Source organism: Epinephelus lanceolatus, chromosome 5 (genome assembly GCF_041903045.1).
Source record: "Epinephelus lanceolatus isolate andai-2023 chromosome 5, ASM4190304v1, whole genome shotgun sequence".
In the NCBI taxonomy this organism is placed as follows: domain Eukaryota; kingdom Metazoa; phylum Chordata; class Actinopteri; order Perciformes; family Serranidae; genus Epinephelus; species Epinephelus lanceolatus.
This window is the reverse complement of record NC_135738.1, coordinates 17,289,845-17,360,752: the sequence shown is the minus strand read 5'-3', so window position 1 is coordinate 17,360,752 and position 70,908 is coordinate 17,289,845. Positions and strand designations below refer to the sequence as shown.

Below are 70,908 nucleotides of genomic sequence, written 5' to 3'. Positions count from 1 at the left end.
ATAGTATAGTGTGTCAAAAAATGTCATAGTATAGTATGAAAAAAAATCATCATTGTATCGTATGTCAAAAAATGTCATAGTATAGTATGCCAAAAAAAATCATCATAGTATAGTATGTCAAAAAATGTCATAGTACAGTATGCCAAAAAAAATCATAGTATAGTATGTCAAAAAATGTCATAGTATAGTATAGTATGCCAAAAAAAATCATAGTATAGTATGCCAAAAAAAATCATCATAGTATAGTATGCAAAAAAATCATCATAGTATAGTGTGTCAAAAATGTCATAGTACAGTATGCCAAAAAGTCACCATAGTACAGTATGCGAAAAAATGTCATAGTATAGTATGCAAAAAAATCATCATAGTATAGTATGTCAAAAAAGTCATAGTATAGTATGTCAAAAGAAAAATCATCATAGTATAGTGTGTCAAAAAATGTCATAGTATAGTATGCCAAAAAAAATCATCATAGTATAGTATGTCAAAAAATGTCATAGTATAGTATGCCAAAAAAAATCATCATAGTATAGTATGTCAAACAATGTCATAGTATAGTATGCAAAAAAATCATCATAGTATAGTATGTCAAAAAATGTCAAAGTATAGTATACAAAAAAAATCATCATAGTATAGTATATCAAAAAAATGTCAGAGTATACTATGCAAAAAAAATCATCATAGTATAGTATGTCAAAAAATGTCATAGTATAGTATGCAAAAAAATCATCATAGTATAGTATGTCAAAAAATGTCATAGTATAGTATGCAAAAAAATCATCATAGTATAGCATGTCAAAAAAGTCATAGTATAGTATGTCAAAAGAAAAATCATCATAGTATAGTGTGTCAAAAAATGTCATAGTATAGTATGAAAAAAAATCATCATTGTATCGTATGTCAAAAAATGTCATAGTATAGTATGCCAAAAAAAATCATAGTATAGTATGTCAAAAAATGTCATAGTATAGTATGCCAAAAAAAATCATAGTATAGTATGTCAAAAAATGTCATAGTATAGTATGCCAAAAAAAATCATCATAGTATAGTATGCCAAAAAAAATCATAGTATAGTATGCCAAAAAAAATCATCATAGTATAGTATGCAAAAAAATCATCATAGTATAGTGTGTCAAAAATGTCACCATAGTACAGTATGCGAAAAAATGTCATAGTATAGTATGCAAAAAAATCATCATAGTATAGTATGTCAAAAAAGTCATAGTATAGTATGTCAAAAGAAAAATCATCATAGTATAGTGTGTCAAAAAATGTCATAGTATAGTATGCCAAAAAAAATCATCATAGTATAGTATGTCAAAAAATGTCATAGTATAGTATGTCAAAAAATCATCATAGTATAGTGTGTCAAAAAATCTCATAGTATAGTATGTCAAAAGAAAAATCATCATAGTACAGTATGCCAAAAAGTCACCATAGTACAGTATGCGAAAAAAAAAAGTCATAGTATAGTATGTCAAAACATCATCATAGTATAGTATGTCAAAAAATGTAATAGTATAGTATGCCAAATCAAGTCATAGTATAGTATATTAAAAGTCATAATATTGTACGCCAAAAAAGACAGTATAGTATGCTAAAGAAAATTCATAGTACATGCCCCAAAAAGTCATCAAAAACAAAAAAAAAAGTGAGCACAGTATGTCTTAAAAAATATCACAACATAATATCCCATACATTAAGAAAAAGTTAAATTAATTCACAGAGTAGTATCAAGTAGTAGTACAAAGTATGCCAATTCAAAAAAAAAAAAAAGTTAAAATAAATTATGTGATTTAATTTAACATCCTTTTACTGAATCTTTTGGCGTGTTCCTTCACTGTGTCCACACAGAGCAGTTCACAAATGGACAATTCTGCTTCCATGCTCTGTAACCAGCCTCATGACAGTGACACATCGTTTTAATTTACAAAACTGTGAAGATTTGAAAAATGCTTTTAATTTCTGAACCGCAAATAACTACTATATTCTCTGGTTCTCCATTTAAACTTACAGTGGTGTTGAGCCAGAAGCACATCCGACACAACTTTCCATTTCCTCAGATACTCCATAAAGTATTCAGCTTGGATCATTTTAGAGTGGCCTGTTATGGAAATGCTATAATTAGATTCCTATGCTTGAGAGGCTTGCAGGGTGTTGATCATTGTTATTTCATGAGGCACACAGTGCTATGAATCTCATCCTTTCACACTCACCATTTTCTTCTTGCAGACAAGCAGGGCCCTCAAGATATTCATAAACATAAAAATAATAACTTCCCAATGTCCATAAATCATTCAAGGGATGTTGTTATAGCATCATAAAAGGCTGATCATTTACAGCTGTTTTAATGCAACTGCAACATGGTATAATTTCCGAATCCACAGACACAGTATTATTAATGTTATCTCTGTGTTGACCTCATGTTATCTTATACAAAGTGAGGGCTGAGATGGGAGACATTTTTATCATGGGGGGAGACCAGCATGTCTTCCACTGAACAAAAGTGGAGTGATGGCGCCCTCTGGCTCTAACAAAGCAAATGATGTCTTGAAACAGACAATAATATTGCATGGTACTGCAAGTTGTTTATATAATTTCACTCTGCCGGTGCAAGCATCATGCCACAAGGGAAATTAAGCAAATCTTGTACATCTGTCTAAATCACTGGTTGTTTTTGTGAAAATGCAAGTCTTCCTTTGAGTTGAAAGCTTATGATAATGCTTCCTTTCATTTTCCTCTCAGATCCTTTTTCATCTCCGGGAGACAAGGCTCGAGTTTCACTGAGTAAGATACAATTAAAACCTTTGACGTTGTCCTCATTCAGTCCTCATCGTCTTGCTTCGGCACAATCGTTCCTTGAGAGGCTTTGTTAGCATACTGCATGTGCATGGTGGTTTTGATGTGGCCCAGAGAAACAGAAAAAGAACACCCACTTTAACTGGGCTTTAGTAGTCAGATGTTCAGATGAGATTTGGTTCAGCGTATCGCTTAAGGCACATGTTCATAAGAGGATGTTACTCAAAACAAAAGACAGGCAAAAACACATTCACGTGTATTCAAACATAGAGCCAAGCATCCCCACAGGTTGTGATTACAGTTTATGAAAAAAGAACCAAACAAACTTTGATAAGTTGCAAGTTTAAAAAAAAAATATTTATAATATGATACAAGGATATTTTGTGCAAGAGGTTGTCGGGGCTGTGAGACCTGTACATTATGAACAAAGCACTTAAAATTCAAGAGCAACCTGAAAGCAGAACACTGCGACTGGGCCATGATTGTGTCAACCGGCTAACTGTCGAGATACTAGCTATATCATACAATTGTTTTCCACCTGTATACAATGGCTGTAAAGGATTAGATTACATATTTATATAAAGTGCAAAAGAAACAAACACTTACAGCGAAGGCCTGAAGTGCTTTGTGACTGAGTGTAAACCCACCACCACATGCTGAAAGCCCTCTCATCACATGGCCGGGTGGTCAGGCAAATATCTAAAGACTTGGCAGGGCAGCATCACAGACTGTTGGCAATAGTTCAGCCGCAGAATATATACTGTATTACAAAATGTATGAAAGGGTTACCAATCTGTGCAATATATTGAATCTTACAAATATAATCAATTTGAACAGTTGTGAAAAACGTTAGCTAAAATTCCCCTTTTTTTTACAATTATAAATAGACACTTGTTGTTTACTGCTCCTTCTACACTGAAGCATAGCACCACAGACTCTCATGTTTCAACCTTGAATATGAAATAACCTGATATAACTGAGAAGGTTCATTCTTATTTCAGCGGAATAAGATGTCTCTGAAATTAAAGATATAAGAAAATATATGCACTGTTAGTGACTAGATTACATGTTTTGTTTATAGTTCATAATTCTGGTTTGTCTCTAATAATGTCTCAAGGTTACAAAAAGCAAGTGAATTCAGCATCACAGTTGAGTCTCAAGAATACAGGAGAGCAAAGAGGCATCAAGCGGTCCATCAGACTCTGTCCAGCAACACTACGGGCCCAAACGCCAGCAGCTGGGAATTCTGGGAGATTATCTAGGTCTGCTGGGAACCCTGTTGAAAGACGACATGAGCTGTTAGTACGGTAGGGTGGACACATGACTGAAACCAAAGACTGGGTAAACATGACTTGACATGCAGGGTCACTGTGCAGTGTGGATGTTATAAACAAGAAAAACAGGGAGCTGATAGATGTTGTAGTTCAGTGACTGAGGTCCTTACTGAGTTGGTTCTTTTACGTTTCCAGCAGTCTGGATTGAGTCGTTTCTGCTCCTCAGCCAGAGCCTTGGCCTCCATGGTGTACATCCTCCTCTCCTCATTCTTCATCTTCTTCCACTTATCACCCAGGATCACACTAATGGCTCTGGAGTGTAAGGTGAGAGAAAGATCAAAGAATCACATTACACACATTATTCTTTTAACACAATCTGTCTAGAAAAATTTCATTAAAAAAATCATAGAATTGTATGCCAAAAAAAATGTCTGGTTTAGTACGCCATAAAAGTGTCACTTAAAATATCATATTATGCCACAAAATATCAGTATATTTTGCTATGGAAAAAAGTTATTGTATTGATTACTATGGAAAATGTCATATAAAAAATAATATAGTATACAATAAAAAAAAAAATGTATAGTATGCCCAAAAAACTAATAAAGTATGCAAAAAAGTCATAGTATAGTTAACAAGTAGTCATAATATTGTATGTCAAAAAAAGGTCATAGTATAATATGCCAAAATAGTCATGGTATGATGTGCCAAAAAAAAGGTCATAGTATATTATGCCAAAAAACAGTCATAGTATAGTATGTCAAAAAATGTCATAGTATAGTATGTCCAAAAAAAAAGTTGTAGTATAGTATGTAAAAAATGTCATAGTATAGTACGCCAAAAAAAAAGTCACAGTATAAATGTCAAAAAAGTCACAGTATAGTATTCCAAAAAAAGGTCACAGTATAAATGTCAAAAAAGTTATAGTATAGTATGCCAAAAAAAGGTCACAGTATAAATGTAAAAAAAAAACATAGTATAGTACGCCACAAAAAGTAATAGTATAGTATGCCAAAAAAAGTCATAATTTAGCATGCCAAAAAAAATGTCACAGTATAAATGTCAAAAAAGTCATAGTATAGTATGCCAAAAGAAATGTCACAGTATAAATGTCATAGCATAGTATGCCAAAAATGTCATTGTATAGTCAAAAAGAGTAAAAAAAGTCATAAAAAGTCATAAAAAATGTAATTTGGAAAAAAAAATGGAACGGTATGCCATGAACCTGTCATCAAAAAATCATGAAAATTGTCATTTTAAAAAATCGTAACATGGTTTGCTACAACAAAAGGTCATAGTATGCTGTCATGAAAAGAAAAAAAAAAAACACAATATAGTACAGTATGCTTGCGAAAAAAAGTCCTACTGTACAGTCACAGTACAGCAATCACATAAAAAGTAATAGTATAGTATGTCACATGTAATAAAAATAATTAATACAACTTAAATTTCACAGTTTAGACACTGCTCTTTTAGTTATTAACCTCAAGTGCTGAAGCTGGGACCTGTGGCTTTAAATGAAGAATTGGTTTATGAAATGTTTAATGGTCCAAGAACATATAATTACACTGAGGGCAAAGCTGGACACTACTCCTACACTAGAATAATTTAATTTGAAAGAAAAATAACACATTGTCTAGATGTATCCAGGGAGGACTTCTGTCTCACATACGATGGAAGCTACACCGGCTGGGACATGATTGGCTTAATAAACCAGTCCAACTCTCAGTTGGAGACAAATGCATTGCTCGTGTGCTCTTTAATGGAGGGTCTTAAAGGAGGAGAGAGCATTGCTCATTCAGGTTAGCTACCACACATACCTAGAGTTACTGTGTTACTTTATCCTTACCCTCAAGCTCTCTCGGAGGTTCATGAGGCATTCTCTTTGTGTTGGACAACAAAGCTTTACGTATAATTTTACAGACCTTTAATCTGTAGCTCTGGGCTCGACAGCTCTGGCCTGGTCAACTCAGTAACGTTAGACACAACAAGTGTCTCTGTTTTTAAACTGTCAATACACACTGTGCCGTCTCTTCCCTCATTCTGCTTCCTAAGCTAACGTGTCATCCTCAAAATGAGACTATACTGTAACTGTACGGTCACATTACACTTCCGCCCTACGAGTTTTATTCCCCCTCTCATTCAGACCAAAAACTGTAACATTGCTGTCATGGTCTGTTCACTCTTTGTGATCACCCTGCTCATGACATCAGATCCTCTTTCAAGACTGAGTGTGAGGAAATTTCATTGAACAGAGGGCTAATGTGAGCGTACCTTCAGATGTGACACGGTGATATAGAAATTAATTTACCTAAATTAAATAATCCTGCTCTACAGAATATTTCTCATTGACTTTGACTGACCTGTTGTCCTTCCCAGGATACATCTGTGTGTACTCCACTCTGTACTTCTTGGCGAAGAGCATGAAGGCATTCATTGGCCGCTTGCATTTCGTAGGCGTGGCACCGCTGGCTGTTCCTGAGGTGTGGCTCCTGTTTGATTTGCCAGTCGAGGATTGTGGGGAGCTGGAGCGCTCAAGTTTGTCACAGTCTGGACTGACGGCGCCCCCGCTGGACAGGGAGGTCCTGCGCTGACGAGCCATGCTGCTGAGAACGTACACTGCTGAGGAGTCGAGTGGGGTGAAGTCGTAACTGCGGGAGAAAAGAAAGAAAAGAGAGACAGACGTTAGCATTGTGTTTGTCTAATTTGTCTTCTGCTTACATTGTTTTTTTTTTTTTCCTTAAGTGTTGACTCCTGCTGTTTGTCTGAAAATGTCACCTTGTCACATTAAAACTGCTGCACTGAAACACATTTTTCATTTTAATTGCTCTCTTAAAAACATATCTCAAATATGCAAATACTGGACACGTAAATGATTGTAGACTTGTTATATGATTAATAAATGCAGTAATATGTTTATCAACCAATCACTTTGTTTTTCAGATTCAAAATTTTTGCCTAACTTTTTTGTTTGTTTTAACTTAAGTGGTATGTAGACAGGAAAGATTTCTTTTTAAGTGTATAATAATTTTTTTCTGCAAGCCACAAATGACATTAAAAAAACAAGTCTCTACAAACTGACTGTCGTCTTTGTACAAGATGATGCTGAGATGAGAAATACCTGCCTTTAGTGCAGAGTACAAGAAGGCAGCAGGTAAGAATGGACTCATATATGGATAAAATAACTGTAAATTCATAATTTAACTGTCCTAAAACTAAACAGGAGTGTACTTGATTCTATTAAAAAATGTATAAGGAGTTGGGCAGAATCTTTGGTGTGTGTATACTTGCTCAACACAAGTGTACCCGACTGTGCAGCTGCCCTCAGCTTTATGTAGCCAAAGTATCGAGTTTCATCTCATATTTTAGCTGTGTGGTCCACAACATTACTTATTTTGATTCATTCTCACTGCTTATTCTTACCCCCAGCTGTTTTCAGTAAGAAGCAGCAGGTCAACTTTATCATCATAACTAGTTTTTCTTACCCCCACGTGGCCTACATGCTGTTACAAAAATGGCAGTGAGAGCAGTGTGAGTGCATCAAAGCAGCTAAGTTGCGGGCCAGGCAGCTAAACAATGAGCTGAAACTCTGTAAAACGCTCAGTAAAGCTGAGGGGATCTGCACAGTCCGTTGATAGTTGTCTTAACGTGTAGAATCATCACTGTGAGCGACAACTTTCACACAGTCATTTGATACACTTTTAAATAAAACCCAGTTCAGGACAAAGATTCACAACGAGACTAAACCATTTTAGAGTGCTGCAGAGAAAAGTTGCAGCGGTGTGAACTGACCCATCTCAGCTTAACTCAAGCCGGCTGATGGTGTCACCTGCAGCTCAGCTGGTCAAATTGCTGGTGGCTGGTTTTAGAATGTAAAGCACGTCACCTGTTTCAACAGCCAATCAGCTTGTAATAAAGTCCGCTAGTCAAGTCAAAATGACTGCAGACGGCTGTAGCAGGTGCTCTATATTCGCGCTGAGCCCTCTGATCTGTCCTTGTGGCTTATTTATTATGAATACAGTCCATCAGAGGGGTATTCCAGGTAGGAGGTTCAACAAACTCTGAGTCTAACCCTGAACTCTGAGTTGATTTACTCTGAGATGGGAAACTCTGAGTTACCGGTTCCAGAACAGCTGATTTGAGTTAGTTCAGTCAACTCTAAGTATGTTCACTCTGAGTCAAGCCAACAATAAAAAGCCATCATCAATGGAGCTCCGACTCCATGATTCACCATGGCAACAGGTAAATAAAAGACAGCGCCTCCATTTTAATCCAGTGGATGTAGAGATATTAATGCATGTGTAGCAGACGGTGCACGTTTATCTTTAAAAGAAGAGCCTGAGTCAGAGCGAGGAAAGTGTAAATAAGTTAACCATAAAGTTAATAAAAAAGTTTTATTCAGTGTTGTCTGTTTATTCATCATTTATCAGACTTACATAATCCTTAATGAAGATAAAGTGGTGGAATCTGACTGTGTATCAGGCTGTAGATACATTAGGCTGCATTATATTAATTATATACAATAATATATTTGTTCAGATTTAATCTGATGAGGAAAAACACAGGAGGCAGCAACTGAAAAATAGGAAGATTTAAAACATAAAGGCTAGGCTATAGATCAAAGACATAAACTCACAGTCTGACCCAGTAATAATATGTTTGGTGATTTGCACTTAAAAAGACGTTGAGGTTAAAATACAGTAGATTTTAAAATGTAGTAAATTTAAAGACTGAGGAATTATGTTCCATCAGTGCAACCAATGACATCAGTGATAGAGATCATTAGGCATTGATACTATGTGTCTAAAGCTTCATACTGATTTTTAAAATTTAAATAATTAGACCTACACATTATGTGCAACAAACATTTCAGAGCTGCTCAAACTAAATCTAATCTAATCTAAAAAATAATAAATATAAAAAGGACAGAGGTTTGATTCTGAGCTGAGGGTGAATTCTTGCTGTGTAATATTTGAATGTTAAGACAAAAACCGATGTCCAAAGAAATGATTGATGTGCATAAATTCAGTAACTTAAGACAGTCCTGAGTAACAAACTAATATCCAGCAGGATTTAGACTGTGACAGACGGTAAATCTCCGCTAATAAATGCGCTTCGATACAAGCTTTGACACGGACTGAATGAATGAGGAAATGAAACAGCGTATAAGAGGGAGGAGACAGAGAAAAACTCAGGGTTTATTGAAGAAATCCTGTCAGCGAGCAGGTTATGTTCACAGAGTCTGTTACCATGGTGACTGACTCAGAGTTTCAGTTACCTCTCTTTCTGGAACGGATAACTCAGAGTTTCCCTCATCTCAGGGTTAACTTACTCTGAGTTTTCACATAACCCGCTTTCTGGAATACCCCCCTGATGCTCGTTTTGTTTCTGTTTATCGCCGACTCATCACTACTACAAATACAGCTGAAGCCAGTATCTCACTATCACTATCCTCACTCATATTTTAAGAAGCTACAAATTATATTCAGGCACAAAATTTTTAGAACATTGCAGATCGGCGCATTTTAAGCTCGTCTCGTGAATCTTTTGTCTGAACTGGGCGTAAAACTATAAATTCAAGACACTTAAAAGGAATACTTCACCCACAAAATGACCCTTTGTAAATCAACTAGTCAGGCCATCTTACCTAGAATGCATGAAGAAAATTGATTTTCTCGCATGCCTCCAACACAAACATATTGAGGGGGTCAGCGTTTACCAACAGTAAAGCTTTATCAATACATCTGTTTACAAACTCTCACACAGGTCGTGACATATAAGCAAGTCTCATTTATCCAGTCGTATGAACTCAACACATGCACTTTTCACTAAAAAACCTTAGTATTGGAGTCTGGCTTTTAAAAGTGCATTGATAAGTCTCACTTTCACTTCAGGATTAAATACCTCTTTAGCAAAAAATGCATAGGTTTAGGAAGTACTGAGCAAACGCATGGATAAATTGACATGGATTATTCTGCACGAGTTGTGTGAGAGTTTGTTAACGCATGATTTAATATAGCTTTGCTGTTTAATGCAAACCCAAATCAACCAATAAATCAATTAAGTCTAAGTTTTAGGGAAGGCATGTGAGAAAAACAGTTTTCTTCTGGAGACTTTCTTCACAAAATTCAAGGTAACACAGCATGACTAATTGATTCACAAATTATTCTGTGGGTGAATTATTCCTTTAACTCTTCATTACACAGAGTAAGATCACATCAGTTACAGGAGCATACCTTCTGAAAGTATCAAAGACAACAGAGTCGTCGCAGTTAATGGCTTCTGGGTGGTTTGGTGGCAGGCACACGTTGCCCAGCTGCATCTCATAGCAAGGGATCCCATGGTGCACCACAGTAAGGCTCGGATAAAAAGAGGACCACCCTGAAAAAAAAACAAAAAAAAAACAGATGGTACATTAAAGATTATTTTCATCATGAAGCTGTTTATGTAAACAAAAAACTAGGTATTTTGCATTTTGCAAACAACATATGGTCACGGGAAGGTTCTGTTGGCAAAGATCACTTTCACATGCTGCAACAAAACCTGTTTTGGACAACGTTTTGCTTTCGTTTCTTGCCAACAAAGCTGACATTTTTCTTTTTTTAAATGAGAACACAACCTGCAGTCTAAATTGGTACTGAAAAAGATTAAAAATTGTCTCCAAGATTTTTTTTTTTACCTTTATTTTTTACAAAAAAAGGGTGATCCAATCTGCATTCAGCTGTTAAAAGACCATCATCAGATGAACCAGGGTCAAAGGTCAGTTTGAGAACTGCCTGGCCAAAAGAAACCGTCTCTTCGTGGCTCACCAACCGCAGCCCCTCTGAACCATATCTCTGTAAATGAATCCAAAGATCACAAACAGGAGTCTTAACTCACAAGCAAGATGAGCAGTGAACATCACCAACAAAGACTTGGTCTGATAACTTGGTGTCTATGATGCCACCACTGCATAACATCAAGGGTGTAACATGTTTCACTCATGCACTGTTAGGCTGGCTGCCACCTTGTGGACAGTACAAGCCATTGATATGTCTACTGACATCTCATTGAATATTCACTCATCTAGTCAGCAGTGCAGCAACACGAAAACATACTGTATACGACTACAAAGTTTTCAAAAGCAAAGCAGATTATTCTGAAACATTTTAAGACACACTAAACGTGTCGCCTACCTTGAGAAAGGAGGAAGAGGAGGATGGCATCATGGTTTCATCATCTGAGTCGTCATCAGAATCCCCAAGTTCATCAGCCTCCTGCCACTCCACATTAGGACCCCGATGAAAGCGCAGGCGAGTTCCTGAAAATCAGCACAACAGTGTGACATGATGAATAAGCAGATGTGTGTTGATGCTGAGAAGAGAGTGCTGGAAAGTGGGTGCAATACCACTGTTTGAACACTGGAGGTCAGAATATCTACACAAATGTTTGTGATTCATGCCTGTCCTGGCTGTAAAGGGAGGATCCTTTTATAAAAGTGTTAACAAAGGATTAGTTTCAGCACCTCTACAGCTTCTGTCTGAACTTATCTTAATTACATATTTGGCTATCAGAAGCACACTTTGAAGGCAGAGCAGTAAAAAGCCTATCAGTGCTGTTTGATCATATTTATTACATGTCTGTTCACAAACATCTTGGTGGAGTTTAGCTTAAAGGTATACTATGCAGGATTGTTGGATGCTGTTTGTAAATACGCTCGCCAAGAGAAAGTAAAAGCTAACCCCAGGTTCACTCTTGTTTGATGTATCACCTCGCTATATCTGCAGTTTTTTTGGGTGCTGTGTCTCTTGGATACCTGCTGCTTACGACCTAGCACCTGGTTGCTACCTTTTTATAAAGCCCCGATTGTCACCTGAGCGCTGTGGGGGTACACACCCATAGACGTCCGGAGCACAGAAAATAAGAAAATACAAGCAGAGGGCAGAGTGTCTGCAGAAAAACACACCGCCACACACTTCTGGTGAGTCATGAGTAATGATTGAGAGGGATTATCACTGTATGAGTCTATACAATGTTTTTTAGAAAAATCCTTAAGTGTTCCTGAACTTACATTTGTTTGAAAAAAATGGTATGCTTTACATTTGTGTACGTAAACAATAACAGATTTTGGAAAACATGAACGCAGTGTAAACATGTACTCCCCACCAGAAAACAACAGACTGTGGATTGTGCCTTCAAGCTGTGAGGTGTCATGCTGAAGCCATTTTTTTCTTCACAAGAAATTCTTCGAAAAGCTCAGGTTTCACTTCAATGTGTGTGTGCGTTGGTGCATGTATACAGTATGTACACAAGTATGTGTGTACCTTTAAGGAAGCAGTGCCAGGCTGTGGTGGGCCAGGAGTGAGACCAGGCCATGTCTTCATCATCAGAAAAAGATGAGGACATTGAGAAAACTCCAGACTCTGATTCACTGCTGGCCTGTTGTAAATAAAAAACAAATCTTACAATGACATCAGATGACATCAGTAAAATAAACAATTGCAGTACACAGTACATGTCATACACTGTTTACTAAGAATTATTCACTGGGTCAACAGGAATGAATGATTGTTAGGTTTTCAAAGGTCGAGGTTAGAAGTGAAAGGTTACCCTGACACGCCTGCGCTCCCTGAGGTGGCCTCTGGATGGGTTGGGTGCACTGCTGGCTAATGGGGGACGGGCGTAGGAATGTAAACTATTACTGTTGCCAAAGATGTGGACTGGAGATGATCTGTGAAAAAACGAGAATATCATAAATATATATCATGATCACGTAAGGTCACTGGTGATACTTGTACTTTTCCTTAAAGTATGAGTAATATTTATGATCCTCAGACAGCTGAATGTAGTCAGCAGCAGCAGAGGTATTCAACCACAGAAGGTTAGTGAGTCAGCTTTACTGTTGAAATGATTCACCTTAATGATTGCAAAGAAATCAACATAATTTCATCAGATGTTTCATGACACATTTTCTTAATCATGTGGCAAACTTTCCAATCTTGCTTTGTGTGTGCTTGTGTTCTTACAGAGGTTGACAACTTCTTTTTGAGTTTACACCACTGTATGCCCTCGTCACACTTATCTGATATTCACCCAGTTCATCTTGGTACAAACCTCTTGTGTGGGGCGCTCTTCAACAGGGGGCTCTGAGGACTGGTGGCAATGTTGGCCAGCTCAGCGAGCCAGTTGGTGCTGGGGGAGCAGCTGAGCTCCTGGTGAGACACTCCTGCTCCAACCTGAAATAACCCTGGAGACCTCTGGTCCTCCTCCACCTCCTGCAGCTCTGGCAGGTCATCTGAGGAGACATCAACAGTAAAATCCACAATGAATGTGTGTGAAAGCTAAGTTTGCTTTTAAGTGTAATTTTGTGATAGTTTAGTTATGTTTACCATAATCCATGTGGCACCCAGGTGAGGAAGGTAGGTCCTCGTTGCACTTGAGTGGATCGAAAGACTCGTCCATTCTCACAATGTTTCAATGTTTTCTCGTTGTTGTTGTTTTTACAGGATGCAGTTTACTCAGCTTCCATCCTCATATTCTGCCACATCAGCTGGTTTTATGCAAAACAGAAGGGACAAAATGAGAGGTTTCACAAACAAAGTGAAACTGCTGCACAGTTCTGTTTAATTTAGAATGCTTTTTTAATGACACTTAAAAAACAACCACTCATAATTTATGAAAAATTAGTCTTTCTCATTGCATACATACGTCTGAATGGTGGTAGGCGGATTTTTTTAAAGTAACATGGTGTCTTTAAGACATAGTAAACGGATCAATGGAGCCAAAAAACATCAGCACAGGCTTATGCACATAATATATAAAAGGTTTCTAACCACAGCAAATAAAGAAATACCCCAGTATATAATCGACGCCAGACATGTCATGCATCGCCTCAATAAAAAGGAAAAGGTAGGCAGCCTTCAGGGAATCCTTTGTCTCTGAATCGACACAGTACACCTCTGTGACCAGTCATGTGACCCGCTGCGTGGAGGCCTTGTTTATAAACTTAAAAGCATTTGGCGCATGCGCATCAAAGCTCATTCATTCATAACTGCGTAGCCAAAGTGAAAAATACCAGAAATTCGTTTCGAGAAGTGGCGAATAAACCCTCGAAAACACGATGCTAAAGACAACATGAAAGAATATCAACCGAAGAGTAAAATGTCGTTTACTAATTTGAACATTTTGTCATGTTTGGCGACATGCAAAGTGTTAAAAATATCGTTGAAAATATGAAAGAAGCTGTGAACGTCAAATGAATCGGTTTACAACGAACTAACGGTTCTTTGCGTTCTGATGTGCGATCAACGGTCGCTGCACGCGCTGACAAACGGTTGATTTGACTTCCTTAACGCGGATATACATTAAACGTACCGTTAGAAAAACGCCTCAAAAGTATTTTCATGTCCGAAAATTTAACTCGAAGCTGGGGCCTCCTGTTTTCCCACTCCTCTGAAGCAGCAGCAGTGTCCTCAGCTCAAACCCAGAGGCTGTCGGGTCTAACACTGTAAACAAAAGAATGTCAACAAGTTGAGGCATGACGCAACCTCTGAGCCCCGTTCAAAATGAATGACACAAAAACACAGAGAAGCCTTTCAGCGACATTTTTGCACGACTCGAAGCACGTTTAACCAAACGAAGGACTTGTTCTGAAACACAAAACTGCTGTCGGGTGGGCTTGTTATCACCAAAACAACAAGCGTCACAGCGAAAAAAACACTGTCGACCACAATCTGCCTTTCGACATCAAATAAACGCGTGACAACCCCGCGAAAACACCGTGCTACAACTGTAAAGACACGATACACACAACGCGAGAGTTAAAAAGTAGTTTAAACCTTTAATTTATTCGAAAAAAAGTAGTCAACTTCCCACTTACCAAACCTGTCGACATCAAGAAACTCTCTGGCACTCACTCGAGGGGTGGGAATGAATGTTTACAGAAGAAGCCTCCTATTGGTGCAGGAGAACGTCAATTACAAGAATCCGGGGATTCTATTGGTCAATACTGCTGAGGAAAACATCATAGGCGGGGCCTTGTTTGTTGATCATCGCATGATTGGATGAAAATACATGCCTGTTACTAGCAAGTAACAGCTGATTGGCAATAACAGGAACAATACATGGTTATTTTTTATCTGCAATGTTGCAACTACAGCAACAAAAGTACGCACTGACATCGCTTTCTAGATTGTTTACCGTTTCCCTTGCAATTAAACAATCACTTTAACATTTTTACTACAAGATATAGCGAATAAACAAATGAATGTGTATGAATGAATGGCGAATGAATGAATGAAGCTCCAAATGTGTGCTATTCCAAATAGTTATGTGACAAGCAAATATAAAAATGTTCTTTATTGACATGAAAAGTGAAACATACAGTACTTTCAGCCAGTATTATGGGGTTTGCCTTCAAAAATTACCAGCACTACCTGCACAAAGGGGGGAGATAAATTCAGACTGTTTAAATGTTAAACCAGCTTTAAACATTTTAAGCTGCAGTAAACCACAGAGAAAATACAGAAGACTTCAATTATTGATTTAAAAAAATGGAGAGAGAGAGAGAAGAAGAGAGAGAGAAGACCCACTTTAGATTCCTGTTCAGAGGGAACATCATAGTATGTGTTTCCAAACAGTATAAGTTGTTGGCGGAGGTAGACAGCAATAATGGATGCCATAATCATGATTTCACCGACACGAAAACAATATGATTTAAATTTTACATTAAAACGCAAGGAAAATTAACTGTTTCAACACACTGCCTGCCTATAATGACTACAGTCTAGTGGGGCAACTTATTCAATTAAAGCTGGGCCTATATAATAACAGTAAATACTCAGTTTCAAATTGTACAGCAATGTGTTGTATATTCTTACAAAACTATCAGCTATCTCTCTGAAGTTTTTTTTTCTTTTTTGCAAAAGCATAGTATAAGGCTAACAGCCACGAACACACTTACCAACAATGATATACAGTTTATGAACACGTGTCCAAGGGATTAAATCTTGTGATGAACAGAAATGTACTTTGTAAAAATGTTAAAATACTGCCAAGTCTACATTCTGTTGTGATCAAAGTGTGAAATACTTATTTTATAAACTGTTATTCCTCCTCCATGTTGGGGCACTTTTGCACCGGTGCGCCTCATGCTGCCAAAAATGACGAGAAATGAAGAGATTGTGACAGATTTGCTCATAATTATCCAGTAAGAAATTAGCTTTGGCATCCGATGTTTAGAAATTTACAAATGATCTTATATTGTAGGTGTAACTGTAACACTGTGGCGAAAAGGTGAGCGTTAACAAAAGTGTTCAATATACAAACAAATAATGTGCCTGACACTGACGAGTAAAATGTGCGCTTACGTTTTTAAGGTGAGAGACGTGAGAAATCTAATTCAAACAAGCTTAATAAGCAACTCTGTGTTGGCTGACTTTCATCAAAACACTCTGTGGCAAACTAAATGAACCTTGTCTCGCAGGGGATTCTGGAGTAGTCTGTTTAATTTATCTGACACACGAATGTTGTAGTGGATATTCACATTTGTTGTAAGAAAAGCTTTTTAAGTGATTGTGGGGGAAAAACATCCATACAAGCCTCTTTGTTTGTTTTTGTTTTTTTTCATCCACCGATTGATTCATGGTCCATTGGAGCTGTCTCATGCACTTTGTTGCTCAATCTCAGCGCTACTGCCAAACAGGGTCACCAGCTGCTCCTCATAGTTGGCAATGTTCCTCTTCATGATGTCCATGCACGGGCCCAGCAATCTCTCGAATGCTTTGACATCCATGGCTGACCAAAGACAAAAAAAAAAAGATCACAGCAGTCAGACATAGTTTAAAGGTCCAGTGTGTAAGATTTACAGGGACTTAGTGGCATCTAGCGGTGAGGACTGCAGGTTGCAACCAGCTGAATCTTCTCTCGTTAGATTCATTTAGACCCTAATCACACAGAAAGCGTTCTGCGGGTTGCAAAATGCGAGGCGCACCGCACTGCCTTTTTTTTCAATTGAATGCCACTGGTGTAAAAAAACAACAACACAGTAATTAGTATCTAGTTCCTAAAATGTTGAGGCAGAGGATACTTGCTGTAGCTCTGGTTGAGGGTGAAAGCCTGTCAGCAAACAGTTCTTGGGCACAGGGAAACAGACATCTGTGTGGGTACATGAGACCCTAACAAAGAGGGTGGATCACAGGGAGTACCACCAGTTGGTCCAGGAGCTTCACCTCAACGATTGCCATTTTCAGGCATATTTTAGGATGATTCGGGGGCAGTTTGACCACTCCCTGTCTATAATCTGGCCATATAGCTCTGGGTGTCCAGCAACCACTACCACCAGTTTCTCCTCCATTGTTTACCAACTGTAAACTTGTTGTCGTGACCACCACAGGAGGCCCGCCTCTCTAATCATCTGATTGGGCAATGACAAAAAAGATGACCAAAAACAGAGATGACGTGGGGTGCTTTTCCGCTTTCAGTTGAAGTTTTTTCAACTTGAGAAATTCAGAGCACTCCAGCAAAAATGTCAGACGCTGAAGGCGCAGAAACAAGAGGCGCGTCACAACGCAAAAACCATGGGCAAAAAGCTTTACTCTCACTAAAATCATTTACAAAAAGCTGCCTCCAGCTGCTAAAATGCTTTCTGTGTGATAAGGGCCTCAATGTTCATTGTTCAGGAGGTTTGGAAGCCGAATTGTCTGCAGAGGTCTCTTCCTCTCTAAAACAAATGGACCAGGTGATTTAAACCAGTAAAACACCAAATAAAGCAGTTTCACAATACAAATCAAAGTTTCTTCAATGCTATTTGGCACATCACAAGAGCTTGCTAATGTATGCTCAACTATTTTCTTTTATAACTTGAGATCCAGACGTTCAGGAGGTTTTTCCAGGAGCCATATTATCCTGCAGAGGTCTCTTCCTCTCTAAAGCAAACGGTCCTGGTGATTTAAACCAATAATAAAACTTAATAAAGCAATTTCACACTAAAAAAATCTGTTTTTCTGACACTGCTCATCAAAGAGGGGTCTAACTATGGTAGATGACGCAAAAATGTGAATGGCCCTATCTAGAGCCAGTGTTTGGTGTGTCCATTCTGGGCTCTGTGGATGAGGACCTACTTCCTAAGTAAATATAAACAGCTCATTCTAAGGCAACAAAAACACAACACTTCTTATTTTCAGGTCATTATACACTAAAGAAAACATACTTTTATTATACTCTATTGCTGCCGATATATATCCCCCTAAAATCCTACACACTGGACCTTTAACAATCATGGAGAATAATATGAAATAACAAGTGGTATTCTGTGGAATTAGCGTGCTGGCTGCAATATATGAGTGATCATAAAATTGCACAAAATATACCCAAGCATTTGACGCTTCCCACAGCGTAGGCTGATGCAGCTCTGGGCTTGTTTGTGACAAGCGCCAACTCCCCGAAATACTGGCCCCTAGTGCATGTGGCAATATGCACCTCCTCATCCTCCTGGTCTTTTTTCGTCTGGCAAGAAAAGAAAAGCACAACTTAACATAGCAGGACACAGAAATAAAGAGTTTTTTGATATTAAAATTTAAGAGTAGACTGGGCAAACATACCCTGCTTCTCTTCATGGTGATTCTAACTTGGCCAGACTCGACAATGTAGAAGCAATCTGCTAAATCACCCTGGAATACAAAGCACAAAAATAAGACACTCGCTCTGTGGCAGCAGAAAATGATCAATCCAAGAACACATTATATAAAGAGATTCATCACCTGAGCAATAATCTGCTGTGAATCACTGTACACCTTGGTGGATATTACGTCCACTACCTTCATTCTCTCGGAGAGCTGTGAATGAAAGGATATTTGGTTGCCAATAGTTTCACTATAAATGCGTACTGCACTTTCTTCACTCAGAACAAAACTAATCTTAACCTCTAATGATGTAAGCAGTGGTAGCGTTTCAATGAATGCCTCATACAGCCTCCTTTTCTTGGCATTGTTCTTCACTATAATCCTCCTGAATGTCAGACGATCCTGAAACACAGATTTAAACACAAGGAAAACATTCAGGCATTTTTGATGAGTCATTACATACATAATGGAGAAGGGGGGGGGGGGGCATTAGTCAGAAAATGGTGGTCCAATGTGACAGACAATTAATGAATATTGGTAAATGGTACTTGCACTTTTATAGTGCTTTTCTAGTCTCGACCACTCAAAGTGCTTTTACACTACATGTCTATCTATCTATCTATCTATACTTGGACATGAGAAGGAAGGAGCTGGGGACTGTACTGCAGATATTCTGATTTTTGGACGACCCCCTCTGAGCCACAGCAACCCTGCTGTTGTTGGGACAACAGCCAAAATAGGGGCTACAAAGTGTTTTTTTGTCATTGTGTATTAACTTATTTCTCTAATGGTACATTCCTAGTTTAAAGTTACTCCATGAAATTATTGTTCTTATTGTTTCTATTGTTGTTTCTTTTCATTTCTCTCTCTAGACTTTTCATTGCCTGTTAAAGGCGGGAATATCACGCTGTTATGCCGCCTTACTGTTCTGTACGTACGTCTGATTGTGGAAATGGGACAGAGTTGTCTCGCCTCTGAGCTGGCCACGGAGGTAGTAATAGCCCGAAACAAGGTCTATGTAAAACGTAAAGCCAGATAGACACGACCATGCGTGGAACGGATGTGATGTTTTGATTACGTGTTATGTTGGCGACCCACCACGGGGAAAAGAAGCTGTTAGCAGTTAGTAGCTAACTCAAAGACGAAAAACAGCAGCTGTAAATGTCGGCAAATCAGGAAAGCAATGAGATTCGGAAGTTCCTTACCCTCTGAGCAGAGGACAAGATCAGCCTTCTATGACTGTGAAATGATTGTGTATGACAAGTTGTGCCATTGTTGTAGTTTAGAAAGCGCTGCAACACGTATGTTACATGTCACACTAGAGGCCAATGCTGTTGTGTTACATGTGAGGCCTCTTTTGATTGCCAGGATGCAGTGTATAATCACACACTGGGGCAGACTGATGCCGCTTTCGTTTGGTCCTGTAAAAATGCAAAGGAGGCATAAAGAAGGGACTTTGTAGCAGCCCTATAGCATGATCTCTGTGTGAAAAGGGTTTCTCTTTCTTTTTCTTTCTCTCTCTCTGTCTGTACAATACTGTAGTTTTAATTTGTTGATCTGTTCTGTGCACACAACATCTATTGCAAGTCCTGGAAGAGGGGTCCCTCCTCAGCGGCTCTTCCTGAGGTTTCTACCATTTTTCCCTGTTAAAGGGAATTTTTGGGGGAGTTGTTCCTTATCTGCTGTGAGGGTCCAAGGACAGAGGGATGTCAGATGTTGTAAAGCTCTCCAAGGAAAACTGCGATTTGTGATATTGGGCTTTATATATGATTGAATTGAAAGTTTAAAAGATTGGGGTCTAGGGAGGCAGGGGTGGTGGGTGGGGTCAATGTGAAAGTGTAGAGCAGTGGTTCGCAACCTAAGTAAACTGACTCCTGACTCAGTGACATATTTTATGGCAGTTTCATATTACATTCAGTGCATAACAAGAAAAGTACAGAACAGCTGATAACCTGTACAATCAACCGAAACAGTGAGTGCAACAACTGCAGGACGTCTGTGAAAAATGAGCGATTTGGATGAGATTATTTCCTGATACAGTAGTAACTGTTTTATATGATTCTCTGTATCGTGTATTTTTGTTTATTTACGTTTTTTTTAATCACACATACTTAATAGACTCCCTTTTTTTGACAAATTCAGTGTTTTCTTCTCCCTGACACTGCTATATTCTTTTCCTAGCTCTTTGGTTGTTTTAACTGCATACTTTTCTAATGCAGGCTGAGGCTGTTCAGCAGAGAGTGAAGACTCTGTGAATATAGTTTGTGTTCAGGTCTTAACTGTGCCCTTATCCTGTGAGATTTTTTAAAGTTTGTATACTGAATATTAATCTAAATTTTAAAAAATAATTCAATTTAGTTTACTTCACAGAAATGAATGAAATGCTGAGATACAGGCCCACTGAATATATATTTTGAGGCTGTCTTACACTACTTTAAGTCAAGCAGGCCTTGCAACCCCCTGTGAAGCTTTGGGGGTATCACTGTGGTGCCTCACTGCTTTCACTTCTGTAAATAAATAATAAATAAAATGTCATTTTCAGCATATGCATATTTAGTGTGATATTGTTTCACAGCGCCGGGCTTTTTAAATGTGATCACACATTTTCTGATTAAGGTATATGGGGAAAAAGACTTTAATGAATAGGTCAATTTATCTTTTCTAATAATATGTTGATTTATGTTAATGTGTATTTTAAGATGAATTTTAATTTAAAAAACTTTATTAAAACTTAAATTATTAAACAATATTTCGGCGGCCCCGTGCAGGTAACTCTGAAGACCTCCTATGGGTTGAACACCCTCTGTTGAAGACCCAGGGTTTTGACTCAAATAATGGCAAGCACTATACTGCAGGAAACATGACCACAGCGCCCTCTAGCTGGGGAAAGAAACACTCCCTACATAAGAAGCATACACAGCTCTTACTCTGTGGTAAAGTGGTCAGCAGAGTCAGTCCCGTAGGCACGCAGACTCAACATACTGCAGCTTTAACATCCCACCAGTCTGCCACAATGTGAGCTGTATAAATCCCAGACCTCAATTAGACTCTGTCTATAGACTACTGTTTGCTCAGAGGCCCCACAGCAGCACTGTCCCTCCTCGACCTTGGGGGGATTGCCAGTTGAACGGGAACTGGCTGCTTGTTCACAGACTCAGACACACACAATGCAAGTAACCAGGTCAACAAAGGATACAGCTGCAACCTGCCCAGCTCGCACACAGATGACATAACAAAGCTGTTACCCACAGTTTGAGGACACGACCCTAACTGAGTCATTAATGAACAAGCTGCTTCTTCACAGATCGAGTAGCAACTGAATATTCACAACAGCTGTTCTGGACGCAATTTGTAAAAGAGTTGGATGTTGTCAAACTAGAAAACTGAAATTTTACTTAAAAATAGTAATGCAGGAGCGACACTGGACGTACTTGCTTGAATAAACAAGTTCAGCTGATCTGATAGCTGAGCTCTCTGAATGGGCTGCAAGACCTTTTTTAATAGGCCTGTATTACATTCATGATTTTTTCATACTCAGTATGCACGTTCATTAGCTTTAATCTATGCATTAATGAACATGTAAATTCATATCCAGGGGCACGATGAGTGCTCTCTCACTTTTTGCTTCATTCAGTGGGTTTTCCACAGTACGATATCTCAGTCAGTCAACATGATCTCACCTACGGTGCCAACACTGCCACAGACTACCTGGATATTTACAGTAAATCACTGACAGCACAGCGTGTTATAAAAACCCGAGCACGGAGCCAACTGTGCTCCTGCATGAGGATTTAATGGTTTACTCACTAGGCACCAAAGGGCTCCAGGCGAGGTGGCGATTATTGTGGCTGCCCTGGGGGTGTTGTACATCAGCGCCAGTTCTCCAAAGCTGCCTCGGTTGTCATAGCTGCCTACCAGCTTCTCTGTGCCTTCGACCTTCACGAAAATGTTAAACGTCCCACTGAATAAAAATACAAAGGAAAAAATCAGGGAAAATGTAAATGCACAGCTGACAAATTGGTGTGTCCAGAAATCTTAAATCAGCAGGATTATGTGATAAATACATGAATTTTAAAGTTAAAACAATCAATCAATAAGCAATTTTGTGAAAGATCACCTCTCAATAACATAAAAGTTGTCCCCATCGTCATCTTGATCAATGATGTGCTCCCCTTCAGTACAGAACTTCTCAAACATGGCATCAAGCACCTGAGACATCTCCTCCTGCGACGATGTGAAACATCAGTAAAATACATGAATGTCACGTGTAGAAACGATCACACAGAACCCGCTCAGCGTGCTGTTTCACCTACTTGAAAATAACCATCTTTTCAAATCATGCGTAGTGCACTGAGCTGTGGCAAAAAGTTGCTGGCCTCAGGCCGTGTTCTCCTTTGTGTAATTTAAGAGATGGCAGAGCACAAGCCAGAGGAGCACGGAGCGTTTATGGAACAATCCACTCACCGGATCCAAATTCTTGAACAGAAGAATGTCCCAACATGCTTCCTGTAGTCTCTGTCTCTGCTCATCGGTTTTTGGGTGGGTGACCTGCAAGTTGAAGCACAGGTCTTGTGATGTGACCCTATGATAGCCTGAATGTTGAAATTCAGATTCAGAGCTACAATTCATGCTGTCTGGAAAAAATCAACCTCAATATTAAGACAGGATATTTGTGGTATGAAAGTTTACCCGTGGCTCTTTCTCCTCGTCATCTTCATCAGGATTGAACGCTTCAGCACACACTGCACCACAGAGAACAACAGATTAATAATAAACTAGATACAGACAGCAAATTCCTCAAAAAAATCAAATTTCAGCGCAAAGACAGAACATTTGGAAACAACAACATCTTAACTCAAACACTTAAGAATAAAGCTTCATATTTAAGTGACCCAGCAGCACAACTTTCATCCCACTCTAACAACAGACACTGAATCTCTGGGATGATTCAGCGGCAATAAATCTTTCAAGAATAACAACTTTTCTCCTCTTAAGTGTGGGGCTTTGGGGGGATGCGGTGACGCTGGTGGCAGTCATACTACATTTCCTTCCTGTGTTTTAACGACAAGATGCTGTAGTCATAACAATCTTTCACTGGAATAAACCTAGTGTCTTTAAAAATGCTTTTTATTTCAATTCATTAATGGGGGAAATGTACTTTAATTCAGCAAAAGCATAACACTTAAACCCCCGCAACCTTGATGACAGAATATCTATACCCCTGTAACAGTACTTTATTAAATATTTTTTTATGTTATATATAAGTACACATTCTTTGGTTTCATGTTTAGTCTACTAAAAATGTAATTTCTCATCTGTTTATTGTGTGTTTCATTGACCCAATGATGATTTTGTCCCTCTGTGTTTGCACGTGGGAATGGGATTGGTTGTGGAGAAACGACCACTCCCTATTTAAGATGGCTTCTCATGACCAAAAAATTGTTTGCCTGATGAAGGTCTAGTACCAAAATGTCGCAAATAAATTATATATTGCAAGTTGGACAGTGTGCGGGAGTCCTTTTGAAGTGATAAAAGGTAAAAATATGCTTCACGTTACTGAATGCTTTCACTCAACAGTCAAAGGAGTTAATTTGTGGAATGTGAAATGTGTAACATACATAACAGATTTAAAGCAAATGTCTAAAAATATGATGATGAACAAATAAAAAACTGAGTTATGAAAACAAGTGTGTGCATATGAATTTTTGTTTGTGACTTTTATGTATATATCATATACATATACCGTAAAACTTCAATTAAACGCCCAGTCCCTTTTACTAGCCGGGTGTAGCTACACATGTTGATGAATACAGGCCTGCCTCAATTAGAGGCCTGGGGTCTCATTGATGAAACATTGCGTAGGATCCATGCAGAAAATGTACATACAGACAAAAGCCAAAAATCGGCAAAAATATTTGACAATTTCTACAATCAGGCTTCCACCTCACCATTTGCGTCACTAATTTCCCCTCTACAAAATGTTGGTAAGCATGGGTTAAATGTTTCTCCCATGAAGGCTGTTTTTATAGATCACAACTTTTGCATGGGAAGTGGCCTACGCTTCTTTCAGGCCTTGTTTTGTGCATACACAATGTTTATAAATGAGAACCCTGGTCTTGTTGCCAAGCAGTTAATTTTAACTGGAAAGTTGGCTACCCTCTTGAGCTAATGTTAGTTGAGAATGAGAATGAGATCGCGGATACAAGTGGCTGAAATGAGTTCCCTCAGAAAGGTAGCTGGGCTCAGCCTTAGAGATAGGGTGAGGAGCTCGGAGTAGAGCCGCTGCTCCTTCGCGACGAAAGGGGTCAGTTGAGGTGGTTCCGGCATCTGATCAGATGCCTCCTGGGCGCCTCCCATTTAGAGGTGTTTTGGGCACGTTCCACTGGAAGAAGGCCCCCCGGCAGACCCAGAACACGCTGGAGGGATTACATATCTCATCTGGCCTGGGAACACCTTGGGGTCCTCCAGGAGGAGAAAGAAAGCGCTGCTAAGGAGAGGGATGTCTGGAGTGCTTTGCTCGCCCTGCTGCCCCTGCGACCTGGCCCCGGATAAGCGGATGAAAATGGATGGATGGATGGACGGATGGATGGATGGATGGAATAAGGAGATGCTACACATTATTAGCTCGGTTGATTTCAATTTACTGAAACCCTGAGCACCAGAGAAGACCACAAGTCATTGAGGATTACCGGCATGATGAAAAAACAAGTGGTGACTCCCTTCTCTTGAATCATAAAGTCAGAATATGTGTCCATTCCTCAATTACCCAATAAGTGTTTTTAATTTAAAGTAATCCAAGTTATGAATATTGTTTTAACAGGATAATTAAGTATTGTCTTGGTATAACAAGGGTCATAACATGTAATTGATGATATTCAAAGCCTACTCTTTATCCATGTAATATTTACACTGGTTCAAATTAACAATTTGATTTTATATCCCATTTTTGTTGAGCGACAGTTTTGTGTAAAAGGAATTAAAGGCCTGTCCCATATAGACGCCTCTCCCTAATATAAGCCTGTTGACTTCAGTGATTTAAGCAAATAATTCTGGGCTACAGTATTTTGTTTTGCTTGTTTCTTTCATTTTCATCGTGGGTGCAAAAAACTACACCTTCTCAGTCAGCAATAGTTTTGGTTTGTCACTGCTTCAAAAGTAAAGATTTATTATTGTTATATTTTTTTTCTCATGCGTATTTGAGTTGGAAAATGACTCGTAATAAACTCAACTTGCTCATACTTTCCATTCACACTGTCAAACATGAAGATCAGTCCTAACACAGCTTAGTTATATTTGCACAGCCGGCATGTTACTATTATCATGAGCAGGAGATTATTAGTAGTTGGAGTACTTCTCTTCATCTCCCCTCCCACGTCACTCTCTGACATTATTAACCAGGCTGGAGACAAAGTGGTTTCACAAACTCTAATAAATCAACAATATTATATTAAGCTGGAGACAGTGAGCAAAGACAGATGGAAAAATACTTGTACTGGAGAAAATCTGACGTAGTCCCAGTCTTCATATGTCAAATAAGTTTTATATGTTTTCAGCACTGACACTGTCCAGAGTTTTCCTCTTTGACAGAGCAGGCTTGAAACAGCCGGCGAATGACAACTCACCTGATGCTCTTCTGATGAATCTGTTTATCACCGGTGCTGCAAAAGCACAAAAATATATATTAATGTTAGATTTACTTCATGATGACATACATCTCACAGTGACTGAATCACTGCTGGGAAGGGTTGGATTAATGCACTGTGCTTCTGCATCACATGTGCAGTGGAGTACACCCAGCCCTGTGCTCACTAAGGACCCATATTCATTTGGGTAAAACCTGAATAAGGACAGCTGCTTTGAAGTGCGTTTGAAATTTGAATGAGAAGAAAAATTCAAATGTAAAACACAGCATAAAGTGCTAAGCTGCCACACAATAGTCTCGGTATGAAATATACATTAGAGGAGGTCTCGTCCATTAATGGGCTGCAGGCCAGTGTTGTCCACGGAGGCTCATTGGAATATGATTTAGACAAAGCAGTGGAGGAGTGACGGGGTGCAATCCTCACCCAAAAATACTGCCATAGTTAGTTTAATGAGTTAATATAGTGTCCTTATGTAACCATTGCAGCCAGCCTTGCAGACCCCACCACTCATTGGGATGCTGTGTCAGAGCTCTGGGTTGCTATGCTACTTGCTGCACCTTATGGCAAAACTGCACCGGCCATTGTGTTGCATGTGACCACAGTTTAGGAAGCACAAATCCATCTAGGGGTGGTAAAACTCATATGCTGCATATGTTGCATCATAGCAGATGTTTAGATTTCTGCCTTTAGCTGCTTTGTCATATTTCTGATCCATCATGAGGGCAGGCCCACGAGGCCTGCACCTGAAACTGACAATATTCAAATGACCTAGAGGTGCAGCTCTGTTTGGAAAACACACAGTCCCCTTTTTTGTGCAGCTGCTGTGCCTTAACGCTGGGCTTATCACAAAAACGTGTCTGCACAGATGAAGAACAAGACACGCTCATTAACCATCATTCAGCCTCCGTGACCATATATGGCAAATGACAGAGCCGTGGTGGATGCAAGGTGGCGAGCAGCGGAGCATCACTGCGCTCAATGTGTCTCTCCCACTGCACAGATACATGCTCATTATTCTACATACATGAAGGACATCCGCTGTCACACATGCTGCTGACATTAATAAATATGTCGCCCTACCTATGAATTCCTCGTCATCGTCGTCCTCCTCCTCCTCCTCTCCGTTTTCAGAATCGATCTGCATGGCTTCGTCAATGAAATTGACCGCTTTTCCAGGTCTTGGGGCCGAATTTTGGTCATTGCCAAAAGAGGCCTCTTTGGTTTCACGCTCCTTCAGCTGGGTGAAGTACTGTAACGCAAACTCGAGCAAATCCCTGGGCTGATTCCTCAACACTTCCACGGTAAAGCTCTGTAACAGCTCCGTCAGTCCTTCAGGAATTTCTATACTCATTCCTGTTATCAGTCTATGGATGTGGACAAAACCGGTTTGCTGCAAATTTTTCAAAATGGTCAAAAACACACAGATGAGATGGAAAAAAGCCCCAAAATAAGCAGACGGGTGTAGTCAGAGCCACCCAGTCAGTCAGCGAGCCATCCACAGCGGATCCTCTCGTTTTCTTGAATGAAAATGGCTCTGGATTTTGCGTCCAAGCATCTTCTGCTGCTTCTGGCTACAGGAAACCCACGCATGTGACCCAGGAATCCATGGCAACCACCCATCCAGGGATTGCGTATGAGCAGCAGCAGCAGCGCACAAACTGCAGTCAGTCGCAAAATACAAATTATGGGAAAGAGAAACCCTCGGGTCTATCAGTCAGAGAGAGATTTTCACTGAGAGGGAAGAGATATCAGATGTTAGTATTGTGTCTGTGGTCCGGTAGCAGGAAGGTTTAAATTAAAAAAAAAAATCATAATCTAATTTTTAAAAAGATGTGAATATAAAATAATAGCAATAATAATAATAATAATAATTGCAGCAAGCAATAGTCTAACAGCACTGCTAAATAAATACTACATTTCAGGAAAGGAGTCTGTATAAACCTGCTGTAAGAACAGTGTGGCACTCCAGCTTAATTCCAATCATTAATTACATTTACAATCTAATTAATTGCCTTGAGACACAGTCTCATTATAGATGGACTGTCCCTTTAATAGCAGCAGCAATTTAAACCCTATTTCTTGTTCCAGAGGGAGAAGAAATAATAAATCTGATGCATATTTTTAATAACCTTTCAGAACATTGTGACTCCCAGGCAAATACTGTAAGCTGACACAGAGCTTCATTACAGGATGAAACATTCTGAACTGAATATTCTTGGTCTGAGACAGGTGATGAATGATGCAGTCATTTTGGCAGTTAAATATCAGCAATCGTGAGTTGTTTATGAATAGACAAAACGGCAGAAACTAGACCTTTCTTCTGGTGTTCACATGTGAACTTAAAGGTCCAGTGTGTGAGGTTTAGGGGGGATTTAGTGGCATCTAGTGGTGAGAACTGCAGATTGCAACCAGCTGAAACTTCTCCCAGTTGGGATTCCTGCAGTGTTCATTGTTCAGGAGGTTTTAACCGGGAGCTGAATTATCCACAGAGGTCACTTTCACTCCAAAACAAACGGACCTGGTGATTAAAACTAGGGAAAACACTGGCTTAAGCAATTTCAGATTACAAATCAGTGTTTTCCCACACTGCTAGCCCAGCAACTGCAAATGTGTGCTCACCTTTTTTCTCTGATAACTTAAGACTCCAGACGTTTAGGAGGTTTTAACTGGAAGCAGAATTATCTGTAGAGGTCTCTTTCTCCCTAAAACCGACACATTCTCACTCTGGCCTCGTCAAATATCTACGTTCAATCATGGACTTTCCACGTCCAGATACAACGTGCAAGGTACCCTGGGTGCGTTGGTTAATGAAGTTCTGCCTGTTACACACATTGTCTTCTTTCAGAATAGAATAGAATAGAATAGAAGCTTTTATTGTTATTGCAAACCAGATACAACGAAATTTCAAAATATACTTCCGTTTTCAAAGGAAATTTACCGTTTTCATACAGTCTCTTTCAAAATAAAAGCACTACGCCGGTAAAACACTGCAAATTGACATTTTTTGGCCTTCAACAACTAACGCACATGGTTGGCTTTAGGCAACAAAAACACGGACCCATCCACCACCCATCCCAGCCACCCTACTCTGACTTTCATTGCCCTAACTTTCTTTTGTGTCTGCTGCGTTTCCCCTGACACCACCGAGCACCACTGAATAACAGCGACCGGCTGCGTATCATGCTAACGTTAAAGGACGGCTATTTCGTCAGTGTCTGATGTTCCAAGACACTGCCCAAGCATCAGATTTCGTCAACTTCGGAGTGAGACTGTGTTGCTAAACAAATGGACCTGGTGATTTAAACTGCTTAAAACACTGACTTAAGTAATTTTAGATTAAATAATCTGTGTTTTACCAACACAGCTCATCTTGGAGAGGCTGATAACTATAGTAGCAAACACAAAAATGCGAATGGCCCCATCTAGAGCCAGTGTTTGGTGTGTCCATCCTGGGCTACTGTAAAAACATGGCAGACTATGTGAACGAGGACTTGCTTCATATGTACATATAAATGGTTCATGCTAATAAAACATAAACACAAAGATTCCTATTTGTAGGTGATTAGACACTAAAGAACACATACTTATTATATTCCATTTCTGCCAATACATACCCCTAAATCCTACACACTGGACCTTTAAACCTGTAAAACTGGCAAATCCTTCCAACTGTGCTCTTACATTTAACACTTTCAGGTTACTTAGCTCAACTTTAAACACAACACAGCTGATCAGGCAGAAACACAACAAAAGAAAAGAGCGGACAAGGAAAGATCAAATAAAGGTCATATTTATGAGGAGACAACACACTCAGGTGAGATATGTGGCTTTTACATATGACTCAGCTAAATGTGTTGTCTCATGAGCAAGTAAAAGTGAGTTGTAAGTAAATTTCAGAGACCATATGGAAGGAGGAAGGGAAACCTGGAAATATAAAGTTTTGGGGCAGCGGAAAGCCTCATCAGCAAAGCCTTTAGTCCTGGATTAGGAACAGAGTAAAACCTTTGGTCAGAGGATCTGAAGTGAGTGTTTTTACTGGGACACATGGTGCAACTGCTACTGTAAGAAAACCCCTGAGACTGCCAAATGTGTAACAACCGTCCTTTGTGTGTGCCACATTGTAGGATTATCATATTGTGTTGGAATTGGATGGTGGTGAGCAAAGAGCAAAGAGAGATGAAGGAATAATTCTCACGGCAGGGAATCACTTGACGGAAAAAAGAAATCTGCCAAAAGAGCAGAGCTATTATCTGCCATGGTTGTCTTTGGCTCTGTTATGAGACCCTTCCCCCTGCTGTGGCCCATATCTGTCACTCTCCATTAAGAAAACACATTTTCTCACTCAAGCAAACATATGGGAGCACATCCATGGAGTGACCAAGTAACGCTGCTGCTCCTGCTGCTCCCAGACTCACCATTAAAGGCTTCTATGGTGAGGTGTCCACCACAGGGATTTTGTTTGTTTGTTACCTACAGTAAGAAGATATCAGAGACATCTGTTTAGTAAAAAACAAACACTGTGCATCAGCCCTGCTCTCTGACCCGTACATCCTGCACATTGTTACTGCTTGATGCTTCTCAACAGACCAATGGAGCCTGCAGCTGTGGAGCTTCAAAATCATCTTTAGGTTGCAATAAGAGATTGAACTGTCATTTACAAAACCATTGTTTTCTCAATATCTTCATGATGACTTGGCAATATTAGTGAAAATTATCATTAAAAAAATATTCTAAATTGGTCTCATGTAACACACTTATTTTAATTATTAATGTGTTGTTCATTTATTTTACACAAATACTTTAAATAGTAAATAAATACAGTTTTTTAAATAACTTCAATGTAATGTCTCCCAGTGACTCAAATTTAATATCAAAACATATCACAACACAGAACATATGACACATGTAAATATATAAATTGTTTTATGAAAAAAACTATGATTTTATTTTCTACAATAACTTCAGGTGTCACATTTAGTTTAATTTACATTCACAAAAAACACTGAAAACTGTTGTAATTATGAGAAGTTAGTCATTAAAATGTAGAAGCCAATATTCTGTCTGTAATATGAATTAATATCTTAATTAATATGAATAAATATAAAATAGAAGAAAAGAAGTTCTAATATTATTTTAAAAAACATAACAAAAGAAAAAAAATCACATCACTGTATTTTTAGTTGGATCCGGCCACAGTTGTGGACAGACATATGGAAAGAAGAAAAAAAATAAATAAAATAAATGAATAAATTTAAAAAAAAAAATCATGTAATTTTAGTTACACGCACCAGTGCATGGACACATAAAAGTATTTTGAGCCCTGAGAAGGAATCAATAGTATGTGGTTTACTGTATATACATGCAGGAGTTGGCTTCTGTCTGATAAGCTGACGGACATGTTGATGACACATAATAAAAAACCTCCAGCTTCCAAATTGAAAATAAAGTCGAATCAACATCTCTAAAACACTTTGAACATAGACTGAACATTAAAACCCTCATGAATGTAAAGTACATGCTGCCATCTGCAGGTGAAGACAAGCAGCGCAGGGTCAGGCTACAATGCAAACTATACAACAGTAGCTTTAAAAGATATTTTACTCTATGTTAACAACTCTCACATGCTGTCATCAAAACTACTTAAGTATGAGAACCACTGGGAGGCATAAAACAGATGTGACATTAGCCCAGAGGTTTATTAATTGTCAGTATCATGTAAAAAAAACACATGCACAATATGTGTAGTTTCAGTTTTGTCTTCCTTCTTATGAACACACCCTATTGTATGGTGCCAGTTATGTTTTCAACATGTGGGTGAGTGTGCCACCTACTGGACATCATCTTGTAATGCAATGTTTGTAGCACTGTGATATCTGCTCTTTACATGCATCTCTCATGAATCATGCTGGTGTATAGTCAGATCCTCCATTAATGCACATATCACATATGTCACTGTATGTAGTACAAATTTGGCACATATTAGATCATTGCCGGAGAGAAGAGAGCCACATTGTCTCTATTCAGGAGATGTCGAGGAGGGCCAACATGAAATATGAATATTTGCAGAAATTTCAGGTTTTTTATAGTAAAATAATTTTTGATTTTATTTTTATCTTTTTAGTATTATGCTAGTGAAGATGATAAAATTGACTGAAATGTAACACTTCATTACAAGTATATCTTAAGTAACCTGTAGATTTTACGCCACACATTTATTAGATAACGTGTAAAAAATATTTACAGGTAAGTAATTTTTTATTTCTTATTGTGTTTTATTGTAAAGATGTTTAGTAAACCATGACGAGCCGTGGCCCTGCTGAGGTTTCTTAATGCCTTTCAAGTCTCCACAAGAGACAGATGTTGAGACAAGTCAGTCTGATTTGATCTTATCAGAATTCAGAGTTGTAACAACAAACCACGCACAGAAGCCGCTGATAAGAAATGTCAACCATGTGGTACCTGCTGAAGTCATGACACTTACCCAGTGACAAAAAATACACTCAGACTTGACTTGATTTTGATGTCATATTGATTCACAAACAATCACCATGTAAAGATAATAACTTCCTGTTAATGCAATGCTGTTCTTCACCTTCACCTGGTCAGTTATCAGTATGTGATTTTCCACTCAGTGATTGGTTAGAGCCCCATTAGGATGTATTTGTGCTCTCTGAGATGAACACAGTGCTGCTCCCACAGTGAGGATGGATCATCCTTCCAACACCTTGATCCAAACTTTTATTGACTTGTATTTATGCACCCTTTAAGTGTCTGACAAACCACCCTCATAACAGCAAAAAAAAAAGCAACCAACAAACCTGTCAGTAGCTGAGCAACTGTAACCTGGACAAACTGCCTCTCCATTGATTTCCTCACATTCTATAAACGAAAGAGAGGGCATCATTGAACTGGAACGAGCTCAGTAAAACTGCTCAATGAAGATATAAAGTAGACACCACCTGCTGTCTGTCGAGGCTCACTGGTAGGACGTCTCTCTCTTCTCTGGCGCTGTAAACAAACCACGGGGGATCAGCTGTGAGTCCAGTTGATTGCAGAATTTTAGAGATGTTATTCTTCCTTGAATCTGCAACGCTGACAAACAGAAAAGCCAAGCGAGCAAAACAAAAATGGAACAAAAATGCAATGATAAGAACCCCAATCTTCTGTTTTAAAGGTTTATCTCTGCAAGATTCCAGTCATGAAGTCATTTAACATCACAACTGACAAAAAACATTCACCATATGATTGAATATACACTTACAGCTTTGTCTTCCTGTTGTCTAGGTAAGCATCAGGTGCAGATAAAACACACAGCAGTGGTGCTGCAGGTCGGCCAGGACAGCCAGTAGCAGCATTGTACCATGGGTAATACAACCACGACCACATATACAGTACAGATACAACAGGAGACATTGGAAATGGACCTGCACTTGTATAGCGCTTTTCTAGTCTTCCGATCACTCAAAGCACTTTTTACACTACGGGTCACATTCACCCATTCACACACATATTCACACACTGGCGGCCCAGGCTACCATACACGGTGCCACCTACTACTCAGCTTTAACACACTCACACACCGATGAAACTGCCATTGGGAGTCATAAGTGCTAAATCGTAGGCAACTGGACTTGCTTGCGTTTCTTGAAGACGTTTCGCCTGGCCACCATGTGAGTCGTTAGGGTCACGTGGGACCAGGGGTGAATGGGTGTGAAGTTGCCTGGGGAGGGATCCCAAGACTGCATTGTAGGTAGGTGCCATTGGGAGAAATTTGGGGTTTAGTATCTTGCTCAAGGATACTTCAACATGCGGACTAGAGGAGCTGGGGATCGAACCACTGATCTTCCGATTAGTAGACGACCCACGCTACCTCCTGAGCCACAGCCGCCCATATCAAGGCTCAATGTCTGTTTAGGTCATATACAACTGAAGGACTAGTGGACTAGACTATTTGTTTATTGTAGTTTGAGTAAGTTGTTTTTCTTAATAAAATTAATTACAGATAGAGGGCAGTGTGCAGTTATTCTTTCTTCACTTGCCTACGGACATTTTCTCCTGCATACCCGTCTACAAGAAACTGAAGGTATGCACGAGCTGTCAGTGTGTTGTAGTTTGAGCTTTAAAGACGATTTGTCATATTAACAGGAATGAACTCCAAAAATATATAAATGAGGAAGGAAATACGGTGGCTAATTTTTTTTTTTTTTTTTTAAAAAGCCAACATATTTTAAAAGCTGTATGTCTTCGTCAGAGCTTTATTTAACTCTTTCATTTCTCGTTAATATTTTGCCTTCCTGTTATCCTGTCTTTTTTAAGAGGTACCGACCTTATGTTTAGATCTACATTTCAGCACACAAATCAACCAGTCATTTCTTCTTCCTACCATTTGTCATGTTTTGACAAAAATCTAAAAAAAACCCCTACAAATTCAGTGGCATTGTGTTAAGTCAAGGTTTTAACCATGTGGACAAAATGTTACAAGTTGTGCAGGAAATTTAATTTCTTTTGTTGGAGAGGCTGAGCTGATGTTACAAAAAGAAGCTTTCACAGCTTCTCTTCTGTTTAAGCTTTTGTATTTTTCAGCATTTTGTCAGTTTGACTCAGCATACTGATTAATTTTTGCAATGTGACAATCATAATATGGCCTTTCACAAGATTTTGGTTGATTTATGTCACATTTACAAATTCAAGTGCTGGCGGACAGACATTTCTCTGTACCTGCCGAAGAGCCTCAAGCGTTTTGTAAAAGTGCAAATTTCAGTTGGCTAAAAGCTTTTAATTGTTCTGCTTGTTATTTGTTATTCACACACCACAGTTTGTCACCTTCATCCAAAAACGTTGCTTTTTCACCACTTTACTTCCCAAAAAACTTCTCATTAACACCTCTAAGTCAAGTATTTTCATCATCACCACACAGACACTGTACGTCCTTTTTCCAGGAAACATTTATTCGATCGAGAGACAGGATCGCTTCTTTCCATAAACAGGTCAGTTAAATATTAACAAATTTACAGTCATGAGGAATGTGATAAAAAAAAAAAACAAACAAACAATGCTCGCCTTAAAAAACCCCAACCCAGGGACCCCCACCCAGGATAACGTCGACCACGGTGGCGCTGGAACGAGACTCGAATCCTCTTCCAGCTCCATTGTTACATGCTCTTCCGTTCAGTGCTTCACAGTTCGTCTTTGTCTGGTGTTGTCTGTTAAGAGAACAAAATTTAGTTATGAACAGTCAGAAGAACAAATACGCCAATATCTGATTACTTGACATCCTTAAGATGTCACAGTGCTCTCACCGTTTCTTCATCATCTTCATCATCTACAATTTCCTCTTTATCTTCAGAGTCATCCTCTGCTGCCTCTTCTTCTGGCTCCTCCTCTGGCTCTTCTTCAACCTGTAGAAAATTCACATCTTTTTTAGCATAACACCCCCAAAATATTCAGCTAAGTAGACTTAAAATGACCCAACTGAGCAACCTGAAGGAGGTAAAGACGAAGACAAAACAATACTACAAAAAAGGAAAGAAGAACTATTTCCAACGCTGAAACAACACCGAGATAAGAAAATGTTCTCTGACAGTGAAAGAGGAAACTTGACACATGCACAGTGAAAACTTTGCCATGCAAATGAGTACGTGGCAGCTGGTATCGACTTGCCTGTTCGTCCAGGGGTACGTTCATGCTGAGTCGAAGCATGCGCTCTATCCTGTCTCCATAAGCCTTTGTGTCAACCAGTTGGTAGCCTGAGCGCAGCGTGGCCGTCTCAAACAGAACCACAGCCAGATCTGATGCAGTCTGGTCTTCGCTGTCCGTCTGGAGGACATGAAGGAAAAGAAACTGATCAGTTATCAGCTCTGGTCCACGTTATGTTTGAAAATACTGCACTGAAAACAATTTCTTTATTTGTATTTTATAAATGACATAATGTGGCATTATTCAAACTGTACAGATACAGTGAAGTGACAGTGTTCAGACTTACATTGACTCTGTTTAGCATCTGCTTGATGAGAGGATGTTTGGGATTGATTTCTAATGTTTTCTTCTGGCTGGCATAATAGCTGAAGAAGAGACAAGAGGGACATTACCATATAAGCTCAGTTAACAGTGAGACAGGCCACAACATGTTCCACATTTGCATTTTACAACCATGATAATGAGAAGCAATGTTGCTGAAAAGCTGAGGATCATTACTCACTTTGTAGAAATGTCTTTTCCTGTCTGATACGCCTGTGCCTTCATGATCCTCTCCATGTTTCCTGACCAGCCGTACTGACTGGCAACCAGAGCGCAGGGGGAGTTGGTTAGCCTCTGGGAGAGGACAGCCTTCTCAATCTGCGGGACAAACAGCACTGTGTTAAATAACGTGGCTGATGGAATAGACATAACTTAGCAGCTGCAGGCAATTTCTCTCGCCTCTGCGGCTGGTGTTTATCTCCCATGTCATGAATATACAAAACAATTCTTCACCTTGTCCTTCAGGGCCTTATCCTTCAGCCAAGTGGTGAGAGGTTCGTACTCCTTTTCCAGGGCCTCCCTCTTCTCCTTGCTCTTGTCGCTCTCGTCGAACTTGACGCCCTCCTTTGCGACATTCTGGAAGCGTTTGCCGTCAAACTCGGGCAGTGCCTGGATGCAGTACTCGTCCACAGGCTCTGTCAGGTAGATCACCTCGTAGCCCTTCTTCAGCAGCCTCTCCACGAAGGGAGAAGATTCAGCCTGCAGACGGAAACAGGCTCATCAATGCCTGGCTATTAAATCTACATACCATGTACATCACAGTTTACACTGCCCTCAACATAACAGAGCATTTAACCCAACCAAACGATGGGCTAACATCCACTCACCTCCTTCCTGCTGGTGCCAGCCATGAAGTAGATTTTGTCCTGCTTCTCCTTCATGCGCTCCACATACTGCTCCAGGCTGGCCAGGACGGTTTCACTGTTGGAGGTCTGGAAGCGCAGCAGCTTGGCCAGACGGGTCCTGTTGGAGTGATCCTCAATGACACCCAGCTTGATGTTGGTTCCAAACTCCTTCCAGAACTTGTCGTTGTACTGCTCCTCTGCAATCTTCTTGATCATGTCCAAAGTCTTACGCACCAGCTTCTTGCGGATAACCTGAACAAGGAGGAGATAAGCGTTACATCTTTAATCACTTCATGCCTAGTTTAATATTCCAAACTTTTGTTTTGTTTTCTTTTTCTTCCTGTAAAGCACTTTGACTACACATAAGGTTCCTTTTCTTCCCACAGACTAAATGATGAATAAAATCACAGATAAAATGAAAAATAATTTGCATTTAGATTCTGTTGTGTTGATGTTAGATGTGAAACTCACCTTGAGCAGTTTGTGCTGCTGCAGAGTCTCTCTTGACACATTCAGGGGGAGGTCATCAGAGTCAACCTGGCAAAATAAATTTCCATTAATCACAGTGCAGGTGCTATCTGGCCAAAAACCAAACAGTTTATATTAGCATAGGGCTGTACGAATAATTTAATTTTGCATTCAGTTACAATATTAAAATCGAGACAGAACGATTATTGTGTCGCATTCTGTTTTACAATGATGCTCTTTGTGTTATAAATCCAGTGCACCCCCTTCTTTCACAGTGGTGTGCTCAGTTTTTGCCAACTTGGCACCGTTCTCACTAGATTTAGTGACTTTTCAGACCTTGTAGTGACTTTATTTCTAAAAATAACCCACTGCCACTTCCACTGCTGCAGGTGCTGCCTGTTGAGCTCTCAGTATGTTACAAGTCAGAGCTCTCAGAATGGCTGCTAACATTTCATTTACGACAGCACCACCCAAATGTGTCGATTAGTGAAATGAGACTGATCAGTGCACTGAAGGCTGTCCTACTTCCAACAGCGTTCAAGTGGCCTCCCACTGCAGATTCAGACAATGTCAAAGTAATAACTAAAACTGTAGAGGGTTTATTGTTGCGTATTTGCGACCACACTTGCATATATTTCACATCAAAGAGAATACCGAATTAAAGCCCCCACAGTTCCCCAAAGTTGAATAAATGCATGTTTCCAAAGTCAATGAGTAATCATAAATTAAATAACCCTGATTAGTAACGATGACGACCAGCATAAGTGAGTAAGATCTCTGCAGTAATCAAGCAGTCCTACATTAGTGCCTGACTGTGTCTTAGGTTCAGTTAGAAATCACTCACCACTCCTTTGACGAAGTTCAGGTACTTGGGCATCATGTCGTTGAAGTCGTCTGTGATGAAAACTCTCCTCACAAACAGCTGTGACAGAAAGAGACGTTCATTTAGAAACCAAGTTGAGGGAATTCCTAATTATTATTCTATAAAGCACAATACAATCACTTAAAATGGATAATGAATGCTGCTTGAGAGACATACCTTGATGTAATCGTTCTTCTTAGAGCCGTACTCGTCAAACAGGCCGCGGGGTGCTGAAGTGGGCACAAACAGGATGGACCTGAAGGTAACCTCACCCTCAGCCGTGAAGTGGATGTGGGTCAGAGGGTCGTCGCTGTCCTGTTAGAGAGCAAAACATTGTTTGAATTAAAAGCATTACACACGTCAAGAGTACAAGCACTTCTGCTCAGGTGCCTACCTTGGAGAATGTCTTGTAGAAAGCCTTGTACTCATCCTCTTCAACCTCCTTAGGTGGTCTCTGCCAAATGGGCTTGATGTCATTCATCAGCTCCCAGTCCCACACAGTCTTCTCAACCTACAATTAAATCAATGAGACATTTTCAGAAACGGTCGAAAAGGATTCTTTCTCAAATTATCAGACCAAATTATTCAGGTGTTAAATGACCAAATTTAATAGCATCAGTTTAGAGGTAGGGCATACTCAAATATTTTTTTACTGCCTATGTTATTTTGCTAAAATCTTTAAACTTGAGATGTTCAACACATTCACAATACATTTTTTTCAAATATTGATTTTATGCTAAAGAAAAAAACCTCCCACCTTCTTTGTCTTGGGCTTCTCTTTGTCCTCCTCCTCCTCTTCCTCTACCTCAGCCTCATCTTCAGCAGCCTCTTTCTCTGGCTCCTCTGCTGCCTCAGCATCTTCCTCGATGGGCTCCTCAACTGTCTCCGTCTGCCGTGTTGAAGGGAAGAAATTATGTAACGGCCAGTTTCTCATTTCCATATTTTGCCTGTTTCATAACATAGCTGTGCTGGGATGAAGTCTGAGTCAAAGTGTGGGAGGAAGTGTCTTAAGTAATCACCTTGCTGGCCCAAACGTAGATGGGGAAGTTGATGAACTGAGAGTATTTCTTGACGAGGTTCTTGATGGTGTCCAGCTCCAGATAATCTGAGGCTTCCTCTTTCAGGACCAATCTGAGGTTAAAAAAGATGAGGAGAATTTAATTTCAGAGTCAGTACTATTGTAACATTTGAGAGTAGAGTTGTAACAGGACAACAGCACTTCAAGGTCCAACTGAGTAGGTGTTACAGTATTCGAGGGACAGGATGAGAGGTGTGAAGAGCAATATGACTAACAGCAGATGATCAGAATGCTAAAAAAAAAAAAAGTAGCTAGAATGCAAAGGTGGTTTTAAGATTAATAAAAACAAAATATAAACCCACGTGATGGTGGTTCCTCTGCCCAGTGTGTCCCCGCGTGGGTCCTCAATGACAGAGAATTGACTTGAGTCAGACTCCCAGATGTGCTGGGTGTCATTGTTGTGTTTGGATGTCACGATGACTTTGTCGGCGATGAGGAAAGCGGAGTAGAAACCAACACCAAACTGGCCGATCAGCTCTGAGGTCGACTGATCCTCAGCCTGCATCTCTGTCATCTTGTTGAGGAACTCGCTGGTGCCGGATTTAGCAATGGTGCCCAAGTTCTTCACCAGGTCCTCTTTGGTCATTCCAATACCAGTGTCAGTGATGTGAAGCATGTTCTTCTCCTTGTCAGACTGGAAATAAGAACGATACAGTTAAGTTACTGACAGAGCAAGAGGTGTTAACATTAATAACATTAATAAGGTGCACTGCAACACACAGCAAGTATGTGTCTTTCTTGTGCATACTTTTATTTTGATGGTCAGCTCCTCATTGGAGGCCATTACGTGCTCATCGGTCAGAGACAACAAGCGGATCTTATCCAGAGCGTCTGAGGCGTTGGAAATCAGCTCCCTGAGGAAGATCTGAAAGACACAATAATCATTTTACCATCAATTCAGCCACACTGATTCACCCCCTCCCCCAGATCTCAAACTGTGAGCGTCTGTCGGATGAAAGAGAAACCTGCAGGTGTGCTGTAATACAAAGTTACCCAGATTGTTCATTCAGTGGCAGCTGATAGTAACTGTTCAATATATTTAAATACAGAGCAGACAGAATATTTGTTCAAAACTGAATGCCATTAAATTTGGCAGGTGTCAATTTTAATTAGAATCAGAAATCATTTCTCCCTGAGGGCAAATTGTGATTCATTACAGTCGCTCTGATTTAAAATACAACACAATAGAAATACAAAAATGTGCATTATACTAAAATGTTAACACTAGTCCTTAAGATATTAAGAATAAAATATATTTCTTCACTGCAATCCAATACAGCAGCTCAGTTATAATCTCTGCCTTTAAAAAGATAATGTCCAGCTTTTCTTGACACTGTTTGTGTCACTGTCTGTTTGACTTGGTAATTCATAGTGGTGTTGTACTGGACCTCATTATATTGAGAGACATTTCTTTATAATATGCCCACCGTATTTATTAAGGGGGGAAGAAGTACAAATAGAAACACAACTCAGTATACCACTAACTTCAACCCCAATACTTAACACGTTTGAGTTAACATCCCTCTTATACAAGCAGATACATAAAAATCACGTTGCAAAACTGATGATAGTACATCAAGAGGTCATGTATTCCTGCTCACCTCCTTGTTCTTGTACAGGGAGTTGATAATCAGCTTCATCATACGATTGACTTCAGCCTGAAAGGCGTGTTTTTCGGACTTTTCTCTGAGTTCCTTGATCTGAGCTGCATTCAATCCATCCAGCTGGATAGCCTCCTCCTCTCTGGGGACAGACACAAGCACACAGGTGAGACGTGCAAAACAACAAATCACAGCTACCAGTAAACAACATGCAAATCTGCTCTCCCCCTCCAGAGACAAGTATCCAAGCTAAATCCAAGTCACACAAGATTCCTCTCTCTTAATAAGGGACGTGTAGTAGACATAGCACAGCTTTGCCACCACTACAATTCAAGCGTTGCTGGGGAGCTTTTGTGTGCACAAGCTTGGTCGTGTTGACCTTGTGCTGTTAACTCTAGGTCTAGTCGACCTTTTCTGATAGGGACAGCCACAGCTCACTTAACATGTATGCTCTGAGGAGATATTTGAAGTGACACCCACCTCTGCACCACCTCATCATCTGTTCTGGAGCCATCTCTGCTTTTACCAACGTCTTCTTCTACCGTGCCGTCGATGTCAACTTCATCTTCTGCCTTCACAGCAGCTGCATATGGACAAAAAGTTGCTGTATTAAAATAAAATAATGTCTGCAGGTGTATCATGAGAAATATTCAGCATTTAAGATTGGTTCAGGTGGCATGAAGCTTTGCAAAGACGTGATAGAAATCACCAAAAATAAGGTGTAACGTTAGGAAGGCTGTCTTTATCTTAGCTATATGAATCTAGCTACATCTGTGCAACAGCCATGATTTTAATGGGTGTTAGCGAGCATTACACAGCTTTAACACACATGGTGTATCTATGAGAAACTTCTGGAAAGGCGATGAGGAATAACGGGTGTTAGCTTTGCTCCTAGACATGTGTTTAAGCCACATTAATCATGCTGACTATCGCAAACAAGTGTATAAAAATGACGCTTTAATGCTACAAATGTGTGAAGGCTGTGGCCATGAATGAGCAGAGATGAAGCACAAACGCAAGTTAACGCTAGCTTACAGGCTAATGCTAGCAAAAATGTTGGGTGATAAAAAGTAACACGAATTAGCAAACAATATTTCCGCTACTCACCGAAGGCAAAGAGTGCGAAGAGCAGACCTATCACCCACACTCGCTTCATGTTGAGATAACTGCTTGAATGACGATGTGTGTCTTCAGCTCCAGAGACAAAAGCCGGGAGATAAGTGCACGCAGCACCGCTTTAACGGGAGAGACTGACAACCAACCTCTCCCACCAAAAGAGCCCACTCTATTAAACCCGTGACAACCGGCCAATGGCTGCGCACCACGCACAACCGTCGACCAATCACGGCGCAGCCTTCGGTACATGTTGTCCAATCAGATGCTTCAACATAAGGCTATACCCCAAAATCGTGGCTGGACACCATTGGCCAGAAATGAATAATCAGCACATCACTTCCTAACATTTACCTCTCGATATGGAAAAATAATCTCTGTCAACACGTTGGTTAAACTTTGATTTTCTCGTGTAGCGACACAGTCAGGTGACACTGAAGCTATATGACATTTAAGATGCTATTAAAGGCACCAAAGTAACTGACTGTAACATTATACCTGCTTTTATTTCAGTCTATGTTGCTTTAAATGACATATTGTTTATCTACCTATATGTATATGGCATACTCTTTTAATAACCTGCATTCCCTTTCCTACAATGGTGACAATTCCTTATATTTAGATATCCTGCTGTGGAAGCACACACTAAATAATGACTACACACTCTCCGCACCACCCATCTTCATCCACATGGTGTTGCTGTTCAGTTAGTGAGCTCAAAATGCAAATGATGGCAAACATTTATTATTATTTTTCCCCAAAGCACACACAGTCTGAACATTTTGTGAAAAACTGAGATTACGTCACACTGGACTCACTAATAGTTAAATAGATAGTGTGTAATAGTATTATACAAATGTGCACATTAGTATGCTGCTTGCTCGGCCTGTCTGATGGGTGTGTACCTGGTTGTGTCAGCAGACCATACGACTACAGGTGTCAAATGGCAGTTATGGTTACAGTTGTGGGTGGAGTGTGATATTAAGTGTAGCCTTTGTGTATGTGTGCGTGTAAGAGAGAGAAGCAGCACATTAAATTACATGAAATATAGTATGGAAGCCATTATAAGACACTGAGTATTAAAAAACCTCACTGAATTGAACAGCTTGCCTTGCACACATACTATAGTAACATGTCGACACATGAATAGATGAGTAATAAATACAAATTAGAAATAAAAAAAAATATGCCAAGTTTAGTGGGATAAAGTAATCTGAAAATCAACAAAAGAGATTAAAAAAAACAATAAGATATTTACAGAGAATTTAAAAAAATAATGAACTAACAAAGTGTAATATATCCCCTATAGGAAGTGAATCCCTTGAATCTAAAAGCCAATTTCGAGTTGTGAAATCATAGTTTAGTGTGTCAAACTTACGAGACAGTCAAAGGTTTTTCAGAAATTTTGACTTATCAAGACAAATGTGAGATACTGGGTCAGAATAAAGACATACCGAGTCAAACTTTGAATATTTAAAGTCAAACTTATGCAATATTAAGACAATTAGAACAAGTCCTCTCACACATGTGCCCTAAAAGCCTAAAGTATGACTTAGCATCTCGTAATTTTGACTAACCATGAATATTTCAAAATAGCCTCAACAAAATAGCCTCATCAAGAAAAAATTGGGATTGTAAGTCAGACTAATGAGACACTCAGTCAAACTTAAAACTTTAATACTCAAGCTTATGTGATGTCCTGTCATAGATGTGTTCTTAAAGCCTAAAGTATTACTTAGCATCTCATAATTTTGACAAACCATGATTACAGTCTGTCATAAATTCATTATCTCTGCCAGAAAATAGATCAAAAATAGGTAATACAAAAACTAAAAAGGTTTACTTAGTCACAATATTGACACAGTAAGTCAAAATCTCAACTTTAAATCTCTTTTTTGCCATAAAAAGTTAAACCTTTGATATAATCGCATTATTATGGCTTTTTAGTACCTCATAATTTTACCTATTTATGACATGACACTTCATTATAACTTGTGAAATAGCCTCATCAAGACAAAAATGAGATTCTAAGTCACAATAAAGAGAAACAAAGTCAAACTTATGCAACATTAAGACAATTGGAACTAGTCCTCTCATACATATGTCCTAAAAAAACTGACGTATGACTTAGCATCTCATAATTTTGACTAACAATTATTATTTTACTGTCTATCAGAATTTTACTTATTTATCTATTATCTCTGCAGGAAATGAAAATACATCACAATGAGCCATCTCATAAATGCATCCTAAAAAGCCTAAATTATGACATAACATCTCATAATTTGTTGACTTACCTTGATAAAACAAAATTTTGAGATACTCACTAAAGTTTATTTAGTTACAATAATGAGACAGTAAGTCAAAATTTCTAATTAAAATGTCTTTTTTTTGCCATAAAAATCAAATCTTTGCTACTATCTCATCTGTGTCTCATAATTTTACTTATTTATGACATAAAACTTCATTACAACTTAACCTCATCAAGACAAAAATGAGATTCTTAGTCAAACTTTGGACTTTAGAAATCAAAATTATGGACTTATATATATATATATATATATATATATATATATATATGAACTATTACAACTCTCATGTGTCCTGAGTATATAGTTTAACTTACCATTATAATCTTTATTTTTGCCATTTCTAATAGTTAATGTATTACTTATGTATTTTGGGCTTCCATAAGTGTCATTAGGTCTGATTTTGTCTCTCCAAATCTCCAGTCTTCTAATGTTAAAGAAAGACAAAGCCCTGCAGCCCTGTGCTGTACAGTATCTCCATGTAACAGTGGGCCCCCTCCTGGATCATATGTATATTTAATGCATGTATCTGGTGACACATCGCCTTTGTCTGGTGACAGCAGGAAGCTCCAGACGCATCAGCCTCTGATTCGCTGGTTGGCTGGGACATTGCCAAACGCGGAAGTGACGCAAGAGTCAACCATCCAGGGACAGTTTCGGTATTGGTATTTACAGAAGAGTCCGACAACTGCATGCATTCGCCTGGGAGAGTGCACCGCGACCTACAGACGGGCTGCCCCCCCACAGACCAGAGTCATGGCGCCCTTGTCTCTGCCGCTGTCGTCTCTGCTGAAGCACCGGGACTGTCTGCACAGGGCCAATATCTTCTGTAACGTCTTTCAGAGTTTACACCACCGGCCGCTCACATCGCGTTCATGGAGACGGAATTTCGGAGCGGTGGCCAATGGAGTCGGACAACTCCTGTCACTGCGACCCAGAGCCAAAAACTACGCAGCATCTGTTTGTAGCAGCTCATCGGACGGTCCGGACATGACAGAGAGGCTGTGGAGTGTTTACAATGAGACCAAGAGGCAGATTGAAGGTACAGACACTGATACAACAGCAGCATTACAACCCTGTACTGACCAGTGTTCCCAGCTGACTAATGCAGCAGCTATTTCTACTACCTCACATTAGCAGCCTGAAAACAATAAACTCCTCCTGCACAAATGGCAATGATCGACTGGAGCTTGTGAGAGTTGGCCTGTTCTAATCTCTAAATCAAACACACCCACACTTTGCTCAGTGTCAGTTCTGTCTCAATCAGACACCTGGGGCTGTATTCACAAATTTCCTAGTACAAAGAGTTGCTCCTAGTGATGAAATTGTAAGGAAACTGTCAGAATTGTGACCTTTTTGTAGAATTTCCCTTTGTAAAAATAAAAGTTATTCACAGAGCCTCTTAGCCCTTAAAAGAGCTCCTTAGGTGAAAACTGTTAGTAGAGAGGAGGACTTTTAAGAGGTTCAAAAGTTTCTTAATCAGAGGAGAAAATGGTGGAAAGACAAAGAGGTCAGAGAAATATTCTCCAAACACTGGATGACAGTGAGTAATTGAAATGCGACAGATTAGATCGTGCAGGGATAATACCTTATGTTTGGTCCATCTCATTAGGGATAGGAACACATTTCCCACCTGACACTTTCACGCCAGAAATAAAATGATCACAACACAGATATTTGGAAAAATGCAACAGTGCAGCAGTGATGACTTGTGTCTGTCTAAACCAGTGGTTGCCAACTGGTGGTTTGTGGTCCAAAAGTGGGTTGCAGGCTCGTTCTGAATGGACCACAAGTGACTCACAAACATGTCAAGTTTGTAAAAACACACCGTATTTTTTGAAGTACAGTGATTTTTTGTCATGGAGCTTTTATTTTGAAGTGATGTGCTCTGCTGTAGAGGGAGTGACTAACATATAGCTGCTCAACAGAGACAGAGACAGTAAAGTAGCTCAACGACATGGCCAGATGCAAACATGACGCTGAGTATATTAAACTGTGAGGACCTTGAACTAATCACTATGGATAAATTTGGACCCTGAGGCTGGAGCAGTTGGGAACCACTGGTGTCAACCTTCCATTGGCAGAGTGATCACACAAACAATGACAACACTTTCACAGTCAGCAGTAAATTTCATTTCCACTGGGTGTCCACACCTCACAGGCTCACAAAAGAGTGTGTCTGTGACAACCAATTACACCTGTTAAAAGAATGCATCACACCTAGCAATAGGGTCAATCACACTGCCTCACTTAGATAAAAGTTTCTGTCCCCTCCTTGCTCAGAGTTGTTCTGAGAACTTTCCTAAATCACTCCTAGTCTAGGACTCCTTACTAACAAATTTTAGGTTAAGTTAGGAGCTCTGTTTGTGGACATGGCCTTAGATCTGGTTGCCAAGCAGTTCATTTTTTTATAGAAGTTCTTCAGATGTATAAAACCAGGTTGTTGGCGTCCTCAAATTATGTGTCCATTCCTCGCTTATCCTGCAAGTTATTCCTATTCCTCTAGTCTGTCGGGTCCTCAGATCAAAAGAATCAAAAGAGTTTTTCATAAAAAATTGATCCAAGTTGTGAGTTTTAACAGGGTTGTGTCAGTATGCCAGGTGCCGTAATCCCTGAGTGCTGTAACTTGCCTTCTCTCTGATTGATTGATGATGAATCATAGTTGATATGTTATTCAAAGCCTAATTTTTAAACAAGTAATATTCATACTGGTTTAAATAAACAATTTGATCGTATTTCCATCTTTGCTGAGCCGAAATGAATTAAAAGCCTGTCCCAAATATAGGTCTGTTGATTTAAGTGATTTAGGCAAATAATTGCACGGGCTATTAATTAAATGAATTAACCTTCCATTGTGAAGTAGCTTGTAATTTGGTAAACTACAGTTTTAATGTAGTTTCCCCAACACTGTTCATAAATGGCAAAATGTCTAAGAGTCTTTCAGTCTTTAAACGTTAGAGAAAGAGAAAGCCCTGCAGGCCTGTACTTTACAGTAGCTCTATAATGATGTGTCCTTTTCTGGATTATACATATTTAATGCATGTATCTGATAACCTATGCGCATCCTGTGCATACACTATGAATAGGCTACTTACATTCAAAGTGGTGGTGCCAAGCAATAAGTAACAGTAGTCGACAGAAATCTGAAGTGCATGTAGTCGATAACGCTGTGTACTGGCCCTATTCAGACTCCAAATCAAAAACAATCTATTCACCCCCCTTCAAGACACACACACACACTGTATGTTCTGAGATATGCCTTTCTGTCAAAGCAACAAAAAATATTCCCAAAAGGAAAGAAACATCAAAATAACCCCATGTATTTCTCCCCTCTCAGATTTGATCCCAGCCATCGCCACCAACTCAGTCAACCCTGACACCATTTTTGCCAACAACGAGATGAGCCTGCGAGACACAGAGATCTACGGCTTCGACTACGACTACACCCTGGCATTCTACTCCAGGCACCTCCATACCCTCATCTTCACTATCGCCCGGGACATCCTCATCAGTAACCATAGGGTGTGTGTGCACAGTGTGTGGCTCTTAAGAGACCTGGCACTCCAAACACATTCTTGTTCCAGACTCAGACAGAGGCATTCATCACGGCTGAAAATGATTGGTAAACTAATTGAACAAAACACAGAACAGGGACCTCATTACAGAAAAATATCCTAATTGCTTGTCCCATCTAAACTGAAGTTTAAAGATAGAAAAGACGTCTTATCTTCCTTACAGAGGCAATTCCTCAACTCAGGGCTGTTTGTCATCCTGACTCAGACCTCCTGTCTTGACTTCAGAAATACTCACTGTAACTGTAAGTGCTATTCTTCTATAAGCGCTCGTCCTGTTATGACTCTATCTATGTTTAGAGTAAGACTGCATGTACCTTCAATTAGAATGTACCAGTCGCCTCCTCAAGATGGACATGACATAATATTAGCTGCTCTCACTTGTCACTAGTTAGCTACGTTGCCATCATGGACAAAGAAAGATGGGCATTTAATTCCCTACAAGGCGTCGGAGGCATTAGTTCTTTGTCAATTTGTGAATTGTTTTATTTATTTGAATTATTTAAATTTAAGGTGTCATCATACAGTTTGAAAACCCTTTAAACCATTTATAATTCAGTGTTCACATTGTCCGCCGTCTTCATTGTCATTGTCATGCAGACACATTGAATTTAGGGCAGGGTCTGTGCCATCTTCACCTTGGATTCCTAACTTGGGAACGCCCTCAGTTTATCAATCAGTTTATAATTATTTGTCACGTAAAATCATATGAATACAATTTCAGTGAAATCTTAGGCAATCTTAGGAGTCTTAAGGCCAGGTCAGACCCAAGATTCGTGACAAGACGAAACCGTTCTACAACGTTACAGAGAAAAGTTGCAGCGGTGTCAACTAGCCGGACTGAGCTCGATTCAAGCTGGTTGATGTTGTCACCTGCAACTCAGCTGGTCAAATCGCTGGCGGCTGGTTTTAGAACATAAAATACGTCACCTGTTTCTACAGCCAATCAGCTTGTAGTGAAGTCAAAATGACTGCAGACAGCATGTTTGCTTGCTGCAGCAGGTGCTCCCTCCCTGCTGAGTCCTCTGTTTCAGTCGTCACTGTGCGCTGGTGTTGGACAATCGGCTGCTGCTGCTGTTCGCTGTATGTGCTCATGTCCCCTCACACACACACACTGTCAATGACTGATTAATTGGCGCTGGTTATTTATATTATTGTGGCGTATTTATTATGAGTACAGTCCATCCAATGCTCGTTTTGTTTGTTTTTCACGTTTTGTTGCTGCATTTCGATGATACACCATCTCATCTAGTTGCATTGGTGTGAACCGGCAGGTTTTCAGAACATTGCAGAACAGCACATTGCAAGTAGTTGCCTGTTTTAACTCGTCTCGTCGTGAATCTGTGGTCTGAACTGGGCTTTTGGTAGGGTCTTCTTCAGTTAGGATCCTTGTTGCATGAGGGTAGAAGCTCTCCCTGAGCCTCTCAATGCTGGCCTGGTGTAACCGCTACCTTCTTCCCGACTCCAAGAGGGAAAAAGGCTGTATGGGTCAGGGAGAAGGTATATCTAGGGTTGCGATGGTATGCAATTTTCACAGTACAATTACGATCTCAGAAAATATTGCAGTATCACCATATTACAGAATTTAATTTGTTAATGGAAGTATGTGTAAAAAGTCTCCCCTTAGAAAATAACTCGAAGAAAGGGGAGATATAACATCCAGTTTTATAGTTAATATCATAGATAAGCAGATGTACACGGTATGATAACCGTCAACTTTTATATCATAGTATACCTTGAATCTGTTATATATCGCTGCAACCCTTGGTAAACCTATCCTAATTCCTATTGTAAGATAAGAAGGGATTCTTTCCCTAAATACAGTTAGGAAACAAGTTTCTGTAATGCCAAAAATAATCCTAAATGTCATCCTAAAGTGAGATAAGATAGGATTTCAGACTAACAACATTTCTGTAGTGAGGCCCCTGAACAGTAAAGAATCACGTTCTCATGTTTGTCCTTTAAAATAGGATTAGGATCCCTCCAGAAAACACTGTTGCTTCCATTGAGCAAGGCATTCAAACCCCTGGACATTTAGATAGATAGATTAGTAGTAGAAACTTGTGTTCATGGCTGAATGTGTACGAGAGCTTTGTGTGATGATAGGCAGAATGACCACCCCACATTTGAGGTGTAAACTGGGCTACAGCTGTAGTGTGTTCACCTACATAGATGGATTATGGATTAGCCTTGCAGTTTGCGTTTGTCATTGCTCAGCTGTTTTAAGATTCAGTAATGTCCTGTTTTGTTGTCACTGAACATCTCAAACATTTCCTTTTATATTAGTATCCAGAGGGGCTGCGAAATTATGAGTACATCCCTAATTTTGCAGTAAGAGGACTTCACTATGATGTACAGAAGGTGAGAGGGGCTTTGCTTGTTCAACTCAAAAACTGACTGTTTTTATTTTTTATTTTTGCATCAGTTGTACTGTAGCCTTCATGCCTAATTTGTTTGCTAATATTTTAACAGGCAATGCTGATGAAGATAGATGCTTTTCACTACATCCAGTTGGGAACTGTATACAGGTACCTGTGCACTATGTTACTGCTCACATCAGGGTAGTGGGTCATAAATAATACACGGAAAAATGTGGAATTCACACAACACTGTGTGAGTGTAACAGAATCAGAAATCAGATATGCCATATTGATCCCTGAGGGGAAACTGGGTCACACTGCAGCTGCTCTTATATTCAAAGCTATGTTGTAAGAAAAATATCAAGTACTTTAAAACTAAATTAATAGCCCAGGGCTATTATTTGCTTAAATCACTGAACTCAACAGGCTTAAATTTTGGACAGGTTTTAATTCCTTTCACACAAAACGGTTGCTCAGCAAAGATGGGAAATTCTATGAAGTTGAATATTACGTGTATAAAAATTAGGCTTCCAATAGCAGATCAATTATGAATCATTCATTTGATCTAGCACTGAGAGACAGTGCATTAGGATTAGGGCACCCAGCATACCGACACAACACCACTTTATCCTGTTAAAACAATACTCACAACTTGGATTATACAAATATATGCACAATATCACATTATATAACCACAGTGTAAATCAGGGGTGTCAAACTAATTTTAGTTCAGGGGCCACATACAGCCAAGTTTGATCCCCAGTTGGCTGGACCACTAAAACCATTAAATAATAACCTATAAATAACTACCCCTTCAGATTTTTCCTTTTTTTTTAATATTAAGAAGTTCATTCTGAAAACATTTATCCATTTACAAAACAGATGATGAATAGCCCGCGATATCCTATGAAAAGTATGTGCTAATTCAACAGTATTGCTGTGTTTCAAATCGCGTACTTCTAAACTTACACTTACTATTTTGAGCGCATAAGTGCGTTCACACTAGGCTTGTGCCGATTTCCAGTTTAATCCGGTTTAAGAGCGCCACCCGGTTTAATTCACATCAACCGGATAAACCGGAGGAGAAAAAAAAAAGCTTTTCACATCGGCAGCATGTCAAGGAACTATATTCAACTTATCTTGCATTGTAACATACATTATGACAACTTAATAAGGTTTATGTTTGTTTATAAATGAAGTGGAGGAGCCTACAAGTGTTTCGCTCGGCTGTCTGCTGCTGCTGCGAGAGATCAAATTTCATTGGGGGCAGGGAAAAGTGCTGAGGGAGTCAGCAGTCATTCAGTTTGTTGCCCTAGTAACCCGTTTCCACTGAAGAAGTTCCTGGTACTATTTGGGGGGCTGGAACTACTACAGGAACGTCCTTTCGCTCGGCCCTCTCAACCGCTGTGTCTCCACTGAGAGAGCAGAGTCAGAGGAAAGTTCCTTGGTGGCCTTCTGCGTCTTCTTCTTCTTGTGTAACCTTGTGTGTATTGGCGGTTAATACAGCATTACGGCCACCTAGTGGATTGGAAGCGCATTACACCTATAATGGGCTTTTATTGGGAAAAATAGCTCAAACGCGACCCCCAGTGGTAAAATTAGGTATATAATTCGATATATCGGTTTGGTTAGTTATTTGGCTTTAAATCAAACCGGTTGGAAATTTTTCAAACCGGCACAAGCCTAGTTCACACTGAGAAGTATGGAAAAATGCAGTGCACTATGAGTACCCGGATGATGCACTCAAAACAGTCAAAAAGTTGAGTATGGAACTATGGACACTTCTTGCACTCAATGGTCGCCATCTTGGCTACGTAGCGCAAGGGGAGGGACCACTTTTCAAACTGGAAAAAGCAACCCAGGGACTGTGCGACCGTGAACGTCGCTGCATTGTACAAATTCACGTGTTTTTTGGACTGAGCACTGTTGTGCTATACTGTTGTCGTATAAGGTATAAGCCAGCAGTATGTTTATTGGGTTAATTTAGCAGTCTGTAATGATTTGGTACCGTGAACGATAACGCGAATGCTAATGCTAGTTTGCTAACTAGCTAATTTGCGGTTGTCATGTCCGGCGAGTGTTTGGTTGGAGACAACACTACCCTGTCAAAATTTGCGCACTACGCCACTGAGTGCATAGTGCACACAGTATACTACATAGAAGTGTACTAACGGAAGTATGTGATTTGAAACACACCATTGGTCCCAGTTATTCTACATTCAATTCAGTCTACTCCTCACTTTCATCACATGTGCAGTGGAAGCTGCTGAAGCAGCAGGTGAAGTCATCCCCTGCCATATTGTTTTAAGATAGCAGTCTGATACAGATAATGAAGCTGCTGGTTAATAATATTTTGCACAATGTTCAATATCCACAAATCTGACCACAGTAAGTGTTCATTGTTATTTCAGAGAGCTATATATACAAGTGCTTCAATAACAGGTGTGCAAAGTCATCCAGTGGGCCAGATCGGACCCTTAGACGGGCCGGCTCTGGCCCCCGAGCTATATGTTTGACGCCCCTGGTGTAAATGGAAAAAAATGCTAAGAAATAATTTTTCTAGGAGCGTTTTCAGGAGCTTGCACATGCTACAAATGACATGGCATTAATTCTATTATCTAATGATTTGATATTTTGTGTTTCTTCATCAGGGGTCTTCATCCAGTTCCTGATGAGGAAGTAATTGCCATGTATGAAGGTTGTCACGTACCTCTAGAGAACATGAGCGACTTCTATGGCAAGGTGATGATCATTTCCTCTCTCATCTATGACCAGACAGCCACTACAGAAAGAAAAACGACAGAATTTTAATGACATTAATTGCTGTCCTGCAGAGTTCCCATGGCCACACCATGAAACAGTTCATGGATATATTCTCCCTGCCTGAGATGACCCTCCTGTCCTGTGTCAATGACTTCTTCATGAGGCATAACATCGACTATGAGCCAGTGCATCTTTACAAAGATGTAAAGGTGAGCTAGTGTTATTATTCTGCCATCTTTCACCAGTGTTTTCAGGAACTTAGCATAAAATATTTGCAGTAATCTGACAAGGTGATTCAAGTTTTGACTCTCCCAGGGGACAATGTGTGTAAAGACATACTGCCAAATGCTCAGAAATACAACTATTTACGTTTGCAGTGTGCTGTAATACTCCAGCCATTCAATCCCATCTTAAATTTAGCTCTGAAAACCAGTGTCTAATTTTAGTCGAGCAAGCCCGCCTCCAGCCATCTGCGTCTGTTCTCTGGTGGGTCTGCTGCTTCAGAGGGAGAGGGGCGAGAAATCGGCGCTGTCTTCTCCCTTTGAGGGCAGCTGTCATGCTGGTCCTGTCTATTCTGTGTGACAGTGCAGCGTTTTTGACAGATCGCTGTCATTAAAAGCCCTCACACACACTCTCAGTTCCACGAGTACCTCTCATATCTTTTCAAGGACACGCTGCTTAATCTTTTTTTTCTGTCTGCCAAGCCTGATTTATTATTCAGCATTAACCCTGTCGTTTTATTGCTTACTCCTTCCTTTCACTTTTGTGTCCATCAAATAATCTTTGCATGTGATAAACTTTTTTTAAATGTGCAACTTTGCAAAGGAGAGTCTATTTACTCATTCACTGATTCAAAAGCACCGGTTACACTTTTGAAAGTGTGGTGGAAACTTATTCAGTAGGTCACCAAAGTAACTAAACTCCAGGGCCTGCTTTCTTCATATTTAATTTGTATTCAGAGATGCACTTTCTTTGTGCTTCCAAGTCAACCATTTATATACAGAGCAAAGTGTTGCTACTGGAGCTGAATGCTAACATTGTGTCACTGAAGTCATGACTTCTTGGCTGAGGACTGTTTACTTTTTTCCTCTTCACAGGAAGCCATTAGAGATGTTCACGTCAAGGGCATTATGTACCGAGCCGTGGAGGCAGACATTGGTAATGCTCTTTGGATTTATATTGCTTCGTGTGAGCTAATATAAAACAAATTATACGGCTCCATCTGAGTTGTCGTCAAGACATAAACAATTAATTCAGGAATAATGAGGCTGTGATATACAAATAAAAAGGAGAGTTTTATCTGTGTAAATTATATCAGCATCACCCGCTCTGTGTTTTCTCATTTTCCAGAGAAATACATTTGCTATGGCGAGCAGAGCCACGCTGTGCTGAAGAAGCTGTCAGAGCATGGAAAAAAGATGTTCCTCATTACCAACAGCCCGTTTGACTTTGTGTAAGTGTGAGCAAACAGAGCACAAGTGGTTGTTGCTGTGATTAATTAAAAATGTCTTGCATTGGTATACTATTTAATTGGTGCCACTGTATAATGACTCAGCTTTTATACATAGGCAATCACACATCAAAGGGCTTTCCACTAGCAAGCATTTGTAATTCATTGTAGGACACTAACTATGAGCCTCTTTTGAAGTCGGACCCGATTGCACAAAATGACTAGCTATGCATATCCAACCTCAAAAGGCTTCCCAGACCCCCAAAACATTAAACCTGTGTCCTCAATTTAATAGTTTAGCACATTCAGTCACCACAGCACTAAACATGGAACAAAGGCAAAGGAGAGGCTGTCCGCACACTGAAGTTCCCAAGTTTTTAATAATGCAACGTTTCGACCTTAGCATCCTCCTGCATCCTTATTATTCATACATGTTTACGATTTATCTCTGATCCTGTCATCTCCAGCCTCTTCTTTTCCTTGGTAGCTGTTTTTATGCCTCAGCAAGAGGCATCATGAAGGCGATTTATCTCAAGAATGCTTTAAGGGAAGTTCTTCAAATCTGGCACAAATGTCCACGTGGGCTCAATGATGAACTGATTTGAACTTGGTGGTCAAAGCTCAAGGTCACTGTGACCTCGCATCTGTCTAATTCTCGTGAACGCAATGTTTCAAGAACACCTTGAGGGAATTTCCTCAGATTTGGCACCAACATCCACTTGGCATCAATAATGAACAGACAGGATTTTGGTGGTCAAAGGTCAAGGTCACTTTGACCTCACAAAACATGTTTTTGGCCATAACTCAAGACTTCATATATAATTTGGGGAAAATTTTACACAAACGTCTCATAGAATAAAATAATGAAGTGATGACATTTTATACAGTCAACTTCACTGTGACACCAAAATTTATTCATTTTCTGAAACCCCTTATCTTGTTAGGGGTCGCAGGGGAGCTAGAGCCTATCCCAGCCAACATTGGGCAAGAGGCAGGGTACACCCTGGACAGGTCACCAGACAATCACAGGGCTAATGCCCCGTTTCCACTTACATATATGTACGGAAGCTCCATGATATCAGATGTGCTAGTCTCGCCACCAGACAATCAGAGATCTCCGCCTTCTGATAGTCTGGGGACACTCCTTTCTAAAGTTTGTTTAACACACCGGCGAAAACGGCCGGCAACAAAGCAACGCCTCTTGCATTTTTTGAAAAGGACACGCCTTCTCGGAAATGTGCGCTCCCCCTTTTCTTGTCCGCAAGGAAACAAACACACAGAGAGCTTGAAAATGGATGCCGAGAGATTTAACTCTGTTTTATCAAACGTGTGCTCATCCGTGAAGAAAATATTTTCTCCAGCAGATGTCTTAGTTACAACATGATTGAGCTAACTGGAGTAGTTTCATGTCGTATCCAACAACGGGAGGCTTTTAACAGATAACGTCCTGATGTTAGCTTTGCTGCTGCTGTTAGCTGTCCCTGTCAGCTGCAGCCACTGATGCTTTCTAGACATCGTGATTTCCCAAAACCGAATAAATACCACACATAGCAACACAAAACTGCTTTGCTAGCTCAATCATGTTGTAACTAAGATATCCGCTGGAAAAAATATTTTTTTCACGGACCGTTTAATGAGTTATTACCTATTACAGACACCGCTAACGGCTAAGAAATAGTAATGTTTGTTCAATCATTGTGTTTATAGACTTTACAAACATCGGATTAGTCTAAACGGTGATACAGTGATGTCAAAAATGTGATATATATATATATAGCTAAAAGCTCTGCTGGTTTTCTACCCAGAAGTATTTGTAAACAACAAGGAGATTCCCTCTAACGTTACAGTCCGGCTGGATGGATGAGTCATGGCCTTGTAAAAGATTATGTTTGTTTCTTTAAGTTGGCGAGAATGTGTCGCCTCAAACGCGACAAACATCCACTAACTTTGACGGCGTTTTCTGCGAGCGCGGCTGAGCCATTTTGTACCAATACACGTGTTTCTAGTGGGACTATGTTTACAAGCACAAGAGTTCAGCGAGCCACTGAAGGACCGCCCTGCAGATTTACTATTGGTTCTGCAACGTAGGGAGTTTTTTTTAAACTCTGAAATTGTATCCGCCCATCTAAACACAAAATCAGGGAGAGAGTCATCAGTCTTTAGTTAAGCAAAGCGTCTAAAGACTGACTTGTGAGTCTACAGATGTGCATGCGAAACTCCTCTTCTCTGTATTTTGCCTCAAGTACATTAACGAAATTGAACATTTGCGATGGATTTCAGAGAGACCATATGACAGTGTGCTAGCTTAGCAACAGGCTGCTAACTGGCTAACAGGCTATTTTCCTCAATTCAGTTGCCTGTGTTGATCGTCGAGTGAGTTTGTATAATAACTTGTTTATCTTTGTGAATCTGAGTAATGTTATTCTGCTAAAATATAGTTATATATTATATACAGTCAGATCGTCACTATGACTCATTCAGCCATTCACAAGTCTTTTAAATTAAATATTTCAGAAAACATGCCACGTACTTGGCAGGTCCTGCTTTTGTCCTGGTATTGTTCCAAGCGAATACTACTGGATGGCGAAAAACGGACAAAAATAGCCTCTCTCCCAGGGCTACAGGTAGCTTCTACCAGTTTTCTATCCATCCATAAAGAACTGCCCTTCCTTGTGTTGGACATAGAGGCATCATCTGTATATTAATGGATCTACTGACACCAGTCACATACAAGAGTGGAAATTAGGTTTAACACATAGAAACAAACAACCACTCACTCTAACATGCACACCAACGGCCAATTTAGAGTCACCAATTAACCTAACATTCATGCCTTTGGACTATGGGAGGAAGCCAGACTAGGAACTCTATTGCTTTTAGGCAGCAATGCTAACCAATGCACCACCATGCCGCTGTGACACCATCATGCTCTCTGAAAACACTTTTCTGGCCATTTTCTGAATTGCTGATCTTGGGTGTCCACTTTGAAACTGTGCTGATTATACTTCTGTGCTGTGAAGCTGAAGATGTATGTGAAGCATCCACATTTTAGAATATGTAGCTTCTTAGCACCAAAATCCCTGTATAAAGCACTACCAAGTAACTGTCATGGCTCAAATTTGTCTGGACAAACATGTATGTAAACTGTAGCTGCAACTTGACAGGTTCACAGAGGCATGCAACAACAAGACGGTAATTCTAGTTTGTCCTGCACTTGTGCTTAGCTGGGGTTGGATGTGCACACTATCCACCTTTTTTTGGCAACAAACATGTAACAGCTGGGTTGCAAGCATCATGGGAGTTTCATTTAAAGTCACACTCACACAGTACAAGGTGGACCTGTTATTGCTGATCTATGGCTGAGCCCTCAGCTCAAGTGCTTGTTACTCTACCCTCATGATGAGTATTAAGCTGATGCTGACAAGGTAATGTCTTAAATCTTTGTCCGTCTCAGGGACCGAGGAATGACCTACATTGTAGGTAAGGACTGGCGGGACCTATTTGATGTTGTGATCGTTCAGGCCGACAAACCTGGTTTCTTCAACGACAGGAGAAAGTAAGTGCGTTTGTATCTGCGGCTCATACTATATAACGCTATGGGCCTTACTGCAAGCGGTTACCAGCAGATCGTGTTCACTACAGTATTTGTACATGACATGTACATAGGTGTGTGTGTGTTTGAGAGCTGCCAATATTGAGCAATATTGTCTTTCTGTGTTTTTCCCAGACCTTTCAGGCGAGTGACAGACAAAGGCGCGCTGCTGTGGGACAGGATTCACAAGTTGGAAAAAGGAAAGATCTACAAACAGGTGCTTTGCCATTTATGGTAGTTTGAAATTTCTCTTGGCTTCATCTTATAAAATACATTTTTGTAACGAGTGTGTGTTTGATCACTGTAGGGAAATCTTTACGAGTTCCTGAGACTCACCGGCTGGAGAGGATCCAAAGTGCTCTATTTTGGTGATCACATCTACAGTGACTTGGCAGTAAGCAGCACACACACAACAAAGGGCTCATTATCGCTCCACAAAACACTGTCTCATGAAAGATTTTAAGAACAAAGAGGGGAACCCTCCTTTGACCATGCGCAATTTAATATAAGTGAGTTTATCTTGAATATAAGGGGCTGATGATGACTGAGTTCATCTTTATATGCAACAGTCTAAATCTTAACGTTCTGTTAGAAGAGGCACGTAATGAGAGACTGAGCAAATGCTTGAAACAGAACAAAGATGCTAAAGCGTCTGGGCTGAGAACGTAATTCTTCATGCATTAAGTTTGTGTAGCTCTGCTGTGGGTTTGGTAGACAGGCATTTTAATGAGTGTCAGTGTCTCCTGATATATCACACCTACCACATCTACAGTAGTGAGTATCACTGCACCTTATTTACCTTTTTATACCTGTAACCTAGCAACCTGCCAAAAGCTGCCCCTCATCTGCGCTTAAACAAACAAACTAGCATCTTTTTTTCTATTTTTATTGCATCACTATGAGTTATTATAACGACTTGGATGAATGAATGTGTCTGATCAGCTGTAAATGGTGATAATGAAATACAGAGTTTATATTTTTGGCATAATGCCTCGCTGGTGGCAGGCAGGCAGCCAGCTGTCAAACATGTCATCCTGCTTATTTAGAAAGATGGAACACAGTGTTTGTGGTTTACACCAACCACAGCTTACAGCCAGCATCTCTGGCTGTAGGATGAGATTGTTATTGCAAATGGACACAGAGCAGATGCATCTCTGAGTTACTGAGGAGTTGCAGGAGAGGGGAGAGAGGAAGGGAGGGAGGGAGCAATATTTTATTTCTGCTTTATGCAGTTTTATTAAGAAATCCAAATATGCAGAAGACTCCAGAACAATGTTCTCACTTCCCTGGATCCATTTCAACATGTTTTTTCAGTCGCACATCTTACTTACATTGCCGTTTTAATTGGTGCTGTGCACACTTGCCTTGTAATGGGTCAGTCTTTACTTGAGCTTTAAGCGCAACCAATTTCATTTTCAACATATTAGTACAACTACATTGATTGTGTACTGGAGTGCAAGCATTGTCAAATACATCTGAGTATGCAATACTAGGCCTGCTGTGACTGTACAGTCATACAGATCTTGTGTGGCATTACTGTGTTTGCTACACGGCTGGTGCAGAAGAGGTTTATGTCAAAACTGTCTTAACAGGTAGGCTAACTGAAAAAGTGAGGATGACACTCTGGCAGCAATAGACTCAAATTCAGGCTATGCTGCATATATATATACCTCAAGCTTACAACTCCAGTGTATTCTTTAAAGCAGTGGTTTCCAACTGGTGGGTCGCAGTCCAAAAGTGGGTCATGGGTCCATTCCGAATGGACCACAAGTGACTTGCTAACGTGTCATCTTCATAAAAAACACACATTATTTTGAAGTACAGTGAATTTCTGGTGCATAGCTTTTATTTTGAAGTGCCGTTTTCTGCTGTAGAGTGAGGGATTAATGGACAGCTACTTGACAGAGACAGAGACACTTAATATATGAAACTGTGTGGACCTTGAACTAATGACTAAGGAGATATCCGGACCCTGTAGCTGGACCAGTTGGGAACCACTGCTTTAAAGCACTTACTTTTATTTATCATTGCTTGAAGAAGCTCTATTCTATATATTTAGAGCATAGTGATGTCGTTGATTCTGGTGATGCCAATGCGCAGACATCAAATCGTTTAAGTTGTTTCCTATAAAGATGTCCTCACCTGCTCTGTGTGTCAGCGAACAGGCTAAGCGGCGTGTCTCTTGTTTGAAAAACCGCTTGCCCTTGCTTTATTTTTACCAAGCTTTCCGCATCTCCAACTTATTTTCAAAACAACAGTAAACTGTTGAATAGGCTCACAGAGGGCTCGACAGTATCCCTGAACGTTGGTGTCACTCGTAGTAAACCCTTGGCACTCCATCCGTTAGAGTTCGCTCACTCGCTGTATTTTTAGGAAGAGGCTCTCAACATAGAGGTGGCTAAGCCTGGGCTAGCAGTTAATGGTGCTAACAGCTCAAACAGTGCTAACAACAGCAACAGCAATGACAAAGTTCATGGTGTTAACCAGGGGGAATTGGAGGGTGAATGCTAATGCTTCCGCGACAACGACGTTCAGATATCAGCAGTGGCCTCTATATGAGCGCGGTACAGAGCTGTGGCTATTAGCTAGCCAGTGAGATACACAGAGAGGGACTCACATGCACTAACATGTGGACGGGCCGTCTACCACAACAATTTTTTAAAAAAAGCTGAGATTTCAACACACAGAGGGAGCATGACTTCATTCTCTGCTGAGGATGCCATTACTCCACTACATCTCTATATAGCAAATAGTGATTTGCTGCTATATTTATGCTCTGAACATTTCATACCGCTTTTTAATTCCTGCATGTTAAAGCATCAGTCAGGCACTGACACCAACAGGTAAATTCCTAAATTATTGACAATTCTGGTCCTTTGTTTTGCAGGATTTGACACTAAAACATGGCTGGAGGACAGGCGCCATCATCCCTGAGCTGAGGAAGGAGATCAAGATCATGAACACAGAGCAGTACGTGCACATGATGGCCTGGGTACAGGCACTGACTGGACTCATCGAGCAGATGCAGGTCAGGAGACTTTATCAAAACATTTGTGTCTGTCTTTTCTTTTTTGCCTCTATCCTGAAATGCGTGAACTTAACTTCTTTGCATTGCTCCCAAACAGGTACACAGAGATCCGGCATCACAGGCTGTCGTCGAGGAGTGGATCAGAGAAAGAGAAGCCATGAGGTAACGGAGATAATTACTTTGGCAACTTTGATTATTTACTGAGATCATGTGGGACTGATGGAAGCACATGTTGACGGTTTGAATGTGTTTTGATGGCAGGTCACAGACGAAGGACATCTTCAACTCTCAGTTCGGGAGTCTCTTCCGGACGTACCACAACCCCACCTACTTTTCACGCCGACTCTCGCGCTTTGCTGATATCTACATGGCCTCCATCAGCTGCCTGCTCAACTACGACCTCAAGCATACCTTTTTCCCTCGCCGTACTCCCCTGCAGCACGAGTCCCCCTTCTGCCCTGAACACAGCCCTGCAGATATCAGCGTCTCCTCGCAGCTCAGCAGGACCAAAGCAGAGTCCGATTAGAGAGAAAGAGGATTCAACAGGGTTCAAAAATACAGACTAAGATTGAATGATCTCAGTTGCTGACTTAATTATTTCATTTTTTTTAATTTAGGTTTTGAGACATGGCATTTTAGAAGATGCATGACACATTTTAAGCTATAATTGGTAACAGTCGTGTAAACTGTTTGTGTTTATTAAGCTTTAAGATAGTGAAGAACAGGCTCTCAAGGAGTTCAGTCATCAAAATGACACGACAGAAATGTTTTCACTTAAAACCTGGACACCTTGTATTTTACATTTGTATCACACAGAATTTAAAACATTGAATGCACTGATTGTTTTAGGTTTGCATTTGTGTGCGTGTGTCTGTGTGTGTATGAGAGAGTAGGGTAGTAAGAAATTATGCAAAGATGATGTATTTACACAGTCTAAACAACAGGGGGCAGTCGCACATCATGTCTGTAACTTGAATTTTACACCCTGCCTGTACATTTGCTTTTTTATCCTCTGCATCTGTAAAACTGTAAGAGACTGTCCATTAATTTACATTACAAACTGCTGTGTTGCCTTAATCTCTTCTTCACATTACTGCAATGTATATATTTTTGTAATAGCCTAATCATGTAATCTATTGCAGTCAAGCTTTTCAAATTTTGCATTTTAGTTTATTTCATTTTTGGACTTCTCATTGTGGTAACACGCTGCACATGTATGTTCTGACAGCTAATTACTAAAACCAGCTCCGCACAACACAGCCTGTACTGTATGTTTAATTTCAGCACATGAGAAATGTTAACATTTGTCAGGAAAAAAAACAGAGCCTCGTTTCTATATTTAGCAGGCATGTTGTTATTTGATCTGTTAAGGCAGTGTCGAGTTTCATGTGTTTGACACTTCTGCAGAAAATGCGTGAAATGTTTTCTCACATGCTGGGATGAATGCTGGAGAGTTAATGTATCTGATGTATAATCTGGGAAAAAAAGGGAATTTATAAATATCAGTGGCCACATCCAAGACCTCATCCTCATGGTTTGTTTGTGTTTCTGCAGTTTAAATATGATGTTGTATATTTTTTTTTCACTATTTATTAAAATGGAAATGGATTAATGATCGTAGCCAAGTGTTTCTGTCGTTAATTTAACAAATCTTGATATGGTTGGATAATTATGTCATTAGATTTAATTAGCAGTTAAGTGTCTGTTGAATGTGAAGTCCATTACACAAAGTGCTGTTTACCTTTTTTATCTGCTGTCTAAACAACAAAAGAAATATTAGACAGGTTGAAAATAAAAGGTCCATGATTTAGGGGGATATAATAGCAGAAATGGAATTTGATATAAGTATATTTTTTTAGTGTAAAATTACCTAAAAAATAAGGTTTATTATGTTTTTGTGACCTTAGGACGAGCTGTTTATGTCTGCATAGGGAGGGGTCCTCATCCACTGAGTCTGCCATGTTGGAAAAGACAAACCAAACACTGGCTCGAGAAAGGGCTGTTTGTATTTTCATGTCGGCAACCATTGTTAGCAGCCACTACGCTACGAGCCACACAGTGTCAGAAAAAAAACAAATTTTTAACATGAAACTACTCAGTATATAAACTGGTTTAAATCAATAGGTCCGTTTATTGTTGAGATGAGGAGATCTCTGTGGATAATTTCCCCTCCTGAATGTCTGGGGCTGGTTGCACAAAACACCTTAAGTTAAGATTTTCCTTGAAGTCCATGTTAAGGGTTTCTTAGAATAAAAACAGCTGCACAAAACACATCTTCTCCTTCAGGTTTCCTTAAAATGTTCACTTAAGTATTTAAGGTTTTCCCGTTATCTTGGTCCTATAGCCTTAAGGAATCCCATAAAGGTAGTTAAACCATTGCACAAAAGACTTAAAGTATCACAAGCTTGAGCGCAAGTAAAAAAAAATGGTTATCATGGATACTGTAGTATTTTACCACTGTAAAGGTTTTTAATGTGATAAATGCCTTAACATTTTTACTCAACTAAAGAAACTTTCTCAGGGATTCTGTACAACTTCATTAAGTTGGACAAAATAAGCTTAGGACAAAATAAGTCTGAAGGGAGGAGACCTCGGGGCGCCCCAGGACACGCTGGAGGGACTACATCACCCGGCTGACCTAACCAGGAGTTCATGATGGCACACAGGAGAAGTTGCAGCTGGTTGCAATCAGCGATGCTCCCTGCTAGTTGTCACTAAATCCCACACACTGCTCTTTTCATTTTCAGGACTAATTCATCCCTCTTTAATATCCCTCAACTTTCCAATTACCATTAAAGCCATGGGTTTGTTGGGATAATCCATTCAAATCATGTTACAGACCAATTTCCCATATTGCATCTCGGGCTTTCCCTGGCAGGCAGGTGCACAATCTGAGCCGAGTGGTGTAACAGGGATAAGAAAAGATAAGATCTGTGATGCTGTGTCCTGAGCTGAGCTGAGTGTCCAAGGGTTCAGTCTCTGGCCTCACAGTTGCTTCACATACTTCATTTAGGCACCATGGACAGCAACAGCACGCAGTGGAGCTACGGCTCACTTCCTCCATCCATTCACGCCGAGGTGGTGACTGCTACACCCACCATCTTCCCCCGTTTGGGCTACAGCATAATTTCTTTCCTCATGTTCATCAACACGGTGTTAACGGTTTTTAACAATAGTCTCGTCATCACCGTGATGCTGAGGAATCCGTCTCTTCTCCAGCCAATGACCATTTTCATCCTCAGCCTTGCGGTGTCCGACCTCATGATAGGCCTGTGCGGCTCACTGATCGTCACTATCACTAACCAGCAAGGCTCTTTCTTTATTGGCCACATTGCCTGCGTGTTTCAAGGATTTGCAGTCAATTATTTTGGTAAGTGGTGTGGTGAGAGCAGTTTGTGTTTATAGACTTTTTGGGGAGCAATTTTGTTTTCTCTGTGCCTGGAGGTCTGTCACTGTAAAAACACAATAAAATGCAATTGTAAGGCTAAAACATCGATACTACTGTTTCACTTCACTGAATGTCTGAATGTTTTGTGGCTTTACAAACATATTCATGTTGTGTGCTTCTGTTTGATGTCTTTTGAAAATGTTTTTCTTCTGTTGTCAGATCCTGCAAATGTCATGTTCCTTTTTTTTAAAAAACATGTTATTGTGACTTGAAGTTCATGCATAACTTTGAGAACAAACTTTAATTCAAGGTTGTTTTTTACTAGCTTTTCCCAGAGCTTCAAACAGCATCTCAAGGCTCTCTCAGTGGTGTTTGTGGAGTTATTGGAGGTGTAACAACTGAGCAAATTTCATATCCTGAGAAAGACCCTTAGATGTAGTTAAAATCTCCATAAAAATTAAGTAAGTGCACTAGGGCTGCACGATTCTGGAAAAAATGAGAATCACGATTTTTTGGCTTACAATTGAGATCATGATTCTCTCATGTTTTTTTTTGTTTTTTTTTTCAACATAAAGATTTATTGTGCTTATTTCCTGATACAAAAGGAAAAGTAACAAAAATTATAAATAAATAATAAAAAAAAATATCATTAAATAACAAAACCTATGATTGTGCCTGATACAAGAGACACAAGGCACATAAACTCTGGTCAGCAGAGAGGGAACACTCCTGTTTTTAGCTTAAATGCAACAGCTGACAGCCTGACACTGACCGTAAAAACAATAAACTTTAGTCTCTTGTCTTCTCTTACAGCTTTGAACAATTTTAACAATAATATCAATGTTGAACAACATTTTTCTGAGGTAGGTATTCCAGGCCTGGAATTAAGTCATTTTTAGGGCAAGGCCACTTTGGCCTTTGATAAATACAAATTTATCGGGGCATCACGGCCAAAATGTGGGGCACCAAGGCCAAAACCAATGGCGTAATAACAATATGTGCTAATTACATTGAATGAAGACAAAACAATGTATGTGTTGAAAAACAGTACTGAGTTTATTAAAACTGTAAACTGAACATTTGACTTTTCCACAAAATGCTGTGTGATAAATGTTATTAAAATTAAATTAAAATGTAAACAATTCATAATATTCATTGTTATTGTTATGATAAAATAAAGTCTAAATGGACTAAGGAAGATCAAAATTAAACATTTCAACACCATGCTTTTGACAGGAGTATTCACCTAACATTGCCTACATATCTTTAATTATATAATTATTTATATGTCTCTATGTATATTTTTACATAAATCCCCAATATTTAATTTGCCTTTAAAAAAAATCCTCTTCCTTCATTTAAAGAAGCAACAGACAGAATTTTTGCCTATATATATCATTATGAAAATAATGTGGTTTGCACAGGGTAGTATACACAGTAAAATCAGACTATCAGTGTTTACATAGGTTACTTAATGGCTTTTCAATCTTTGCAATAAGCTTATGCCACCGGGGACGAATTTTCGCTGAAAAAATCTGCTTTACGGCAGGAAATGCGTCATGTATTGCCAAACTGGTCGGTCAGCCAATCAGGGACTGGAGCTGGTCCTTATGAGGAACTGGCCGGGGCATGAGATAGTTGAATCAGGAGCACAATGGCAGACGGACAAAGTTTGGAGATAAGTGAAAAACGGCCTCCCAAAAGAAAAGGAGCTCCTCTGTCTGAGGAGGCGAGGATGCACAAAAAGTGATGAAAAGTGATAAAAGAAGACGAAAAACAAGAGTAAACCTCAGTCAGGCGTTCAAGAGATGGAGGGAGCTCCGTGACTAAAGAGGCTTCAACACCAATGTCCAGCTAGCTTTCTTTCTAATGGATCAGTAAGTAACACGGCTAAATGTTAGCTAGCCAAGAGAGGACTGCACTGTACTGGCTGCTAGTTCATTCCTAGCTGGCCAGCATCTCAAATCACCGCAACCAGGGACCGGGTAGCGAGTGTTGGTTGGCTGACATCCTTGTTGCCATTCTATGGCAGCCCTCGGACAGTGATTACCCCTCACCCCCCCGCCGCCACCGCTGCAGCTACTGGGCACCCAGCATCTCTGACTGGGAGAAGTGGAGTAAAATCCTCTCCTCCGCTCCCATTTGTCTGGTGAACACCTCTCCTCTGTCAATACACTCTGCCAGCAGTTTAATGATATTGATGCCAGTTGTAACATTTGAATCTTTTAGTAGTAAGCCATGTTCTAAGCGGGATAATGTATAGTGAGCCAGTGACTGTTGAAAAATAACTCTGTCGTGTGTCAGGGTTGCATTCCCCTGTCGGGAGTTATTTTTCAACAGTCACCGGCTCACTATACATTATCCCTTACGTGTCTACTGTTGTTTGTACTGATACTGTGCATATTGGTATAATTAACTGTGAGTTGTTTGTACTGGTACTGTGCATTCTGGTATAATTATTTGCATTACTATTTGTTTTTTTCTTCAGATAAATCTGATAAATGTTGCTCGGTCTATTTACTCTGAGGAGTGTCAGTACGTTAACTTTTAAGGGGTCCTCCTCACTTTGTCGGCTCTTTCCTGCTCTCGTTGCTTTCCAAACTGCCAGCTGGCTGTCGCTCTGCATCACGTGGTATAACGTTGCATTGTTGGGAAGGCTTGTTTTCATGCAGATGATGTCCCGACTCCCGGCACGGGCGGGGCTGGCAGAATCGCTGTCATTGAAAAATTAGATCGCATATGCATATGAATCGAGATCACGATTTTATTATGATTAATCGTGCAGCCCTAAAGTGCACCTTTTTTTTTTAATGAATTTATTTCTCTTCTAGGTCTGGTGTCTCTCTGCACTCTGACCCTGCTCGCCTATGAGCGTTACAATGTGGTGTGTAAACCCAGAGCTGGTCTGAAGCTGAGCATGCGGAGGAGCATCATCGGGCTGCTATTTGTCTACATCTACTGCTTGTTTTGGGCGGTGGCACCATTATTTGGCTGGAGCTCCTACGGACCTGAGGGGATCCAGACCTCCTGCTCTCTGGCCTGGGAGGAGAGATCGTGGAGCAACTACAGCTACCTCATCCTCTACACGATCCTCTGCTTCATCATCCCTGTTATAGTCATCATCTACTGCTACTGCAGAGTGCTCAAATCCATGAAGAAGGTGGGCTCGTGATGGCTCCTGAATATTTATTACACTTTTACACAATTAGATTTAAAATTCATATCCCCCAGCCTCATCTGTTTGCAATTTACCACCTACTGACTAAACAAGCGGCTTTTAATGGGTGTCAAATTTCCTTTATACTCATAGCTGAACAAGAGTGTGGAGCTCCAGGGTGGGTGTTCCAGTCAGAAGGAGAATGATCATGCCATCAACATGGTCCTGGCCATGATCATAACTTTCTTTGTATGCTGGCTGCCCTACACGGCGTTGTCAGTGGTGGTAGTCGTGGATCCTGAGCTCTACATCCCTCCACTGGTTGCCACTATGCCCATGTACTTTGCCAAGACCAGCCCTGTCTATAACCCCATCATCTACTTCCTTTCGAACAAGCAGGTGAGCAAGAAAAACAGACGCAACTACACATAAAATTGATGCCCATATATTTCCTGAATGTTTTTTTATGTCCAACAGTTCCGTGACGCCGCTCTGGAGGTGCTGTCTTGTGGCCGCTACATCCCCCGCGCGCCCACCGCTGTCAGCATCAACATGCGCTCCTTGAACAAGAGGAGCAGGCTGACTTCCTTCAGCAGAAACGTCAACTCTCACAGCAAGGTGTTGCCTCTGTGACTCCTGCCAGTGAAAACAAGGAGCTGTCATGGTTGTCAATGTTTATTGGTGCCTCGTCAAGGACGCAGACCTGCACATATACAGGCCCATGTCTCTCAGAGAGATATGTGTAGCCCAGTGGGAACAGAATTGGCTCAGAGACTGATGGCTGACATGGAGGAGGTGGACAAAAAAACTCATGAAACACAGTGATACGATACAATCCACTCTCCCTGAAAATGTGCTTCTTTTGTTAACTTTCTCAGAGATGAATTGATTCATCTGACACTAGTTTGTTTGGGCATTATATTGAATTGCATTATTATTATTACAGTGTGTTTCTGTAGTTACTGTCCATCCAATCTGTCTAGAAAAATAAGAGTATTCAGTTAGATGGTTTTATTTCTGTGATTTGTTTAGATCAATAAACTGTTACTTTTTTTCATACTGCTGTTTGCAGATGTGCACTGTATGCATGTGGAAAAATAGCCAAAAAGAAATGAGCTCTGAAAAGGACAGCAGGGTATTACGTGTAAATGAACTGAGGTAAATTTTCCTCCATTTTACCAGCTCTCACATCTCCCTGCTCAGTTCTTATCAAGTTAAAATCAAGATTTGCTGTATTATATTTTTTGCCTGAAACTGTTTTCATAGCGCGGTGTTTGACTGTATTACAACAATTTGTGAACAAGAAGTGGACACCATGATGTTTTTCTGTACTGTACAGACAAAAATTAGATTAAACAATAAAACTAAGCAGCGCTGATCAAATATAAACCAAGATTCTCTCACTACGTTGCCTATTTCTCGCCTAAAACGTTTTAGAAACATATTTTAACTTACCATTTAACTGTAGCCCGAGATCGTTCTTTGTTAGCCGGCCGCCATTTTGTTTCCGTATTGGACAAATGGCCAAAGCGTTTATTGGTCAGGTGTGGAAAACTGCATTCTGGGAGTGGTAGGTTTTCTACCTCTTGAGCAAAAGCGAATGTCGCAGCCCTTTTTCTCTGGTCCTACAGCAACAATTTTAAAAGTATTTGCATCTTTCTATTACATAGAAGTATTTACATGAAAGCACCATCTTTCCAGCAGTGGAATACTTTATTAAATGGTTGTCTTGTGAGATATATAGTTTTCATTTGTATGCATTTTTAACGAGACTTGGCTGAACTGCAGATAAACTTTGACCCTTGATTTTATTCTTAAATAAAATGCACTTGACTTGTTTTCAGTTAGTGTGAAAAGAAACATCCTCTGTTCTGAAAGTCAGATAGATATTTAATACTTTGGGAGTTTTCAGTAATGCATTCTGTGGAGCATTAAATATTTATTCATGTATAGTAGACTGTGCAGCCCTTTGTTTATTGCAAGGCCTTTTCCTCTGGAGACACATACTCCGATTTTATGTAAGGTGTACACATACTCCCCATGTAATATTTTTATGTAAATAAATGAAATCAGTGTCAACAAGAGCTGGCTGCGTCATATCATCAGCACTGACAGCCAAGCCAAATAATCCATAAGTCCTGCCTTTTGCCACCGCTCACACTTCCCAGAGGTCTGCTGCACAAAACACAGAATATTAGATTGCTGCAGTGTGTGCAGGCATAAGTTCACTCATAAGCACCTGTGTGGATAGAGGATTTACTCAGTGCATTTATTTATAAGTTGCAGGGAAGCTGCAAAAGCAACTCTCTCTCTCTCTCAGATTGTGCTTAAAAAAATTAAAATAATGAGTAGGTTATAACTGCAAAACCTATAAAATGAAAAACATGGAAAATTCGGGTGCACTTGTTATAAGCGAGCCTGTTGCACATCCCACCTCGTGCTGTTGTAAGAATGGGAAGTCAGTCAGGCAGTAAAAGACTTTCATTTTGCTTGGCTGGCCTGTTCTGTGATCTGTCACTCTCTTATTTGTATTTTGTTTATTTATTTGTCAGAAGACAGTTCAGAAAAAGATGACATGATGACAAAGTCTCTGAGCCTGAGTCAAAGCCAGGACGTTGTGTCTTACATCGCACACGCCTGAGCTCACGCTGAGTCACCAGAAATGAAGATTGATGATTGAAAAGACTGATACGCATCACTGAATAAAGATGAAGAAAAAGACACAATTAAAGAAACTTTTATCTATTGAGTTGTGATAGAAAAAAGGATTAGTCATTTTTTGGTGAGGATTTAATACGCACTTCAAAGTTGTTTTGTTCTAAGGGGATATTCATTGATTTTCTTTATTTAATTTATTTTTGGTTCATATATTGTTTCTGGGAGCTGTGTTTTCATTATAATTGTTAAGTCATGTTTCAATTCAGTAACTTTTCACAATAAATATTTCAAATAATGTCCAATCTATACTTATTTTTTCCCAAATTCAGAC

At 39.8% G+C, this 70,908-nt stretch overlaps 5 protein-coding genes and 1 long non-coding RNA gene across 7 annotated transcripts in view; 3 read left to right on the top strand and 3 right to left on the bottom strand.

Moving 5' to 3' along the window:
• Positions 1–2,812, top strand: part of LOC144463455 (uncharacterized) — a 112,592-nt gene extending 109,780 nt beyond the window's left edge. The window contains exon 3 of the long non-coding RNA XR_013491600.1: positions 2,746–2,812. This is a non-coding gene — a long non-coding RNA (uncharacterized LOC144463455). The remainder of the gene's footprint in view (positions 1–2,745) is intronic.
• A 276-nt stretch (positions 2,813–3,088) lies between these two features.
• hbp1 (HMG-box transcription factor 1) lies at positions 3,089–14,991 on the bottom strand. 2 transcript variants are annotated; one of them, XM_078167790.1, is made up of 11 exons: positions 14,932–14,991; positions 13,442–13,602; positions 13,167–13,347; positions 12,663–12,783; positions 12,377–12,491; positions 11,249–11,373; positions 10,753–10,909; positions 10,310–10,454; positions 6,437–6,724; positions 4,244–4,385; positions 3,089–4,075 (listed from the first exon to the last, which is right to left on the bottom strand). In XM_078167790.1, exons 2-11 carry the CDS (start codon positions 13,512–13,514, stop codon positions 4,058–4,060), a joined length of 1,365 nt encoding a protein of 454 aa, XP_078023916.1. In that variant the 5' UTR covers positions 13,515–13,602; positions 14,932–14,991; the 3' UTR covers positions 3,089–4,057. The 2 variants fall into 2 exon arrangements, with proteins under 2 accessions (XP_078023916.1, XP_078023917.1); XM_078167791.1 differs by lacking the exon at positions 14,932–14,991 and adding an exon at positions 14,427–14,565.
• Positions 14,992–15,395: 404 nt separating this feature from the next.
• prkar2b (protein kinase cAMP-dependent type II regulatory subunit beta) lies at positions 15,396–27,815 on the bottom strand. The gene is made up of 11 exons (XM_033635873.2): positions 27,397–27,815; positions 26,296–26,331; positions 23,363–23,415; positions 23,138–23,221; positions 22,791–22,897; positions 22,481–22,634; positions 18,974–19,075; positions 18,812–18,886; positions 18,653–18,721; positions 18,422–18,557; positions 15,396–16,847 (listed from the first exon to the last, which is right to left on the bottom strand). The coding sequence occupies exons 1-11, from the start codon at positions 27,665–27,667 to the stop codon at positions 16,714–16,716; spliced, it is 1,221 nt and encodes a 406-aa protein (XP_033491764.1). The 5' UTR covers positions 27,668–27,815; the 3' UTR covers positions 15,396–16,713.
• A 7,428-nt stretch (positions 27,816–35,243) lies between these two features.
• Positions 35,244–42,453, bottom strand: hsp90b1 (heat shock protein 90, beta (grp94), member 1). Its single transcript, XM_033634952.2, has 18 exons — positions 42,295–42,453; positions 41,668–41,770; positions 41,188–41,329; positions 40,335–40,451; positions 39,889–40,220; positions 39,528–39,639; positions 39,266–39,397; positions 38,903–39,019; positions 38,686–38,823; positions 38,491–38,568; positions 37,650–37,715; positions 37,161–37,430; positions 36,787–37,032; positions 36,515–36,651; positions 36,299–36,377; positions 35,977–36,132; positions 35,616–35,714; positions 35,244–35,519 (listed from the first exon to the last, which is right to left on the bottom strand). The coding sequence occupies exons 1-18, from the start codon at positions 42,341–42,343 to the stop codon at positions 35,493–35,495; spliced, it is 2,400 nt and encodes a 799-aa protein (XP_033490843.1). The 5' UTR covers positions 42,344–42,453; the 3' UTR covers positions 35,244–35,492.
• A 2,789-nt stretch (positions 42,454–45,242) lies between these two features.
• Positions 45,243–62,994, top strand: nt5dc3 (5'-nucleotidase domain containing 3). Its single transcript, XM_033634953.2, has 14 exons — positions 45,243–45,651; positions 47,947–48,131; positions 50,468–50,542; positions 50,654–50,709; positions 53,193–53,283; positions 53,376–53,513; positions 54,402–54,462; positions 54,655–54,757; positions 58,209–58,310; positions 58,482–58,563; positions 58,654–58,740; positions 61,234–61,374; positions 61,472–61,536; positions 61,636–62,994. Exons 1-14 carry the CDS (start codon positions 45,366–45,368, stop codon positions 61,898–61,900), a joined length of 1,737 nt encoding a protein of 578 aa, XP_033490844.2. The 5' UTR covers positions 45,243–45,365; the 3' UTR covers positions 61,901–62,994.
• Positions 62,995–64,392: 1,398 nt separating this feature from the next.
• LOC117262566 (parapinopsin) lies at positions 64,393–69,979 on the top strand. Its single transcript, XM_033635572.2, has 4 exons — positions 64,393–64,744; positions 67,594–67,922; positions 68,073–68,318; positions 68,397–69,979. Exons 1-4 carry the CDS (start codon positions 64,393–64,395, stop codon positions 68,550–68,552), a joined length of 1,083 nt encoding a protein of 360 aa, XP_033491463.1. The 3' UTR covers positions 68,553–69,979.
• The last annotated feature ends 929 nt before the right edge of the window (positions 69,980–70,908 follow it).

Coding starts and splice junctions, on each gene's coding strand:
- hbp1 (XM_078167790.1), bottom strand. CDS start 13,514: ATGGACGAGTCTTTCGATCCACTCAAGTGCAACGAGGACCTACCTTCC. Junction 13,348..13,441: donor TGGGTGCCACATGGATTATG/GTAAACATAACT, acceptor ATGTCTCCTCAG/ATGACCTGCCAGAGCTGCAG. Junction 6,725..10,309: donor GTCTTTGATACTTTCAGAAG/GTATGCTCCTGT, acceptor TTTCTCCCGCAG/TTACGACTTCACCCCACTCG.
- prkar2b (XM_033635873.2), bottom strand. CDS start 27,667: ATGAGTATAGAAATTCCTGAAGGACTGACGGAGCTGTTACAGAGCTTT. Junction 22,635..22,790: donor AACTTTTATGTTATTGAGAG/GTGATCTTTCAC, acceptor ATTTTTATTCAG/TGGGACGTTTAACATTTTCG. Junction 18,558..18,652: donor TCACCATGAAGAGAAGCAGG/GTATGTTTGCCC, acceptor TTTTCTTGCCAG/ACGAAAAAAGACCAGGAGGA.
- hsp90b1 (XM_033634952.2), bottom strand. CDS start 42,343: ATGAAGCGAGTGTGGGTGATAGGTCTGCTCTTCGCACTCTTTGCCTTC. Junction 40,452..41,187: donor CCCTGTACAAGAACAAGGAG/GTGAGCAGGAAT, acceptor TGTGTCTTTCAG/ATCTTCCTCAGGGAGCTGAT. Junction 37,033..37,160: donor CTGGCACCAGCAGGAAGGAG/GTGAGTGGATGT, acceptor TTCCGTCTGCAG/GCTGAATCTTCTCCCTTCGT.
- nt5dc3 (XM_033634953.2), top strand. CDS start 45,366: ATGGCGCCCTTGTCTCTGCCGCTGTCGTCTCTGCTGAAGCACCGGGAC. Junction 45,652..47,946: donor GACCAAGAGGCAGATTGAAG/GTACAGACACTG, acceptor CTCCCCTCTCAG/ATTTGATCCCAGCCATCGCC. Junction 61,537..61,635: donor AGAGAAAGAGAAGCCATGAG/GTAACGGAGATA, acceptor TTTTGATGGCAG/GTCACAGACGAAGGACATCT.
- LOC117262566 (XM_033635572.2), top strand. CDS start 64,393: ATGGACAGCAACAGCACGCAGTGGAGCTACGGCTCACTTCCTCCATCC. Junction 67,923..68,072: donor TGCTCAAATCCATGAAGAAG/GTGGGCTCGTGA, acceptor TTATACTCATAG/CTGAACAAGAGTGTGGAGCT. Junction 68,319..68,396: donor ACTTCCTTTCGAACAAGCAG/GTGAGCAAGAAA, acceptor TATGTCCAACAG/TTCCGTGACGCCGCTCTGGA.